Source organism: Copadichromis virginalis, linkage group LG15 (genome assembly GCF_057382275.1).
Source record: "Copadichromis virginalis isolate Kocher_CV1m ecotype Utaka linkage group LG15, C_Virginalis_male_GT1.1, whole genome shotgun sequence".
Classification (NCBI taxonomy): domain Eukaryota; kingdom Metazoa; phylum Chordata; class Actinopteri; order Cichliformes; family Cichlidae; genus Copadichromis; species Copadichromis virginalis.
Window position 1 is genome coordinate 1,522,343 of NC_140632.1, and position 72,089 is coordinate 1,594,431.

Below are 72,089 nucleotides of genomic sequence, written 5' to 3' on the forward strand. Positions count from 1 at the left end.
AACAAAGGAATGAAAATCGTCCGCCACTGTCCCCGGTGATGTATTCCTGCGCAGAGGGTAATTGCAACAGACAAAGGGAGAAGACTGGAGTGCAAGGAGGCAGCACGCAGCTGATGAAAGCAGCAGACAGGCGGTCAGAGGGAACAGGCGAGGAAGGTACATCCACTGGAGAGAGAGGTCTCGTGATGGATGGGGTGGAGGAATGCCAGACTTGCTCCGAGAGATTGAGAGCAATTCTCTCAGTGCCAAAGTGGCAGAAACAAATGGCTGAGATAGAGCTTGGGTCTCACTGTTATGAACTCCCAGACAGTGATGCCTTTCAGGTCAGCGAGGCCTCTCTGGGGGGTTTCAGGAGACCTGGCTGACTGGGAAAATGTGCAGTTTGCACCCTCGCTGAGTGCTGGTGGAAGCTCACGTCTGCCTGTCGAGACACATCAAAAAGTCTGGGCGAAGAAGAAGCCCAGACTCTGTCAGTGGTAAGTGCAGTGGATGTCTTCATAATCAAAAACATTTCTTGGCAGAGCTGTGGTCGGTTTTTCTTCTTTTTTGAAGCGAATCTATATTAAAACAGAGTTCATATTTATTTGTACTGTGATTACAGGAAGTTGAGCTCATTTTTTGTTGTTGTGGAAAAGCGAAAAGCAAAGCTCTCCAAAGGAATTGAATTACTGTGCTTCATAGAAAATTGAGTGAGAGTGATTTTGTGGCCATTGCGATGGCACCCACGGGTGTGTGCTGGTTGGATAGGCCGTAGGCCAAAACACAATGCTAAATATCACACTTCATGTTTAGTCAGTAGCTCTGATAGTGAAAAGACGGTTGTCTGTGTTTTGGCCTGTTGTAGGACCCGCCGTCGTCCCTCAGGCACTGTTGCCACATCTGTTGTCACTGATGCCAGTGATTAATCCAGGCACAGCATTACAGACAGGAGCTGGGTGGAGGTGGGTTGCAAAGAGGCTTTCAGAAGCTCACATCCTGTAGCTGTTTGAATCCAGCAGACAGTGGAAAGGTCTATGACACTGGAGCAGCGACAGTATTTGTCAGCACTAACAAATGAAGCAAATGCTGCCAAACACTGCAGTTCCTCTTATGGACACTAGAGGCTGTCTCAAAACTTTGGTCTCTGTTGTCAACCTTTTCACGCATAGAGGTCACTACAGTGGACAGCTGTTAAAAGGCTTGTATTTGTGTCCGTGTTAATGGTATACTTGCATATAAAACCACTGGACACTGATGTGTCACTCCATACCTGCCACTGGTCAGCCAGAGTTGTCCACCTAAGTGTACATGTAAAAAACTCTGAAAAGTTTTTTTTTGTTTACAACTCAGCCACTTTGATACTGCTAAGGTATAAATGATCTGCCATGATTGAAAGGTGTTGCTATCTGCTATGTTTCCAGTTTTAACTGGACCCCACAAAGTGCTGCTGGTACTGCTGGGTACAGACCTTCTACAAAGGCCTCGCTTCACGTTTGGCTAGTGAAATCCTGCTTTTCTATCTGTTTCTTAGCACCAATTAGCATAAAATGATGCAGCTTGCTAATCAGGGTTGCTAACATTAGCTGATAACTTTCTTTCATCCCGATATGGTAACTTCAGACTCCTAAAAAACAACAACATGATGAAATGATAACGTTAATGATACAAAATGCAAAGTCAGTAAAACCAAAATGGTCCATCTTTTATGTACAGTCTCTTATGTGCAGAGTCAGTTGTAAATGCGACGTATATACCCGGGCTGGCAACCTGCGGCTCGGGGCGCATGCGGCTCTTTCATGCTTATACTGCAGCTCCGCGTAGCTTGGGGAAATAAATTCTGTATTTTATTAGTGTAGTTCTTTTTCAAAGTTGTAGTTCTAAATGTGAAGATTATTGTGATCTTGAAATAATAAAATAAAATTATATTTTATTATTTTTTGACACTCAAAATAAGCGTCACACTTCGCATCAGAACTCTCGTCCAGAATCAAAAATGGAGGGATGCTGAGAACCTTCCAGGACCGGACAAACTCATGTTTGAAACATGGAATCGATCGTACGTGAGCAGCTATGTGAAAAACAAACGCTGCTCACGCCTCACAGGCGACAGTTTACAGTCTTGCGGGAAGATGAACGTGACTTTGTACAGCCCCGATGTGCAGACGCAGGTTCAGGAGCATTCTACTTTTTTTTTTATCTTATAATTTACCTTTAATTCTTAGTTTAGTCTTTACTAAATTCTTAACTTATTCCTTAGATCTGTTAGACTTTTTTTGTTTCCTAATCTATCATGCAACTCTTTCTCTGTGAATCTTTCTAAATTTCTTTTTTTTTTTTTTATTTGTAAATTTTGTAAATTCAGGTCAAGGTTTTGTTACACGCTCTGAAAGCCCAAAGTTGTGAGCTGCCATTCTTATAAGTTTAAGGTTTGAAAGAGACCAAGAGTTCAAAATGTGTTCATTACATGGATTTCATAAGCAGCACACTGTAGTTGTTTATACAAAGCTTAAAGGTAAAAAACAATATATACAGCATTAGCTTCATTTTACATGTCGGTGTTTTTTTTCTGTGGCTCTCTGGGTGTTAAAGGTTGCCGACCCCTGGGGTATAAATACCACACATAATAGGTTCATACAAATAATAATTGCTAGTACAAATATTGGTACTGATATAATTTGCTTTGTAAATATTTCTGTATCATTTGGGTTTTTTCCCTTTAATTAGGTGCGATGTGCTTTTATCAGATGTTTCGTGCACGGCAACAACCACCTCAAATCTATGACGAAAGAAAATGAAAACACAAAGGCAGAAATTGCTCAGAAAGAAAGCAAGAGCGGCTATATCAATCATGCTAAAAAGGTGGTTGAGAAAATTATCTTTTGAGTCCTTTAACCACCATGTTTATAAAGATCTCTGGAGCTGGGACTTTCATCCTGCTTTTAGTTGATTTCCCCTTTGAAGCGCTGCAGCGTGTTAACCCCAGAGGACAAACCAATCCATTATCTCTCAAAAATGAGAAATCAGAAATGTGCTGCAACAATTTCCAGGTGATCATCTCTCCAGCATTTCCATATTGGAAACCTATTCTATCGGATTGATTTCCCTGGGAGACTTGTCAGTTCTCATTCATTTTTCAATTTGCAACTGCATCAGTGCGGGTCCACAGCCTTTGTTGAATCATAAAAAGACAGTTTTCTTGGCCACTGCCCCACATCCCAACTGCAAACCTATGATTCGGCTGCCAAATCAATCTCTTGATATATTGATATGATGCAGAATTGTGACAACTTTGCAATAGACAGCAAGCTGTCTGAAAATACAAAGACAAAGATGGAGGTCCTCAATTGTTATCTCAGACATAATTGTGGCCCGAGTTGATTTTTTCCTGTGGTGACTGCAGGTGCCTAAAGTCTGTCCCCATTTCTCCCCTTTCCTTCTCGCAGGCTCAGAACAGCCTTTGTCTTGATGTATTAATTACGTGGAACTTCTTCCTCCGTCCAGTCAGGGATGGATGTTTTTTGTTGTCTAGCATGGGGGGAACTGTTCCCTCCTCATCTCACCGCGGTGGCATATGTCACCACTTAAAGACCGGATTAGAACGTGTGGAGGTTTCTACCTACCTATTAAGATTTGACCGTCCTTGAAAGGAAAATAATCTGGCCTGTAATTAGAGTATAATTTGTATGAACTTCAATTACTTTTTTCCTCCTAATGATCTGCCGTGTATTCGCTAACCGTGGTAAGGTGACCTATTAACCAGGAATTTTCCTGCATTCCTCCAAATGCAAATAACCAGTTTAGTTAACGAGATGACTTTAGTCACACGTGCGTGTCAGTCTGATACATTTGACCCTTCATAGACGGCCTTAAAATGAAGTACTGAAGAGAGAAACTCTAAGATAAACATAATGAATGCAAGGCAAGAGCTAGGCTAACTGAGCTTTTCTTCTGCTCTTCCACGTAGTTGTTGGCTAGAATTTTCTTTCCACTGATTGGCTGCTCAGGATGGAAGAGCTGCCGCATGTTCCTGTATGGATGTCACCTAAGGCAGCGGTCCCCAACCTTTTTTACTCCATGGAGAAGTTTAATGTTCAACAACATTTTCACAAACCGGCCTTTATGTAAGGTAAATAAAACAAAATAAAATGATACGCCCGAGAGAAAAACTCTGGTATTTTGCAAATATAATAATAAACGTAAATTCACTGTGTAATTGTGTAACTTTATTAGCAGCGACCTCCTGAAACGCACCAACAACATTGACAGTAACATCCTCTTCTCTGCCCCTTAATGCTCTCTGGTCGCTATGGTAACACATAAATATTTATTTCAAAATAAGACACAACTACATCACGGGAAAGACCCGGGGAAACCGAGTTAGCGATAAAAGCCCTGAAAACCATCAATTTCACACCCAAGCCTCAACTCTCGCAGCCCGGGGGTTGGAGACCGCTATTTCAGACTACCCAACGCCTGAAATTTTAGGAATAACTTTCAGGTTATTCCTTCTGGTTTGTGAGTCCTGCTTTAGTTTCCTCGGCTGCCAATAATATGTATTGTATGGTTTAAAGGATGGGGAAACAAAGCTTGCTGTTACTTCATACCGCACTGAGTGTTTTGTAGTATTTTTCAACAAGCATGCTCAATCATCCAGGTAAGTAAATTCCAAAAAGTTGATTCTGTTCATCTGTTCATCACAGCATTGTAGCCCCCTCCTCCATTCAGAGATGGTCTTTCCCTGCATGTAAAGGCGTCCTTGACACCGCGCTCAAAGCAGCGTCCTCCCCATACAGGATGTGTACATCCCCATCACTGAAGGAGTGATCACTGGCCTGTAGGTGTGAATAGACTGCAGAGTCCTGGCCAAGTGGTGCAGCAGATTAGGTGTCAGATGATATTTAATGTGAAGATGGCCTGTCTCTTTCCCTGACATCCTCTCCTGGGTGCACTGCTGCAGCACACCGATACTCCGCCGCTCTCAATCCAGGTCTCATCAAATGGCACTCGAGTCAGAGAGAGAGAGAGAGAGGACGTATGGCGAGGAGGAAGAACAAAGATAGCAGGGAAAGGAAGGGAGGCTGAAGAGAGGAGAAGATGTGAGACGTGGCCGAGAAGTCATTAACAGAAAGTGAAAAGAGAGTGGAGGGAAAAATTAGTACAAAGTGGGAGATGTGAAGGGAAATGCACACTGAGATGACTAGGCTAGGGAAGGGCAAGAGATGGAAGGATAAAGAGAAGAGATGGGAAGAAACCCACCGTTTCTGTGAGCTAGCTGAATACGTGTGACAGCGTGGAAGATAAGAGAGTGGGAGGGGCCAAGGAAGGGGCTGTGAGGTACCCTGGGACGAACATGCGTACCTGCAGAGAGACAAGGAAGGAGAAGCCTCGTGGGCCTCACTCAGACGTGCTGTAAGAAAGCGTGACAGGATGCAGGCCCCCAGGTCGTGGAATCAGTTTAAATGGTATCACTCCACTCCTCCTCTTTCTCCATCTCCTCCTACTCCGCCTTCTTTTTCATCTTCCACCCTTCAGCCTCACAGCCTTTTTCCTCCTCTCTCTCTCTGCACTCGCTTTAATTCCACTCTAATTTGAGTTGGAGAGAATGCTCCATGGAAGCAAGCGCAGCTTTCCTTTCAATGGTGCATTTACTGCTCTTTATACATCGGAGCGCTATTTTTATGCATCAGTTGTACTAAACAGACAGCAGAGGTGGAAACATGCATTTGTAAACTGGGTTGCCGGTGCTTCTTCCTGTCGCATTTAAGGGGATTAAATGAAGAGAGGGAAAGAAAAAAGATTTTTCCTCAAGTTATTTATTGATCCCAAACTGAAGCGTCACTGAAGACACGATTGGATCAGCTCAGATTGGAGTTTTTCTTCTTTCACTTCATGTCCTGCTCTAATTTAAAAGACAGTGTTTTTATTTCCTTCCTCTCATTATTGCCAGTTTACTTCACTCGTGTCTTACTGTCCCTCTCTGTACACTCATGTCTTCATTTCACATGTGATGCTCTGCTGGCTTCCTGCTTTTGATGTGTGCCTGTTTTTGTTCTGGTGTAGCTTCATTTATTTATTATACATTTTAAGTTAGATTGCAGATGGCCCCGCCCCTCCCTGAGCCTGGTTCTGCTGGAGTTTTCTTCCTGTTAGAAGAGAGTTTTTCCTCCCCGCTGTCGCCAAAGCACATGATCACAGAGGGCCATATGATAGTTGGGCTTTTCTCTGTTTTCTGTGTACTATTGTAGGGTCTTTACCTTACAGCGGCAGCCCCAACCCCCTCTCCATGGACCGGTACCCCTGTTGTTTGGTACCAGGCTGCGAGAGTTGAGGCTTGGGTGTGAAATTTATAGTTTCAGGGTTTGTATCAGTTTTTATCGTTATCTTTTATCGTTTTTATCGTTAACTCGGTTTCCCTGGGTCTTTTCCCGTGTGTTATGCATAAATCGTATTTCTTTTGGTACTGGTTTTATTTTCTTGTATTTATCCACGACACCTAAAAGGCCAGTCTGTGAAAATATTCCGGTCCGTGGCACAGAAAGGTTGGGGACCGCTGCCTTACAGTATGAAGCACCTTGAGGCAACTGTTGGTGTGATTTGGTGCTATATAAATAAAACTGAACTAAACAGAATAAAATTTGAGTCACTTATATACAGACAGCACTGTTTTTAAAGTGCTATATAATAAACGATGATGATGATGATGTACAGACAGTTGTTTACACTGACAGTCATTTTGGTCAGTGTACATCAGTACTGTAATTTTGTAAATGATCGACTTAAACGTATCTCTCTGTGAGGACAGTAGCTCTAAGTATCGCTGGCTGGTGTGATATCAGTCAGATAAACTAGTCTAACACTAACCACCAATCATCAAGCAGCGCCTCCATCCTGGCCCTTGATAAAAGCCTAATGAACTGTGATGGCTGCAGTCACGTCTCCTGCTATCACTCCTCCACAGGACGGCTGCATTTCCAGTGTTTTGGGATTCATGTGTGGAAGAAATCTAACTGACACATGAACCATGATGACTGGACTCTAGCTGTGGACTGACTATCCGCAGTGTCCTTGTGCGTTAGTTTTGTGTACAGACACGCTGGAGAGATTAAATCTCTCAGCTGGCTTGAAGAGTATGGAGGAGGTGGCCAGGGAGGAGGGAGGGGGGGTCTCTGCTTAGACTGCTGCACCTGTAGCCCAAATCCAGATGGATGGATGTATACATATATACGACTGCCATGTGTTTCTCTGCTGTGAGCTCTTTTTTACATAATAAACAGCTGTCTTGTGCTAAGAGAGCAGATCTAACCTCGGGAAGCACCGGGGTGCATCTGTGATGTCACTCCTCCAGTGCAGTTTTGTTTCATCCTTTGCGTTGTTGCAAAATAACACCCGGAGCATGTCAGAAGTGGAGCGTTTAGTCTGCACACGGGCTTTTGTTTTGGAAATGCTCTCTTTATCTTCTGTGTGCACTTTGATTTAGCTTCTGTCGAAAATAGACCAGACGCTGTCGTAAGCGATGGGGACCAGAGAGCCACTTCTTGAACACTTCTGAAACACGCTGCGGCGCGGCTGCCTTGTTCTGGATCTGCTTCAGCGATCACAACCCGGAGCGCGATGCTGTCTTGCGCGGCGTTTCCCGGGGTCGAGGTAAATGTGCAGTCTGGACAGCTAAACTATACGGCCGCCCAAAGACGCAAAAATGAAGAAACACAAGAACCAAAACTACAAAATCACATTTTCAAAGTCACACCGACAATTCAGAAAGTAACAGATCAAAACCTCGAATATGTAAACATTTCAGAAAAACAACAACATCAAAGCGAAACAGAAAACACAACAAAAATGTAACATTATAAAAAACAACACAAACAGAGATCCTTGCAACATTTAAACGTTTTAGAAACAGGAAACAACAGAAAAGAAAACATTTTGTTGCTGTTGTGTTTTCGGGTCCACCAAAAACAATGAGCATCTTTTCTGACTGGTTCTTCACTTTGCATTCGTCTAGGATCAGAGTCACTACGTGTAGTATGAGGTGAAACCTGGACCCTACAGAGGTTTCACAGCTTGTCCAACTCCAAGGTTTGCCGTGTCTCAGAGCACAATCTGCCGTTTACGCTCCTGATTGGAGCTAAACAGGTATCGCTGCTTACTCCAGTCTCCAGAAAACAGCGTCTCCATTCCTGGACGATCTCTGTGCGCCGACAGCAGGAGGATCTAAAGCTTTTTAAACAGCGTCGTCTGAAGTGTTTGCATTTCACTGATGATCAGTAAGAAATATAAATTATTAGATGCAACTTAATTCTTTGATTTGTTAAACACCTTTATTGTTCTGTAAGCATTAACATATGGCTTTCTATTTGTATTTTCTGACCTTGTAGCAAATTTGCCTGTAATCTGAGTGTAATCTGCTTTGATGTTTATTCACCACTCGCTCTCAGCCCATTAAACACCTCGCCATTGTAGAAAGAACAGAAAACTTTAGCTCAGTGGACGAACAGAGTGGCCTTTTGCTCACGTCTTCCCCCTCGTAGGGTTGACCCAGGATTTTGAGTTTGGGGGTTTTGTAAGTCTTCTGTTTCTGTATCCTGAGCATCTCTATATTTCTGTTCATGGTTTCTTGTTTGTTAGCTTCCTCTTGTTTCCATTTCTCCTCTTTTTTCGTTGCAGTCACGCATGTCTCCATGTTTGCTTGTCTCCTGGCACTCTGTCAGGTTCACATGTCTTAGTCCTGGGCCCTATTTCAGGAAGCCGGTTTAGAAAACTCAGAGTGAAAAACGATACTCAGGGTTGAGTAACCCCGAACTGTCCAACTCGGAATATTCGGTTTCAGAAAGGCTGATAACAATTAGTTCAATCAACGCGGAGTTGCTTTAACCCCAAATTAAGCGCGCGGACGAGGATACATAAAGCCCTGATTAGTGGAGCACAGATTAAGCGAGTCACCATGGAGACGGAGGGAAAGAAGGCGCGGTCAATGTATTTCACAGCGCTTGAGGCCGAAATTCTGATGGCAGCATATGCCGATAACATGCAAATTTTGCGGAAAAAAAGTAACACAGCCACAGCTGCAAAAGAAAGAGAGCATGCATGGCAAAACATAGCTGACAGAGTCAATGCGTGAGTGTTAATTTAAACATTGATCTAGGGATTTCCACCCATTTAACACGTTATTTATTATATTTTATTTGTTATTTTATACATTTTATGTTGTGATGTGATGTGAGCGCAGGTGCAACCCAACAGGCCCCAAACGTTCCTGGCAGCAAGTAAAAATGAAATATAAAAATATAGTCCAAACAGGTGAGGTGTAATTGTATTATGAGCCATAGTGCTTGGTCTGTTTGTCCGATGTAAATCAATTGCAGTTAGAGGCTACATTAATTTCCCCTCTGTAAGCACTTATTGAAATTATCTGAGCACATTACAAGTACATATTTGCTTACTCTGTATGCTCAAATGTGACCCCGTTATAGCCACTAGAAAAAGAAGCAGAGGCCTGAAAAACAGGTGGGGGTCCTCCACCACCACCACCACTCACAGAGCCTGGCCACTTGGCTTCCACATTTGTGATAATGTTGGCAGCATCACATATGATCTTCACAGTGCAGAGAACACAAATTAGCATCCATTACTATAATGAAATAATTTGTTAGTTTGAAATGCTACAGGGAACTATGTACCTGCACATTAATGCTGTGGAAAGACTTCCTGTTCACATAGTCTCCTTCATTTACTGAAGGAGCAATGATTGGAATGTGAGTGCCATCTATACAGCCAATCACGCCTGGGAACCGTGAGAATAAATGTAAAATTTAAGTAGTAGTTCAAGTATCACCACATCATGAATTAAGTTTCGTTCATCCTGATACCTGCAATTTTGTGGCATCCCTCTTTGATAAATCTTGTGGGTCTATGACCGGGGAACACCACAAACGAGTACAGGAGACGTTTCAGTGCAACTGTAACATTCCTGACTGCCCGACAGACGGTAGCCTTGGAAACGTGCTCAGCGTCACCAATATTATACAGAAAGCTGCCGTTTGCAAAAAACCGAAGTGCGATACAAATAATATGTACAGAACTGAGAGCATGTCCGCGATGTGTCACATGAGCAATATTAGGCCTGAGGATGTTATTCAAATAAATTATAGATTGTGCTGAAAAACGGTAACGTTCACACAGGAAATCATCAGGAAATGATAAAATGTCCAAACGCGCTCTAATCACTCTCTCCCGGCGGAGAGCTCTGCGGAGAATTTGGGCCTCAACATCTACTGGCTCTTCGAGGAAGGGACACGCCATGTCTGACACTTCCTACAGTCAGGTTTCTGACAAAGAGGCGGAGAACGTCAGGGTTAGTTGAAGTAAACCTGCTAGGGGGCAGGTTAGCTTCACGGAGTGTGTCGTCATAGTAACTCACTCAGAATTAATCTAAACTCGCTTTGTGAAACCGAAAACCCAGAGTTTTCGTTAACTCAGGGTATACTTACTCAAAGTTTGCACTAAACCGGCTTCCTGAAACAGGGCCCTGGGCCCTGTGCTTCGTACGTCGCTTACTACATCCAAGATCAAATGAAACATCTAAGACCAAATCATCGCGCTAACTCTGAGCTCGCTATTCCGGTTCCCCGAACACACCTGTTGTTGACGATTAGTATAGCTGGATGAAGTAATGTGAGATCACTGGGTGGCCCAACAGGGGCTACGCATCGATAGTAGAAACATTGATCGGCAACCCTTTGATTGGTCGGCGAAAATGTCGAAGGAGCGCGCTCGGTATTTGTCGGCAGCAGAGCAAGAACTCTTGAGTGAGGGATTTCAGGAGTTTCAGAGTTTAATTAAAACGCAAGGGAACACTGCAAAGGCTGCAAAAGCAAGGAGAGAGGGCTGGCAGAAAGTTGCTGACAAATCAAACTCGTAAGTAATTCAATAATAACAATAATAATGGAGTGGATTTATATAGCGCTTTTCAAGGCACCCAAAGCGCTTTACAATGCCACTATTCATTCACTCTCACATTCACACACTGGTGGAGGCAGCTACGGTTGTAGCCACAGCTGCCCTGGGGCAGACTGACAGAAGCCAGGCTGCCATATCGCGCCATCGGCCCCTCTGGCCAACACCAGTAGGCGGTAGGGTAGATTTATTATATTACACTATATTATCCAATATTATATTACATTATATTATAATATGTTATATTTTATCCCCTTTCACATTAGAGCCACAACAGGACCCACTAGAACATGGGAACAGGTAAAAGTGAAATATAAGAATATTCTACAGAATGGTAATATTGATCACTTATATTGCTTTTAGTCTCTTGGAAAGAGACCCTGAAATAATCTGTTTGTTTATAACAGCAACCAAGAAAAGGGCAGAGCAAAAAAAAAGACAGGTGGTGGTCCTGCACCCCCTCGTCAACAAGTTGGTTAAGTAAATAATACCCTCACGGGAAAATCGATATCTCTCTATGAGCACACTGTCGCGCTGAGCTAAAGGATCCTGTCTGTCCCGCAATATACGCTGAATTCTGAGGACTCTCCTTATCAATCTTGCACCTTCCACAATGGGTGGCTCGCGTAAACGGACAGGACATGGCTGCGACAGGCTTCCCAAATCCACCTTCGCTTTTATAGCCGTGGTCTCCCATCTTGATTACACGAAGTAATTTACAATTACTACTCTGAAATATGAATTACATCTGTAATAATCACATACATGTAATAGAATGTTAATAGTACATTTCCCTTTTTTAGGAAATGGCCTGTATGTATCTGTGTGACATCAATAAAAGGATCAAGTGCTGCATTATCTTTAGTTACATTGATGTTATTTATTTATGGTGAAACAGTGGTGGAATATCGCTGTTGCTTTCGTATAAATGAAGCGGACATACCTGCGTGGCTGCGATCTAATCCTGTTTACATAAAGTAAACCTGCTCCCCAGCAGGTTTACGCTTACGGCTCTGTTGCTATGACAGCAAGTCCCGGATGGGCTTCGGGGAACCGAACGATCCAGGATCACGCGAAATCGTCAACAATCTCATCCAGCTAACTCACTTAGCGCGGTACGAAGAACAGGCCCCAGGTCTTGGTGTTTGTTACTTCCTGTTTTATTTTGGTAGTCCCTCGTTCCTGGTGTTTCCCCCTCCCTAATTACCTGGTGTGTTTATATTGTCTCCCTTTGTCCTTTGTTGTGTCCCTTGCAGTATGTTTCCCCCTCACGTTTTGTGTGATTTACGTTCTTTATTTCTCCTGGTATTTTGTACTTTGTTTTAGTTTAATAACCATCTTAGTTTCTTTCCTCGTGTTCCTGAGGCCGACTTCTGGGTCCAGCTGTGCAGCATACCCGATAGAACCTGTTGTTATATATGCTAGACTTTATTTACATAGTAGATCTTCTGCAGTTTTACTCACTAAAACATGCTAAACCTATTCACACAGCACTTTTATTACTGAAACTACTGTACTGTGCTTTTCCTCCCACACACACTCGCAGCCGTTCTTTGCATTGCTTTCAGTCTGTATTGTATATTCGACGTGTTCACATTTTTTATACTACATGTTTTTAAAACTGTTTGGTTCTCTTGCCAGTAAACGTTCAAATATTAGGATCGGTTAAATGCTGCCAGCACCACCTCTTATCCGTAAAGACGCAGGGGAAACCCTGGGTATCCAGTTGATAACCAAAGTTGTGTGACTGCTTATCTTGATTGCCGGTGTTATTGTAAGTGAATCCAAACAATGGAACGATACCCCGGCTATGGTGAACTCTCTTTGCAGCGCGGGACCCTTCTAGTCTTGTTTATCTTATCACATTGCCATGTATAAATGGCCTGTAAATGGCCTGTATTTGTAAAGTGCTTTACTCGTCCCTCAGGACGCCAAAGCGCTTTACATATCCAGTCATCCACCCATTCACACACTGGTGATGGCAGCTACATTGTAGCCACAGCCAGCCTGGGGCGCACTGACAGAGGCGAGGCTGCCGAACACTGGCGCCACTGGGCGCCACCGTGCGGTCAGAGGGCCACTGGTATAACTCCAAATCTCCAAATCTCTGGAACAACTAAACTTTCACATAATTCTTTCGATAATTCTGGCCTTAGCGCCGCGCGTAACGTCTGAGACCTATTAGAACCAGCTGCGAAAGCTCGCAATGAAAAATGAACTAATAGGAATTTTGGAGTTGATTAGCAGTTCGGGCAGAGGCACGGTGTACGCATCTACACGTTTTGTAAATAATTGACTCCAGAATTGCTCATCAAGCCAAACGGTGCAACAGCGAAACATAAATATGTAAAAATGTGCTGTGTTTGTATCACGTTTCCTAAAACATGCACGTCATGGTGCAGCTGAGGTTAAACCTGTCAGGTTCCTGCCACGTGTGCCACGCTCAACCCGCTCTAGATATACTGCGCCGAGGAATAACACCTTTGGCGTTACAAGCGATCTGGCAGATGGTCAACTCTGATTGAATTCTCCCTCCATCACTTCCCTGCCTCCACAAGCTTCACTGCACGGCTCAAATCTTGGCCAGTACTGTCCTCTGAGTCCCACGTGGGTGAAAAGCAAAGGCTAACTCATCTACAAACAAGTCAATGCTCAGCTACTCCCTGCAGGTTTGGGCACTGTCCTGAATTAAAGAAATAAAATCTCTAGACTCTCGACTGCCTTTATCCCCCCTCCCCTCTGACAAATCCCTACAACAGCATTCGGTGAGCGTTCCTCGGCACAGGCCGGACTGATTTAAAACAAATGAGAGGTGTTAATTCCTAAATAGGCTTAGAAAGGATTCATCTGTACCCAGACTCGGTCCTGTGTTTTCTGTCTGTGAGCGTTTGACATTTCTTCATGCTTACATAGATGTTTGCGTGCGCTCTTGCGGGTGCACGTCTGTGCTGGCATCAAGAGCCAGAGACCGCCAGTGGGGCATAGCCCTGTCTGTCCATCTGTCAAGCCTGGAGAGGTCCCACTCTGCGACCCCTGCGGCTGTCAGGGCACTTTGCCCTCCACAGTTTGCTGCTCTCCCTCCTTCCCTGCCTCTTTCTCCCCCCTCCCCTCTACTCCGCAACTCCCCCTCCCACTTCTCCTCCTCCTCCTCCTCACAGCTGCCTCCTCAGCTGTGTCTACTGGCCGCCGTCCCACTCCTTGGAGCATGTCCTGTTTATCTCGCAGAGCCTGAGCAGCAATCACACCCCACATGTTTAACGCACAAGATGCTCACAAACACTGTATGCATGCCGACACACTCGAGTGGGTATACGCTTAAAATGAAGCTCGCACAGCCTCGGCCTGTACCGTGTATCATGAAGGGATTGTCTGTCTTTCTCTTTGCGTGTGCGCTTAACCACGTGTGACATCACTCTGTGAGAAACAACCCCGTTAATACCCGCCTCGCTGGTAAGCCTTTGTTAACTTTCACCAGTTATCTCTTGGACACATACTCTTCTCATTATGTTTAAAGACGACCTCATCGGGTTCCACTTCATCTGTCTGTCATGTGTAGATGCTGCTGCAAAGCTGGATGCTTGCATAATAAAATAATAGCTTCAACCAATGAGGTCGGAGCATGGGTAGGTAGACATTGTAGCATACAGCCTAGACCACGAGCATGCCCCACCCACATGCTGTTCAAACCTTCTGTTTGCAAGAGGCAGCCAATCGACAGAGCCGAGCCAAGGCCCAGGATGAGAGCAACAAGGATTATTTTGAATTGTGAATCACAAAATAGTCGCTCAATGTTGGACTGCAGGAGTGAAGAAAAGGCTCTGGAAATGAATACAGTAAGTCTTCTTTAAGGGTCACTCAAATATCTTTTGTACGGTGTTATATAATCCCAAACCTTGACAATCTATTGAAAATGTTCTGTTTGCATGCACCACTGCAACTGACCTATTTGTCACATCAAGTCGGTAACATAACAGTAACATAAAGGACACTTTCTGCAGAAGCAGTGATTCTCTCAACATTTCTGCATTTTCTACACTTCATTTAAGAACTATGGAAATATGGAAAAACACAAAAAGAAAATGTGTATAGAAGAAGTTTTGTTGTTCAGTTACTACCTAATTATGTGGAATTTTATCTACAAGTCATGACAAGTGTGGTGCTATTTTCTTGTATCACACAAATTCACACAGATATATATGAAATTGAAACTGATTTGAAAACATTTCTCTATTTAAAGGTCCTCCTAAGGTTCCTCTTCTCTGTTATTTTCCCTCTTGTATGTGCTAGTGTGACAGGTTGAAGGACTAGTGCATATAAAACTGTTCAGTTAATACTAATTCATATCAGTTGATATAAGGATGAAAATAATGTAAATATGGTAAGAAAATGGTTAAGAGTTTATTATTTTTCATGTTATATTAATGGCTTTCATGTTACTTAAGAGAACTACAACCTATACATCTCTGATCGGCTAGTAAGCCTTTTCTGGGATCGATTAGTAGTGTCTCTATCCTCCACTAGGGGGCTTTTTGCGCTTTCGCAGGTTCAAAAACTTTTTAGGTAGTCAAACTAAAGTCTCAGGCTTCAGGCTGCTCTAAATGTTCTGTTTCAAGAGTTCTTTTCTAGTCTTGGCTCTTTATGATGTCAGTGAGGGTGGTCAGCTATCTCTGACACACAGCTTTGACTGTATTCACTAGAGGAGGCTCGATCGCTTGTATTGGTATTGGATTGATGCTAGTACAGTAGGATCAATACTTTTCTATCCTCAGTATATAGCCCACTGAATTGTGTTAAATATTTTTTTGAGGTAAAAATAACTCAAACATGTTCTATGAAAAATGTCTGACCCTCTCTGTGTATATCTATTTATAGCCTACGGCACATTTAAACAACAGAAATTGAGCCAAAGCAGATTAGAGAGACGCACATTTAGATTCCAGAATCAAGCCAGAATCAAAATACTGAGAAGCTGAAAGGCGTTTATTATTGTTGAAAGTAAACATCACAGTGGTCGATCGATGATGATTGACCTCATAAGTCATGACACACTGATCTATTACAACAGCTGGCCTTATAGGTTAAAAATATCGGCATCAGTATTGGCAATACTGGCCTCGTATTTACTCGGTATAGTATCAATACCAGAATTTGCAGTAGCCACAGCAATCGTCCCACCTGCTGCTCAAATCATCTGTTTTTGAGGGGCAACCAATCAGAAGAAAGCTGTCTTACAGAGACTGTGAGGACTAAGGGGCCGTACCATCTTCCAGGATAAGACAAAGAAGGCTTATTTTGAACAGTGAATCATGCAAAGCTACTTTTGTAGAAACATAAATATACTTGCTGAAATGAGCACACACGATCCTGTTTAAAGCTCAAACTGCAGGCAGACATCTTTCTGTTTATTTTGGCTTTATAAACAATTTATGAGACAGGTAATGCAGATATCAGATATTTTAGATTGTACTGACAGTAAGCGAGTGGCCGCATCCCTGAGAGCTGAAACTCTGCTTCAACTGCTGCTGAACTGACAAGATTTATTTTTCCAACCAAACACAATGTCGGTGAAAGGCGTCGACAGCGCGACAGGTGGGAAAGCTTTCGATGGGTAAATCAAAGCAAACAAACAGAAGTATGTTTTCCTTCTCACGCCGTGCTTCCTTATTAGTTTTGCAAAGCTCGAATAGATATTGTTAAAGTGCAATCGAGCGCGGTGTAATTGCTCTGCTTAGTAATGCAATGAGATGTTGCATCATTTGGAAAAACAGCATATTTAAGATATTGATTTCATCGGTTTCAATGAGGCACGCGCGTCCACTTGAGCATGTATAACTGTAATTATCATCGGCAAAGACGCACGCCGAAGGATCGAGGGAGAACGGCTCTGCAACAGAAGAGCGAGCAACCACAATAAAGCATATTTAATAAAGGTAGCCCGCTTCAGTTTTGCTCTTCTGTATTTAGAAAGCAGGTCTGCAGCCCGAGTACGGCGAGCTCAGGCTCGGGCCAGAGGGAGTCTCGCTGAATTCATCTCCAAGGTAAATAAACACCCAGTGGTTAGAAGCAGGAGAGGTAATATATGGCCTAAAGTGCCTCGCGCATTCTTATCATTACAACAACACTGTTTCCCATGGTTAGAAATCTGTGTGTTGTTCTGCCCCAAGGAAATTTATTTCAGGGTGGAGATGCAAAGGAACAGAGTGAGGGAAGTACCCCAGCCAAATTTAACATGTCATAAATTACACACATATTTCTCGCTCAGCTTGCTTTGATTAGCAGCCATGGCAAGTATATTACATTTTCCAGTAGTGGCAAATTTGAAGAGCAGTCAGGGCACTGACATGAACTCACTCGCAGAGTGTTAGGAAAGCACTCGGTCGGGCTCGGCTTCCCTTTGTGACGAATGGATGATGACAGGAAATTAGAATGTATGAAAACAAATCTAAATCCACAAGTTTAATCTCAGTAAATACATCAGAAACTAAGCGCGCTCTGTGTGTTCGAGATGCATTCCCTTAATTAAGAAATTTTATTGAGTCCCGCGTGTGCGGCAGCCAAAAAAGCAGGAGCTGCTGTGTTTTTCGGGAACGATAGCCGGCTTTGAAATGCTACACTGACATCGTTGAGATTCGCCAATCACACTGACTACTTTCTGGCTCCGTTTCCCCCTCGACCGCAGCGTGATCACCAACGTGAGCCGGAAAATGCAGCTGGATTTGGCAGATGAAAAACTTTGAAATTGAGTTTGACAGCGTTGGAATAGCGGCAAGTGATACTTAATACCACAGAGAGGAAGGAGAGGACAGAAGACGAGGTGAGTGATGCGGCGGATCCGGATTGTTTGTGCCTCCATGCTGGGAAGCAGCGTCTGCCAAATACAGCTGAATGCAAGGCTAAATTCATTGTGTACAAGGGTGGGTGGATTACATTGCAGGGGGCCCCACTAAATACAGGCCTCAGATAACTGAGGGAACTGAAAACAGAATCTCTCTTCAAACAGGCCTAATTGAAAAGTCTCAGCGGTAAATACGGACCCTTGATCACATCATGTTTTTCTACTTTTTCTGGGACGACTGCTGCGGGTACAGTAACGTCCATCAAAAATGAATGAAATCTGAAGTTTTTCATGTGTTTGACAGTAGCTGTGCCAGTGGGTTAGTCTGCTAGCAGCGTGACTCAAAGTAAAATTAGTTTCTTGGACAATCAGTGGAAATATCTGAGACATTTAGGTGGAAATTTGTTTTCTTTTTTTCCACAGAGGATCAATCCCAAATAACTTGCTGGTGATCTTGAAGCTGTAAATATTAATCATAGTGAAGTGGGGATTCTGACTCACTCCCACAGTGTCTTTTGTCCTGTCTCCTTGCCTGATGCCCGTCCCTCTGCAAGCCTGCTTCTGCTGAAGGGTTTTTCCTGTTAAAAGGGAGTTTTTCCTTCCCACTGTCGCCATTTGCCTGCTCATAAACACAGTACGCAGACGTTAGATGAAAAGCCCTGTAAATGCCACCTCTGTGATGTATGTAACGTTAAAGCTTTCAGTGCATTGATGCTTTGGTTTGATGAATCCCTTTCCCAAAGTGAAGCTTGTTGGCACTAACCTCGGCTGCAGCAGCCACTGAGAAGATGTGAATCAGATCATGTGACATTCAAACAGGTCAATGACTTTGTTCAGACTCTTGTCAGGAGGTTCTGCACTACTTGGCTTCCGAACTAACTTAATATGACAGCAAAACGCTATATTTTTTTATTTGTTCATTTTTGGTATTTTACTTTTTTCCACTGGTGTAGCTCTGCTGGAATGTCTTCTGTTTATTCTCTTGTTGTTTAGCAAACAAAGATTGCTGTCGTTTGGTGTGACTGGATGCGGTTGTTCTGTGTGGTTGCTGCTGATTAGTTTGTTCTGTGTTTTGCTTTGAATTCACGTTTCATCTTTTGTAATGTTTCCAGCTGCGTCTTCAGTGATTTCGCTTCCATTTCCTGTGCCACGTCCAAAGATGTGGCCTCAGTGGGTTTTGCTGCAAAAGATGATCGAATTTGTTAAAAAGCAGTAAACTGAAATGTTGAATTTATCTAAATAAGGTATTTCATTCAGTGTATATAGAGCCTATTTTAAAGATAATACAAGTCATCTGGACTTGTCTAAATCCAAGTCTGGGAACTACACAGCATACAGTAGACGTCCTGGTGTTACTTTGGTAAACTTTAGGGGTGGGGGAAAAAATCGATACTGTGTAGCATCGTGATATTTTGTTTGCTAATAATGTATCGATGCAGGGACAGCAGAAATCGATATTTTGTTACAAAAAGGTTTTTGTGCTCTGACTTCAGAGCATGTTGATCCTTTTTCTGAGCAAGAATCCTGACATTCCTTCACTGTCCAAATGTGTTTAACTGTTTTTGGCAGCAATAAACATGACAGTTTACTTATTTTAATTTAAGACATGTTTTATTTTAATTAAGTTTAAAACTTTATTTAATGTAAAATTATATTTTGTTTTAATTTACTTTCAAGTTCTTCAGTTGCTGAAGGGGCTGCATAGTTTTCATAAATAGCTATAATTGTACCAGATGGTTGCATTCAGTTAAGTTGGACTAGACTGTAATACAAACCGTTCAGTTTGTCAACAATAAAACTGAGATGAGAGAAAGACTGAGTGTGAGACTTTGATATTAGATAAAATGAATATTGATAACGTTTACCTTTATGTACAGAATCTGAATATCGCAAAATATTTTAAAAATTGCAATAATATCGTATCGTGGGATGTATGGTGATTCCCACCTCTAGTAAACTGCATCGTGTTTATAGCCATGTCTGCACGCTGCTCCCTTTGTAACTCAGATTGGATGTAGTTCTGTTAAGCTGCATCCAGAGACATTTTGGTCTATGCTCCTTGGTATTGCCCTTTAAAATCTTCATTTTCGACACTATTTTGCGCTTGTGGCTTTTGCATTTATGTCCTCAGGTAAACCCGGCACATGCTGGAGAGATTACATCACTCATCTCACCTGGGAATGCTGCAGCATTCCCTCAAATGAGCAGGACGAGGTGGCTGTGGAGGTCTGGGCTTCCTTGCTCCAGGCCCGTGACCCAGTCCTAGGTGAGCAGCATTAAAATGAGATTTACTTCTTATATAAAAGTATATTTACAGATGACTGTCCACGCAGTCGGACATCGGACACAAAGAGATCTCTCTAATGTAGACGGCAAATTTACATTTATGTCCATCACAGTTATTAAATTTGACTGAACTAGAGTCTGAGTTTTAACATAAACTGCTGCTGTGTCATGTGTGGTGTTCCTAATTAAACACTAAACATCAAATGTTATGTAATCATAGGGCTGTTCGATATAACGATATATATCAGATGATGATATAAAAACATCTATCGTTTCATTTTACGCTATCGTTTGTTTCGTGGTGTCGTAAAATAAACTGTTTACGGTAATATTTTTTCATCGTTTTGTGTCGCTGTAGTGGCTGTATTCATTTCTTAAAGTTCTCTCTTTCTCTTATATTTAATATAACCACACAACGAACGGACAAGCGCCTGTCTTTATGCGTTGTCGTTAGCAACAACGATGGTAAAACCATCGGGTGTCCGCTTGTTTATTTTCCACACAAGCCTTTCACAATAAAGCTCAAGATCCTGTTGAGACTTTTCAAAATAAACTGAATCATGTGAAAAAGTATGCAGAGTGTTTACGGATGAGAAGTAAAAAAGAGCCGCCAGGTGCTAAAAAATAAACCTTAGACTCAAACGTTAGAGCAGGCTTTTCCCTGCAGCACGCCGTGTAATAAATACTCACAAAGAAACGGCGCCGTTACAACTTATGTCTAAAAATGTATCGTTTCATGCATCGGTTAAAACACTCGACTCCGGGTACACGACGCGCAGCTGGAAATACTTCACGCAAGTCGAGCTGCTCGAGATTCACAGACTTTACAGAAAATGTTAAAATTTTGTGATTTATATCGTTATCGGGACGATAGATGTCTTTATCGGGATATGAGATTTTGGTCATATTCACAGCCCTATGTAATGAGCTATAAATGAGCATATACATATACTAGCACCCTGAACATGAACAGCAAAGATTGTTGACCTGTTTTGTAGATAAATAAACATTTCTGCCCCGAGCATCCGTTTCTCTCACACACGGCGTCATGTATGTATAATTAGTATGCACAGATCCAATGAGTTTGAATTAATAAATAGATGCATGTGACATTTAACACAAAATCAGCTGGAACAGATGCCATGTTGAACCTTTCAGCCTAAAAGTGAAGACATTTCTTGTCACTTCCATCACACCACAGAGCCACACAGACGCACGTCTTTTTGTAATTTCTGCTCTTTTGTATTTCTGCCCACTTGAGTGTTACTAATAGAAAGAAAATGAGCAGCAAGTCAAAAGCGCTTTGAAGTTTGCCAGCAGTAATTGAGATGATTGATAGTTGTGTTTTCTAAATAGCTGGATATTGCATCTAGAGCACAGAAAGACAATGTGGAAACAGCATCAAGGACACAACGCGGTTTTCTGCTCAGCTTGAACGCCGCCACATGCACATATGCATATGCTTGTAAACTCATCGGTATCCACGCGCTCTATACAGGGGCTGACAAGCGCGCGCATAAACACAAGCAAATAAACCGGAAAGAATGCTAGAAGCCACAAAGTGCATAGATAACGAAATCAGTAAATAATAGAATACCTTTGTTCCTGGTGAAATGGCTTCTTTGGAGGATGAGGCTCGCTGTGGTTTCCATTTGAAGGATGCAAGAAAGGGAGAGAAAGTCAGAGGAGAGAGAATAAGCACAGCTCATCAGCCCGCTCGAGATAGTAGCTTGGAGGAGTGAGATAAAGTTCTTTTGGCACAGTAAAATCATGCATCCATCACAATGCTTATCGGTCACTTGGGAAAGGTGCCTATAATAAATCGTCAGCTGCAGCGTCAATAGCTCAAAGCCAGGCAATGGGAGGCAACGGAGCAGTGCTCTGTGCTTGTTTGAACAGTGTGACTTATTTGGAGGGCAATCAAACAGAATGGAGATATTTATAATGTGAGCTCACTTCATATCTAGCCGGAGGGAGATATGAAGGAGCGGTGATGGCTTCCAGATTTTTAAGGAGAGCTCAGGGGGAAAGGTGAAGAAGATTGCTGATAGAAAGCTGACTGCCTCTTCATCTTGTCTCTTCAGCCCACTGACACTGCGCGGTGGTCAAAGGTTCAGCTACCTCGGGGACTGTCCATACACTGTAATAAATAAGGAGCCTGTTGGGCTACAGCAAGAGCTGATCGTGTAAGCTTAAAGGGGCAGCTCACCTACATTGCTTCAGCAGTGACGTATAACCACGAGGAAACTTCAGTTTTATTTTCAGCTTCTGTCTGTTTTGTGATATTCTTCTAAACACAGCCAGAGAGATGGACAGGTCTCCTCTGAATGTTTAATAAGGTGAATATTAGGTTTGGGGTTAGCGGTTTAGCTACATACCAATTACATTAGATTATCTTTCTAATGAAGTCTACACAGTTTTACTGCCGTTCTTCTGTTAAATTCTTTTCCATTTGGGTCCAGACAGCAAAGACGAAATGACGTGGACACTGACCAAACACTAACCCCACCCTAACTCCATGTGGGTTGGGGGTGGGGATGTCTTATGTCGCAGCTGAACTGCAGGAGCAGCAGCGCAGAGGTACACTGGAATATTTGGTACCATCTAACAACATCTGTTCTGTATGTTCTCTTTCCAAAAGCAGGAATCTCTTACAGCCAGACAAAACCTTGAGTGAATTATTACAACATAGTGATGTTTGATCTGGTACCTGATCGTCTTGGTTAAAATCACAAATGACTGATTCTGTTTTTTTAACCTGCTTGATCTGAGTGTTGCCTCTGACACGAACGTTCTTCTTGACAGACTAACTGGAATCACTGCTACACCTTTACGCTGCTTCAAACCTATCTTTAGCTGCATTCATTTCAAAAACTGTAAGTCTAGTTAGTACCACAGTCCCCCAGAGAGCTGCCTTCTTCTGTCATATCTTCTATAAATGTTATGCTGATGACAGCAAGCTCTATTTGTCCACCTGTCACCAAACCTAGCAGCACTCTGCCCCGTCTTTGTTCTACTGTAACCTTTGCAAATTAAACAGTGATAAAACCTCACTGGCATCATCCAGCTTGTCTAAATGTAACAACCAACAGCTGCCATCATTGTTCACACCGTGTTTACATCCCGCATTGATTACTGGTGATGTGCGATACCACTGTTTTTATTTCAAATCTGATGCCAAGTAAAGTTTAAGCTGGTATCAACAATACTGATCTGATACGGAACAAAAATGTGATGTGTTTGGAAACGTTTTTTAAAAAGTGATGTGGACGGCGGATCAGCTGGAGGCTCATGCAGCTATCTATTATTTCATTACTTATTTCAGAGCCATATTTATTCATGTAAAAGAATTTCCGTAGTTTTAAGAATGAGGGAAATTCCCTTTGTTTAAAGATCAACACAAAAACCTGAACCTAGATGTCAGTCACTTCCCATGATTTGGTCACAGTGCTACATGTCACCAACACCTGTGTACCTGGACACTGCCCGGACTCTGTGAGCGATGCCTGTCTGGCCCTGTCAGCATCCTGTCCCTCCCCTCATCATAAACTCATCATCGTTTTTACCTTTGTGTTTGTGGCCTCGCTGCACGTGTCACAAACCACGTCTTGGCTGTTTGTGGAGGTGAAATAGCTTCACAGATGACTGCATGGCGCATCTTTACTTACATATTTGGGACATCGCTGTGAGACGTGAAGAAGAAACAGTTCCTGCTGATCATTTAGACCATCCCAATAATACAGTTACCTTCCACTTTGCTCCTGTTTATGATAAACTACAAATTGATTAAACTATCGATGTTAATATGAGAATCGATTGTTGAACAGGAATACCCTCCGGTCGTTGTCTTCTCTCCGCCTCACTGTCCCTTTCTCCTGTTTTCCTACTTTGAGCTCTGGAGCCTTCAGCGGCGTTCCTTCATACCAAATATTCCCAACACGGACTCAAATCCTGTCTCAAAATGCACAGTTTAAACGGGCTCATTCACTTTGTTTGTACTTAGTAATCATTTACTTAGAAGTAATTTTAAATACTGTAAATGTGTTTGTCTTTGTTTGATAGTTTTCCAATGTGTGCACTTCAAAGTTAGTGTGAATTCTTCAGTACACTGCAGACGACTTCCTTCCTTGTGTATTAACTTTGTCAGAGGACTTTTGTGTCAAATTCAATTTGGCAAATTTAACCGTGATCCTCGTTTCCCTTTACGACCCGTCAGGCCTCCAGCCACGCATCTTTTTCCATTATGAACATGCCAGCTGGACACAGATACACACTAAATAACACCGCAGCATGTGTAACACCAGTGCCTGACAAAACATTGTTAGCTAAACAGCTAGCACTGGCATTGCCATTGTCACTGATGTCATATCCTCCTCCAGCTGGCTTACAGCTGCCTGGACCCTCAGACTCTGCTGTAAAGCCAAGATCTGAGCCACTGAGAGGAGGAAGTGTTCAGCAGTCCAGACACTTTGACCAGGATGACGTGGAACATGCAGGTACTCAGTGCAGGAAGTTCAGGTTTAGTTCAATGTAAAACACAATAAATGATCCTCTAACATGATGGGCAACAGGAGAGCACATTTATCTGTACTTAATATCCTTAAAGTATTCATCTGACTATTATTTATTAATATTCTGTTAAGATTGTTTTCTTATTGTTTGAATTTCTGCCATCGGGCAGATGGTACAGGGCGATAAAATCAAGCCCGAACACACTAAAACATTACTTCTGCCTTGCAGTGATTAAAGCATCATTTGTAATTATTACTGATGGGCTCGTTTATATATAATATAGTGAATGTATACATTCATTTTGTTTACACTTATCTATTCACATTTTATTTTAACACTGTAAATAAATATATTCTCATTCTGGTTTGTAAAACTTACATATTTTAAGTCTTAAAAGAAACATTTTAAATACAACCATGAACTTCTGTAACATGAAGAAGCTTAGTTAATTGTGTCTGCGTGATGGTGATATTTAGTGTTTTCAGTCCTGTGAACGCCCACATCTGTTTTCCTCTCGGTTACTCCAGTTTCAAAGCTGAACAAATAAATAAGGCAGCATGTGCACGACTAACGACAACTCAGGAAACTGTGTTCGTATCGTTGAGCTGACCCACTAATTAATGTCACAGATTCCACTTAATTATTATCTTTTTTAATATTATTAGTTTCATTTGTTTATATGTTAAAGCATTTTTTAGCATAATAAATCGCACTCTGAGTCATAATCAAATATTAATCACGTATCTATGAATACAGGTCATAGTTTATACAACAGCCCAAGATGAAGATAGTCCACTGTTTGCTTTTTCTGTTGGCCTCCAGCTTTTGCTGTGAAGGCGCCGCTCGCCACAGCGAGCCTCACGTGCTGCCCGTCTCTTTTCACATTGGCACTGGAAGCAAATCTGCTCTGTGGGGATTGAAACACTGGCCTTGGAGAGCCGCTCCAGCTCCAACGACAGACGGTAATCCTCCGGCAAACCCCAGCTCATCCCGAGCCCATCATTACATCTCTGTGACCTCGAGCAGTGAGCAGGGCTTCCGAAATGCCCCTCGTCCACCCTCCCTGTTTTCCTGCACTCCTTCTTCGAGAGAAACATGATGCTTCCTCCCAGCCAATTTCCATTTCAAAGATTTCCCACAAAATCGTCCACATGGCCCCGCATTAGACTGGTGGCAGGGGGGCACACAGTGCTGTCTGCTTCCAAATGTCTGTGAAAGTGAAGACACTGGGAGACGGAGCAATATTTTGCTGCCATGCAGCCAAAACACGGGGCAAGTATTCCTGACCCGACTTCAAAAGCTGCAGCAGTGAATGAGGCGAGGCTGAACCGTCACACCCCGAGCGCACTGCAATCTAGGCCAATAAAGGGACTCATGCACAGATTCACTGGAAGGAACTGCTTCAGTGATTTGTTCTTTCCATGATTCAGTACTTTCTTATTTCACGTCCATTTTCTTACAGTGGCCTCCCCGCTGAATAACGGAGAAGCAATTTAGTTGGCTTTAAATGCATGTTAACTGTAGGTTCATTTAATTTGCTGGCGCTCACTCAAACTTTGATTTAAGCTGTTAGCCAATTTAATAAAAAGTGGTTACATTGTGTCTGAGGTGCATTTTGAGCAGGAAGACGTCAGATTCACCCACAGAGGACATCACTCTTATATTCTCTGTTGTCACAACTAGTGCTGCTGTGAATGATGCTGCTTTCAGAGCCAGAACGTGATAATAACACTCAACAATGACTCAGTGTCTCCTGTGAAACTACAAAGACAGTCATGAAGGTGAACTTCTGAGCGTTTCTTAAAAAAAGGAAAGAAAAAAGAGGTTTTTTCAAAAGCTCGCTTCTTGACACACACACTGCAACGTGTGATTTTATATTAAAGAGATACTACAAAAAAAAAAAGAGAACGTGCCCATTTATTTTTCAATTCCAAAAGCCATGAAACATTGGTGAGAGGATAAATAATGCTGTTCCATCTGGGCTTTGATTGAAAAGTCCCACTGCCCTGGGTTCAAAGCACTATTACATGGCACTCTGTCTGGGTTTTTCATCTCTGATGGGTATCTGGGGGCTGACATCGGAGACAGATATGATATGAGAGCCAAGGATGGTACAAGGATCGCCTCTGAAAATCAATCGACAGACAGTCCTACATCGGTCTCGCCTATTTATTTCTGCATCACTCTGAGCAGGCCCTTCATCAGAGCGAGCTTCAACACAAAGTCCCACAAATAAAACGAGATCTGCTCCCACAAGACAGAAAGAGACGTGAAATTGTGTTCTTTGTTTTTCCCTTTGACTCACTGGTCCCAACATATCAAATCACAAAATACACAGAGCTGCATGTTAGGAAGACAGGTCAGTTTTTATGTCAGCTTTGATTCGTTGCACGTTTCCACACCATTGGTGCGCTCACTCATAATTCTGTTTGCTTTCTTATGAACACAACATAATAAAGTCTCCCGTGGTTCTGATCTGATGGTGAGATCCTGCCAAAGGCTCACAAGATATATCTGATGGATTACATGATATTGAATAATTAAATACATAAATACAACTATCAATATTCAAAAGTCATCAAATTCACCTTTACCCCTTTAAAAGGTGTTTTAATCAATTGTTAGATTTTTGTAGAATAATAAGGAGCAACGACAATATATTCAGTTCAGTTCAATATCATTTTACTCATATAGCAACTGTTTATATAACAACAGCTGCCTCAAGGCTTTATATTGAAAGGCAGACGGACTGGTCCTGCATCCTGCTGTCAGCTATGGTCACAAATCTTGTGTGAGGTTGAGCTGAAATATGGAAATGTATCAGTCAAGTTCACAATAAGTGGGAAAAAAAGATTCCCAAAATTGTTATTCCAAACTCAGCAAGAGTCAGAACGAGACAGGCGGGAGCTGTTTGTGTAGCAGATGTGAAACACCTCCACAACGCTGCTTTAGCTCCACTGCTAACAGCAGCTGATGCTGACACACAGAGATTCGCTGCAGTTTATTTACAGACTTATTAACAGATATTGAAAGAACCAAATGTTGCACTTATTGTTACCTGAGTATCATAAAGGACCACATGAAATTTAGCTAGAAGCTACTGGCACACATAGCACATTTATACATATGTATTAGGGGTGCAACGATACACAAAATTCACGGTTCGGTTCGGTTCGATACTTTGGTGCCACGGTTCGATATTTTTTCGATACAAAAAATGTTCATGCATTTTTAATTTGTCATTTATTAAAATTATATAAAATTATTAAAATTATAAATTATATATTTTAACTCAAAAGTACAGTTTTTAAATTTAACCCTAACCCTTGTGCGTGTTTTTTATTTTGACAGCGAATGCGCACCTGCGGACCACTTATGTGCAGCCCTGGTTATTTAGCTCTGTCATGGTCCGCAGCCCGGCGTCCGGGGTGCTGCTGGGATGTCCACGCCCACGAGTGTGGCTGTTAACCCCACACCTGCATCCCATCCCAGGCGATCACCAGGTGGACTATTTAATCCTGCCCTACCTGCTGCTCCACGCCAGTCCGTAGTCGCCTCTCAGCGGTAACGTACGCCTGCGGAAAAGAACTCGTATGACAAACTCTCCATCGGACCTAACACTGTTTTTTTCCCTGTGTACCCAGATCACAACTCGGCGTGTTTTTGTTTTCGAGCCACCTGCCTGTCCACCTGTCCGCCTGAGATTTGGTTCACATTCAGCTTCGCCGTCTCGACCCCTTTTGGAGCTCCACCCCCCTCTGGTTCACTCGGCCCGGCTATCACCGTGAGACGCACACTCCACCTTCCCTCGTATGCTGCCTTTTTTCCGCACCCCAGTAATCTGTCTCTCTTTTTGTTTTACAGCCTCTCACAGCCCCGCTCTCGGCGTTCCCTGTGCGGTCCCTCGGTTTCTTCTGGTTTCATACGTTGTTTTTCTGGCTACCCTCACGGGACACCTTTAGTTGCAATAAAAATTACTTTCTTTATTCGCTCCTACCCTAGTGTGTGTGTTCTGCTACTGGGTCCTGCCTGCGCTCGGAACTTCGGTTCATGACAGTACGGACTGGCCAGTATGGACCCAGCAGATCCACTCCGCTCCGCTATTAATAAACAGGGCGCTATCCTCGGTCGCCACGATCAGCGGCTCCAGTCTCTCCAAGACCGTTGTCAAGAGCTCAGTGACACTCAGAATAAATTACAAACTAGGCCGTCCGACCCCGTGCACCGCGGCGTGTCGCCTCCGCCGCTGGAACCCTTCCACGGGGAGCTGGACCTGTGTGGGGGGTTCCTTTTCCAGTGCTCCTTGTTTTTCAGTCGCACGCCTCACGCGTTCCCCACGGATACTGCTAAGATCTCCCACTTCGTGGGATTGTTACGGGGGCGTGCTCTAGCATGGGCTGAAGCCTACTTAAATTCTCACCCCATTCGTGATTGCGATTACGATGACTTCCTGGAGGAGTTCCAGGCTACGTTTTCCCCTCCGGTATCGGAGGACGATGCCGCGCAGAAGTTGCTGGGGCTCCGTCAGGGGCGGCGCAGTATTGCGGAGTACCTAGTTGAATTCCGTACTCGAGCGGTCGCCGTGGGTTGGCCCGATTCGGCTCTTCGTGGTTTTTTTTTACGGTCGTTAAATGACCAGATGAAGGACCAACTAGCTTTTCACGAGGAGACCAGATCCTTTGATGAATTGGCCTCCCTCTCCCGTAGGATTGACAGACGCTTGCGGGAGAGGGATGCCGAGCGGCGGTCTAAGCCTATGGGCTCCGTATTGCGCCCCGGGTTTCGCGTTTCTCCGCCCCCGCCCCCAGCTGCGTGTGCGCGCTCTCCGTCGCCGCCCCCGCCTGAACCCATGCAGATCGGACGCTCTCGGCTTTCTCCGGAGGAGAGGGAACGCCGATTTCGGGCTGGAGAATGTCTGTACTGTGGGAGGCCCGGTCACCGCATCGCTGTTTGCCCGGTCCGCCCAAACGACCCGGCCCACCGGTGAGTCCGGGGATACGGGTGGGCAGCACTCTAAGCACTACTAGACCCCGATTGTTACTGTCCGTTACTATCGTGACTTCTAATCAGACTTTTACATGCCCCGCGTTAGTGGACTCCGGGGCGGAACAGAACCTTATGGATGAGAAGCTGGCTAAGAGGCTAGCTGTGTCTCTTACTCCACTCGAACCGCCCATCCCTGCGTCTACATTAAACAACCAAGTGTTTGCATACATAACTCACCAAACCGCGCCTGTACGGTTAATCACATCAGGTAACCACCAAGAGCAGCTGTCCTTTTTCACTTTTCCTGCTCCTGACACCCCGCTTATCCTAGGCTACCCCTGGTTACAGAGACATAACCCACACATAGATTGGGCCGGAAAAAGTATCACGAGCTGCAGTGTGTTTTGTCTGGCGAACTGCCTGAGGTCAGCCGTTCCCTCCGCCTCAACGGAACGGAGGCCCGCCCCGCCACCCGCGCCGGACCTCTCTTCCGTGCCCCCCGACTATCACGATCTCCAGCAGGTGTTCAGTAAAGATGAGGCGCTCTCACTCCCGCCTCACCGTCCATATGACTGTGCTATCGATCTGCTCCCGGGTGCATCGCTGCCCTCTAGCAGATTATACAACCTGTCTCGCCCCGAAAGAGAAACCATGGAGAATTACATCCAGGAGTCGCTAACTGCAGGACGTATTAGGCCGTCATCCTCTCCCATGGCTGCGGGTTTTTTCTTCGTGGGAAAGAAAGACGGGACGCTCCGCCCATGCATCGATTACAGGGGGCTGAATGACGTCACCGTCAAAAACAAATATCCCCTCCCACTCATTAGTTCAATTTTTAACTCACTCCAGGGAGCTACGGTCTTCACCAAACTAGATCTGCGGAACGCCTACCACCTGGTACAGATACGTGAAGGCGACGAGTGGAAGACCGCCTTCAATACCCCACTAGGGCATTTTGAATATCTAGTGATGCCGTTCGGGTTAACGAACGCCCCGGCGGTTTTTCAAGCCCTAGTCAACGACGTGTTACGGGATTTCCTGAACGTGTTTGTTTTTGTTTACCTGGATGATATTTTGATTTTCTCCAAGACGCTCGAGGACCATCGCATCCATGTGAGGAGCGTGCTACAACGGCTGCTCGAAAATAGACTGTACGTAAAAGCGGAAACGTGTGAGTTCCACGCCTCATCCATTTCCTTCTTGGGCTACATCCTCGCTGGTGGGCAGGTGAAGACCGACCCGGTGAAGATCAAAGCAATATTGGAATGGCCGGTTCCGGAGACACGAAAGAAGCTTCAGAGCTTCTTGGGGTTTGCGAATTTTTATCGCTGTTTCATTCGAAACTACAGCCAGGTGGCCGCGCCTCTCACCCAACTCACCTCACCCAAGGTGTCTTTCACATGGTCCCCTGAGGCCCACGCAGCCTTCGCTAAATTGAAGCGATTATTCACGTCCACACCCATTCTGACCCATCCTGACTCTTCTAAACAGTTTGTTGTTGAGGTCGACGCATCTGATGCGGGAGTCGGGGCGGTTCTTTCCCAGCGGTCTGGGCCCCTGAACAAACTCCGGCCGTGCGCCTTTTTCTCACGCCGACTCACCCCCGCGGAGAGGAATTACGACATCGGCGACAGGGAACTCCTAGCGGTAAAACTCGCATTGGAGGAATGGCGTCACTGGCTGGAGGGGACCGAACAGCCCTTCGTTATATGGACGGATCATAAAAATCTACTGTACCTTAGAACCGCCAAGAGGTTAAATCCCCGTCAAGCTCGCTGGTCCCTATTCTTCGCCCGCTTCAACTTCACACTCTCCTATCGTCCCGGGTCACGAAACATCAAACCCGATGCGCTCTCCCGTCTGTATTCCCCCGACAGCGAGGCACCCCCCCGCCACCATCCTGCCTGCCTCCTGCGTGGTGGGTGCTCTCACCTGGGGGATTGAGGAGACCATTCGCCAAGCGCTCCCGGGGGACCCTGACCCAGGGACTGGACCGCCAGGACGGCGCTTCGTTCCCGCCGCCGCCCGGGGAGCAGTCATCCACTGGATCCACACAGCACGATTCGCGTGCCACCCGGGCGTGAGCAGAACGGCGCGCCTCCTCAGCAGACACTTCTGGTGGAAATCGCTACTACGGGACGTGAGGGACTACGTGTCTGCCTGTGCCGTCTGCGCTCGTAATAAATCATCCACGAAACATCCCATGGGCCAGCTCCACCCACTCACTACTCCCCACCGGCCCTGGTCTCACATCTCGCTCGACTTTGTTACCGGTCTCCCCACCTCTTCTGGAAAATGTGTCATCCTCACCGTTGTGGATCGGTTTTCTAAGGCCGCCCACTTCGTCCCGCTAGCCAAGCTGCCCTCGGCTGCTGAGACTGCCCAAGCGTTAGTCACGGAAGTCTTCAGGCTCCACGGAATTCCCCTGGACATTGTCTCCGATCGCGGTCCCCAGTTCACCTCACAAGTGTGGAGGACCTTCTGCTCCATTCTCGGCGCCAAGGTCAGTTTGAGTTCCGGTTTCCACCCGCAATCCAATGGGCAAACTGAACGCCTTAATCAGGAGCTGGAGACTATGCTGAGGTGCGTAGCCAGTCAAAACCCCTCCTCCTGGGTTACTTACCTGCCCTGGGTGGAGTACGCCCACAATACTCACACCTCGTCCTCCACCGGCTTCTCTCCTTTCGAAGCGTCCCTCGGGTATCAGCCTCCGCTCTTCCCGGAAGAGGACCTGTCCCTCTCCGTCCCGTCGGCCCCTCATCACCTCCGGCGCTGCCAACGTGTGTGGCGCTGCGCTCGCCGCGCCCTCCTGCGCGCAAAGGAACGACAGGCGCACTACGCCGATCGTCGCCGCGCCCCAGCCCCTGACTACCAGCCGGGACAGAAGGTTTGGTTGGCTGCTGGGAACATCCCGCTCCGGGGCACGTCCCGCAAACTGGCTCCCCGTTTCATCGGGCCGTACGAAGTGGACCGAGTCATCAACCCGGTGGCAGTCAGGCTCCGGCTTCCGGCCTCTCGGCGTGTGCATCCCACGTTCCATGTATCTCAACTTAAGCCGGTCCGCCTCAGCCCCCTGTGCCCTCCTTCCGAGCCCCCTCCTCCCGCCCGGCTCGTCGGCGGCCATCCAGCCTATGCGGTCCGGCGGATCCTGGATGCGCGCCGGCGCGGGCGCGGCTGGCAGTATCTTGTGGATTGGGAGGGGTACGGCCCCGAGGACCGCCTCTGGGTCCCGCGCTCCTTCATTCTGGACCCTCGTCTCATCTCTGCTTTCCGTGCTTCTCTCCGCAGGCGGGGTCCCGGCCGGTCGCCTGGGGGCGACCCTTGAGGGGGGGGTACTGTCATGGTCCGCAGCCCGGCGTCCGGGGTGCTGCTGGGATGTCCACGCCCACGAGCGTGGCTGCTAACCCCACACCTGCATCCCATCCCAGGCGATCACCAGGTGGACTATTTAATCCTGCCCTACCTGCTGCTCCACGCCAGTCCGTAGTCGCCTCTCAGCGGTAACGTACGCCTGCGGAAAAGAACTCGTATGACAAACTCTCCATCGGACCTAACACTGTTTTTTTCCCTGTGTACCCAGATCACAACTCGGCGTGTTTTTGTTTTCGAGCCACCTGCCTGTCCACCTGTCCGCCTGAGATTTGGTTCACATTCAGCTTCGCCGTCTCGACCCCTTTTGGAGCTCCACCCCCCTCTGGTTCACTCGGCCCGGCTATCACCGTGAGACGCACACTCCACCTTCCCTCGTATGCTGCCTTTTTTCCGCACCCCAGTAATCTGTCTCTCTTTTTGTTTTACAGCCTCTCACAGCCCCGCTCTCGGCGTTCCCTGTGCGGTCCCTCGGTTTCTTCTGGTTTCATACGTTGTTTTTCTGGCTACCCTCACGGGACACCTTTAGTTGCAATAAAAATTACTTTCTTTATTCGCTCCTACCCTAGTGTGTGTGTTCTGCTACTGGGTCCTGCCTGCGCTCGGAACTTCGGTTCATGACAAGCTCGTCATATTGCAGCCACAGAAATTATTTTGTCCATGAAACCATAAAGCTGCACTTTCTTTTTGCCTTATAGTCTGATTTGTCATAACTTCTCCGTTTTGTGGTAAGCTTTTCTTTGGCTGTCACTTCTTCACCCTGACCTGTCTTATTTGGCTCAGCAGAACTGAAATGCTTTTACACACTCACTCACATAAGCTCAGCGATTCTCTGCGCGATCAACCTCTCACATGTTTAAGCTGCGGGAGATTTCACTTGTCATGTTTGCATAGTAAGCTAACGATTAATAAGACGATGTCAGAGGAATTGGTGCACAAATTATCATCACTCACAGATCAGTGCTGTCGCTCTCTATACACAGTTCGCACGATTGCAAAGTGAAAGCAAAAAAACAAGCGCAAATTCAAACGCGACTTCAATATGTCACATATTGACAGTGGCTCACCGATGCCAATGACATAATTACCCAGCTACATTTCTGAAAGAATGCAAAAGCATTGACATATATTTTTCCTACAATAGCCCGACGGGCAGGGAAGAGATAGATTTTGGTAGCCCGACTGAAAAAAATCGCTAGCTCCGGGACGTCGGGCTAGCGATATTGCGAGCCCTGTATCTGATTGAGGAATCACTCATCTTTGGAAAAGAGAGTTTATTACAGAGAAATGTCTCTTTCCAAAATAAAAGCTATACTATCCGCTTCTTCTGGGCTATATTATCAGCAGCATAAGGAGAATCATGTGCTAACAGCTGTCTAAATGACTCGGCTAAAGTTAGTAGCATGCTTGTTGTTTTTGTCTTTGCACTAGGATGATGTCGGCGTAAATGTGCAGTCATATTCGTTGTGTTCCCACTAGTGCTTTCAGGTTAATCTCGTTGAAATGACCTTAACGCCACAACACGGCAAATCTCCGTTAACGAGCTACCGCCGATCGCTCCGTGCATGGGGCTAGACGGCCAACACGTTAACGAGCTAACTGCGCTAACACACTAGTTCACACCAATGTAATTGAGCATTGCGTGGCACATCCAACATACTGTTTTACTTTAGTCCATGACTCGCTTACCTTCAGGGTCATACGTCACATGAAAACCAAAATAGTTCCAAACGCCAGATCTGAATGAGGGTGGGGGAGGTTCATGTTGCAAGGAGAGCTTAACTTCTGTCTCGCTAGCTTGCCCTGCGCTCTTCCTTCTGACTATGCTGTCTGTGTTGAGCGCTCAGCAGATCTGCGCTCGACAGTGCAGCCTAGGCGGAGTAGTCGAACGCAGATTCACTGAGCGCTCAACACAGACAGCATCGTCAGAAAGAAAGTTGATAAAATAAATTACAAATGTTGTATTGTTCGATACATATGCGTACCGAACCGAAAGCACTGTATCGAACGGTTCAATATCGATACGAATATCGTTGCACCCCTAATATGTATGTATCATGTGTCATGGCTCGTCCCTCCTAAATGATCCAAGTTCAGAAAGAGTTGCAGGAAGTCATTTTGGGTATTTTAAGCCAAAAGAAAAGGACATTTGTTTCATATTCAGCAATCCCAAAGTGTAGACTGTAGCATTTTATATCAGCTGTAGAGACACGAAAAAACAAAAACCATGAATATTTAATTCAACCAGAGTTTAAATCATCAAGCGTCTCGCAGGTTTTCTGTTGTGGACACTGAAGCAGACTAAATATAACAGCCATCTCAGCGATATTACAAAAACTATTAAAAAACAAAATAAACTCACCTCCTCTGAAAAGTCATGTTTTCACTCCCTAATTAACCCTCAGTCATCAAACGTTGGTGTGCAGGGTTGCTCACAGCTGTAGTGTTTTTTGTTCACCACATCTGTGAACTCAAAGTCAGACGAGTGTCAACGAGCTACAGAAGCAGGTCTGTAACACTCTGTGTATTCTCAAAGGACCTTAGTAAACACTGGCATTAGATTTTTACTATAATATTTGTTATTACATAACCTACAGAGTACAGGCGATAAGTTTTATTAAACATGTACAATGTGTCCCACTGTCACACATTTATATTGGCTTCCCTCCACAGCGAGAAGCTGACACTTTCCCTCACACAGTGTGGGTCGATCGACCGGCCACCACGTGAAGCTCCCGCTGAAGGTCAGCGCAAAGCTCCGTCGTCCAGACAATCCTAACATCGTTTTTTCTTTCTGAAAATGGAAGCTGTGCCCTCAGTGATGAACGAGCTGAGGTCGACCACAGTGTCTGCTGCAGTTTTAGAGCTGAGAGTGAACTTCTGACTTTGATGGTTGATTTAGGTACATTCTGAATATTTTACAGTTATTGAAACAGAGCACTTTGATTACTTTATAATTATATGAGGCAGTCTTTTCTTATAATTTACAAGGTTTATTTCCAAAACCCCCGAAATATATCACCACTTCATATTAGATAATATCCCATTTCTGAATATGTGTAGTTTATTTTTTGGTTTTTTTTCTTAATGTTTGCCAACAAGTGGATAAATGACAGAAGTTGAATATAATCACTCCAAACTGTAAAAGGTTATAGAAATAAACCACAGTGTTAACATTAGACAGCATTTAGTTTATGATTTATATTCTTTATAATATCCACTGAAAAATAACATAAGCATTTAGATTAGTTGCACAGATTGTTTCACAGATTTGACTCGGGACAAAGAGATGCAGCCAGGAGGCTTTGGGATTTACAGGGCTTCAAATCAGAGAGGAAGTTTCTTTTTCTTGATCAGTAACAAAACCTGTCATAATACTGAGTATTTTCTTACGATCTTACTGACCTGGTGTCTGAAAGGGCATTCTCAGGTTTCTGATGCTTCCTCAAGTAGCAACACTGTCGGTTTTTGCCACGTTGCTGACCATCAATATCCCAAAAATGATTTGTGACTTAAAAATAAACAAACTAAAACTTCCCTGTGAACTCTTACTGGGAAAGAAAGCATGTAGATTCTGCCTGGGTGGGTGAGTGAACCTGTGGAGCTGTAATTGTACCAAAGACCACATAAAACGATGTAAGCGTTGGTACTTGAACCAACTGACTGGTCTTTCAGCAAAGAATGCAAGAATTTTGCTCACTTCCTGCTCACACCATTAGTTTAGTACATGTAAAAACTATTGTGTGTCTGATACTTCCGCACTGACTCGATGACTGCTCTTCCTCCTGCTCTTATGGTGCCTTGGATTTTGTAGAAGCAGTGGATGTTCCCTCGGTGCTCGCATTGCACGAGTACAAGGTTACAACTCCTCTCTGCTACATTTTAGAGGCAGCTAGTAGAGCTAAATGAGACAGATTTAAGGATGCAGTGGAGATACTGGGTGATGCATCATTTTTACATCATAACGTGACCCTGCAAGAGTGTTTGAGGGCAGTTTTCTTCAAGTGCCTACTGTTTTCTTCCTGTCTCTTCAGTTCAGCAGCAGCTTTTCTTACACTTCCACCTTGCTACACTCTTATGAAGAAAGCTGTCTGTAAAGAAAGGCATAAACTCTGCTTTGCTGACAGCGTGACCTTTCAAATTTCAGAAATATTGCAGAAATATCCCACTTTGCAATGCAGTACCTCTAAAGGTTAACGACAGCAACCCATCTATTCATCCCTTCCAATCCTTCGCTTGGCAACGATCCAAATGGAGAAAAGTCTGCATTTGCAAACTAAACAGTTTAAGTTCTAGAGAATTAAAAGGATTAATCATCTTCCAGGCAACTGGGGCAAATAAATAAACAGGAAAAGCTTTCTGGCAAGTGCTGATGAGTGAAGAGGAAAAGTTACAGGTTGGCGAACCACATGAACTGCCCTCAAAACACAACTTCAGCAACCAACAAGCTTGAGTAGGTTAATTAACAAGCATGGGGCAGCTAGAGGCACAAACCAGAAAAATGCCGGGATTAGCTGTGTACACTTGGTACAGGGTCTTAAAACCCTTATTTCAACTCTAAAACCCATTCCATGCTGAAGCTTTGCTCAACAAGGTCTTCCCTGTTAATTATCCTTTTGGGCTAAGGGAGCGTAGTTATTGTGGTGGATAATGCAGAATGGACAAGTTTAATTCCACAAAATAATGGTTTGTTGTTAGGATTGTTACCCAGCATTGTTAGAGAGAGGACAAAGCAATTATTCTTTCTCAAATCCAACACATGCCGACAAAATGAAGCGAGTCAGTTTTAAAGGTGTGTTGATAGATTTAATCAGCCGGAGGCTTCGTTAGAGCGCCCCCTGGTTTCTCAGTCTTGGTTCTGTATTCTGAAACGCTGTGAGCTGTGACGGCTGACTTCCTTGACTTTCAGAGTGTTTAAGGTTGGTCACGTCATCGGTGGGTGAGAAGTTGAAGCAAACAGTCAAAGTTCAGAGGTCAAGTTCAACACATTTGGAGCTCGTTCAAGGCACAACTCCAAAACACTGCTGAAAGTAGACACTTAAACATCACACTCAAGAATTTCATTTCCAATCCAAAGTGCTGCTGCACAAGAAAAGGTGTCGTTTACATCATGTCAGTAAATGTCAAACTGAAGACGAGTATTGTTGGAGAATTACTGCCAGGTCTCCTGTCTGTGGGTTGTTAAGACAAGGTCGATGGCAGGATTTAGAAGCACATATGTTAACTCGGTAAGTGGATACTGGTGAGCGTTTGTTCGTCTTCTGGTTAAACCATTGACATTAAATAAATGCTACCTCCAGTTGCCTCTCCCCGTGGCCGTCAATAACCGAATAGATCAATGAGATACTCCATGCCATAAATTAATGCTTCTGCATCTCCAGCACAAAGCAGTTTAAGGAGATATTTCAGGTGGTACATGTGTTATAAACAGGTTATAACAGGTCGTTTTTCAAAAACTGAGCAAAACATCATCCTCACCACATGCAAAGCTTTTTAACCTACACGCACAACTAAACGTAGAGTCATATTTTACGACATTTTAAAGCAAAATATTAAAGGATAGTTGGACGACAACGTGAACAGGACTCATTTGAGTCCCAAACCATCCAATAAAAGCAGAAAACAGGCGATGAGGCGATCAGATTAAACAACCGCCGGACAAAAAGAAAACTCTAAACTATCAGTGCCGTCAAGACGCTGGAAAAACTTCAACTCGAGGTTAAGATGAGTGACTGAAGCAACTACCAGTGTTGGCACTGATACGTTAATGAGGACGGCACCATCGATACAGTCGTTTGAATGTATATCAGGAAGTGCTGAACCCTTTCTTCCAAGTAAAAACCTGCTTTTTTATTCAGCTGGACATGTGACAATAAAGCGATCGCTTTCTCTAGGGTGTTTTAAAAAGGCTCTAAATGTGAAACTGAAGATCAAAAATAGATTTAACAGATAGAAAGTCAGACTGTGCTGTGCAGGGATCACAGCCAGTCCGAACTGTTTATGTAGAAAACGCGTGAGTGTGAGATACGACACAGAGGCGACGCTGCAGCGGGGCTCTGTCCTTCAGGGCCGCCATGTGTTTCCAAGAGCAGGGAAACTTATCTGGGTGGAGATAATGATTGTTTATGTGAAATTTATATTATATAGTGTGTGAAGCAATAAGAGGAAAGACTGACTTCAGCGGACTCTGCCATTACATATGCGTTTCAATGAGGTCTCTCATCACTCAATCCGAGAAAGTAATGGCGGTCGGCTCTAAAGGCTAACTCAGCATGATACGACCGCCATATTAAACAGACTCTGGAACAGCTTGATAGACTCTATTGCCTTACGCCGAAAATTCCCTTTGACCTTGGGATGATCTGGGATAAGTTGATAGGTATGCATCTGTCAGTGGATAGTATAGTATGTCTAGGATTTTACCGCTCCTGCTTATATTGGAAACATCTCTCTCTTTTTATGGAGAAAAGGATTTCAGTGACATGATACTGTTCTACTGACATAAGTAGTAAAATGCTGGTTTTATGGTTCTTTCTTCTCTTTCCCACAGTCATACAGTGTTTGCCCAGCTCTGCACGCACACACCACACACACACACACACACACACACACACACACACACACACACACACACACACACACACACACACACACACACAATTATTATCACAGCTTTCCAGAGGCAGCAAAGCAGCTGCTGTTTCACTTGATCTTTTATAATGAGAACAGCAGCAACGAGTCAGTAATGACATCTCAGCTCACAATGCTATTCCAACACTTCCCGTAGCATGACCCCAGAGTCGCTGAGAAAACTCTGACTCTGGCTCACTGGAAAAAAATGCTATAGATTGAATTATGCGCCGCCTATAACAGACGCAGTAGGGGATTATATTAAGGTCTGACTGACATTTAGTGGATGTGACAAAATTGCCAGCTGTAGATTTTATATAACATGATCCAAAACTCTCCCTCTTCTGCTACCAGGCTGCAGGAACATGGGGCGCAGGACCGGAGTATACAGGAGTGATGCTTCAGTGCAGCGTGTGCTACAACTGGCTATATGCTCTGGGTTCCTCTAGTTAAAAATACATAAATAAAAATAAAGTTAATAGGACATATTTGCAAAACTGGGCCTTTTAGTGCTATAGCAATCCAGGAGTAACATAGTGGGCTCAAGTATGGGAAAGTAAATCTCTTTCAACTGTGGATATTTGGTCAGACAACAAAAGGAATATGAAAACTACATCCCTGGTTTCTGTTATTGAGTCTGAGCATCTATGACTCATATTTTCAAAGGTTTTGCATCTCATGCTGGGAGCACACCTGCAGAGGATGGAGACGCTACTGTGACATCACCAAACGTTCAGAAACTCATCTTTGGAAAAAGTCTTAAGATTGATGAAGGATAGACGATAGTTTATCAAACTACAAATGTTGGCTAAGTGATTATCACTTGTTACTGTTGCTGAAATATTAGTGGCTAGATTAAAGTTGATAAAGAAATTTAAAAAATACTCTCGAGCTGTTAGTAAGGTTGTTATAATTAACCAAAACTAAACTAAAAATAGATATGGAAGAACAGACTTGAAAAACATAAAATGATTTAAAAAAGCATCATTTTTGTAATCTGCTTAGTAAAAATGTTATTCCAGTTATTTCCAGTGTTTATTGAAACAAATCCATAAACAAACATTTGTTAGAAAATCAGCTTTGGAAACTAATTAAACTGCACTGAATTAAAAACTCTAAATGTAAATAAAAACTAATTATAAAACTATATTAACTCTTGCAGTTAGCTGTTATAGAGTTTCTATGTCAAACAGGTAACTATAGCAATTTATGTAATAAAGACTGAAATGCTTAAAAACTCTCAAAAAACACAAAAATACAACCAAATATTAACTGATAACTTTTTAAAAGAACCATAATCTATGCTGTACATCTTTGGTGCTCGCTTTTGTTGATTTTTAAAGAAATGTTCTCATCCTTTTATTATTTGTGAGCTGACCTTTATCCTAACTATGCACGTTAAATATGTATTTAATGATGGATGAACCAGTATAGAGTTTGGACAGTAGAGTTCACAGTAAACTGCCTTTACTGTTAGACGTCACTGTAGCCGCACACGAACTGTTAAAGTCAGTGTAAGTGATTAGTCCCAGTGCTCGCCATGATGAGATGATGTTTTGATTAAATCTGTAATTGCTCACGTCTAACAGACAACATTGATTTGTCCAACATCACGATGACAGAGATGAGCTGCTCATTTATGTTATCAAATTAATAACCGCTGGTGTCGTCTCATTCTGCTCTAGTTCATACCAGTAGTCCCTGAACAGCCTCCCAATTAGATTGTAGTGAAAGAAACAAAACCAGCCTCTGAGGTGCAAAGAATCACTGGACAGCCTGGAAGGAAGTGTAGGATAAAACAGGCCGACGAGCTGAAAGAGAGGTCATTACTTAGCATGTTTGGAATTCTGCAGCCACATTTAGTTAATATTCAGAGCGATAAATAATTACTCAGAGCAAAACTATAATCTTTAGGTGTCAAGGGAGCTATCTTTAAAGAAAACTATATACAGAGCAAACGGATTCATGCAAGATGACTGATGAAAAACTTTCTTAGGGATGGAAACTTTGCAAAAGTTATACAAGAAAATAAATAAATAAAGAAGAGTGAAAAAGCCCCAGGCAGCAGAGTATTTGATGCCACGCATGGTTGGGCGAGGGAAAGCTAGAAACAATAACCAAGATGACATCTGAAGACTCTCTTGGTATGCTGTTTTGACATAACCTTGTAGCTGCGAGTGTGGGCTGCAAAAATGTTCTTTCAGGGTAATGTGATCATGGTGGCAGCAATTGTTGCTAATAAAAACGCCATCCACCTGTTTCCTCGCCGCTCGTAGATTGGTGTCCGTGCATCCAGACAAGTCAAAACCATTTCCTCTAACACGTGCCAGGCCATTCACAGACGTCCATATGAGGCCTTACTAATAATAAAACAAGGGAATTGAGCTGATCGCTCCTTTTTCCATCGTTTGTTCTTTTTTTGTATCCTCGCGTTCTCATGGGATGCCTGTTTTTGTCATTCTGGTTGCAGCAGCAAAACTGAAGAAAATGTGGTAACAACAGGGTGAAAACCAAAGTTTTTCCAGCTGGCATTAGCAGGGACAGCCCAGCAGAAAAAGCCACGGTTAATTATCTAGTTAAATGTGACAAACGTTGGTCATTTGTAACAGTCATTATATTTTGAGGAAACTTTATTGCTGTTGTCAGTTAACATATTTGGCATTTACATATATTCTGACTCACAGCAAGCTTTCTTTCCAGCAGAGTATCTGCTCACACCGTACAGCACTAATGTTCAGGCAGATTCGTCACCTTCAGTAATTCTGTTGGTGTTTAAACCACCAACCTTCCCAAGAGACCCGTCGCTGATCTGGTAACCTGAGGTCACAGCTCCAGTAACTGCTCACATCAGCCTGTTTGCCTCCCCTCACCCCCAACCGCTCACCGAAGATGGCCGCCCTTCTCTGAGCTGCCAAAGGTTTCTTCCTATTAAAAGGGAGTTTTTCCTTCCCACTGTCGCTTGTGTTTGCTCACAGGGGGCTGTCTGATTGTTGGAGTTCTCTCTGTTTTATTGTATCCGTTTTACTAACTGGATGTCATGGTCCTGGGCCGTGTTGGCCCAGTATTCTTAGTTCTCTTGTATTTTTGTATTCAGTTCCCTGTTTAGGTTCTGTTTCCTGAGTTGCCCTGTTATGTTGTTCCCTGTGTGCTTTCCCTTTGTGACTCTCACCCCCTGTGTGCCCCTCTATGTATTCATGAGCCCTTGTCCCCTTTCGTGTTTTATTCCATGTTTTCCCCAGCCTGTTATGACTGTGTTCTCCCCGTGCTCTCTCCTCCTGTCTGAACCTCTGTGTACTTCCTGTTTGACTCTGCCCGTCTCCCGTCAGTGTTATGTTCACCCCGCCCTGTCTCGTTATGGTTATCTGTGTCAGCTGTGTTCCCCGTGTGTTCCCACTTTCCTCGTTAACCCTCTGTGTATTTCTGTCTGCGTCTCCCTCTGTTCGGCGTCGCGTTCTCCCTCATGTTGTGTGTTATTCTCCCCGTGGTTCCTGGTACATCTCATGTTTAGTTTTTCCAGTTTAGTTCAGTACTGTTTTGTGTTTCACCTTTAAGCCAGCATTAAAACTGTGATCTTTAAGTTTATCCCCGTGTCTGTGAGTCTGCATCTTGGGTCCTTCTCCTGCCTGCCACACAACGAATCATGACACTGGTAGGGTTGATTTGGTGCTACATAAATCAAATTAAATGTAACTGAATTAAACAGGTTGGGAAATAGTTATTATTCCGTCACCACCGATGGTTCCTAGGTGGTCACCAACTGGTTTCAAGGCCTGTGTGACCAAACCAGTTTCAGGTGTGAAACTGTGTTTATGCGCTCACCGTCCACCCATGAAGCCCTGTTAGAGCTTATATAGCCATCAAAGCACATTTGGACATTTAGTTTTGTGGTAAAGTGATTTCTGAGGGTTCTGATTCAAAAACATTGAGTTCCTGAGTAGGGATGGGTATCGTTTAGGTTTTATCCGATACCAGTACCAAACCGGTACTTTTGAAACGGTGCCGGTGCTTAAACGGTGCTCAAACCGATGCTTAAAGAATGGAGAACCCAAAATTGGTCCAAAAACCTCTCATGTTGTTTTTTTTGTAAAAAGATAACAATGTTAGCCTTTTCTGCAGCTATGGGGCATATATGGTATCACTCTTGGCTGGAAGCAGTGCTTAAACAATGGAAAAAACACAAACTTTGTCCAAAAACCTCTCATGTTTAGCTGTTTTCCTCTTTTTCTTTGGTCATTTTAGCCTTTTTGTCCAGGGTGAAGGGAGTATCTGCCATCAAACAAGAAGACAGCCGCATGTAGCTATGATGGTGTTTGCTAGTTCACCTTACATGCATTAATGTAATAACGTGGTTAGCCTACTCAACGTAAATTACACACGAACAACATTAAGCTACTCACGCAGAGAAGAACGGCTGCTGCTGCATCATCATCCTCATCATTTCTGCTACACTGGCAGGGCTACGGGCCAGGACTCTCCTCTTCGTGTTCTTGGGGGATGTTGCTAACTCCGGGTCTGATAACAGGCACCACACCCGCAGTAGATGCGCTCGGTGTGAGGTCTCGCAGCAAGCTATCAAATACGGCGCATTTCTCAGCCTTTGCACAGTATCAGCTTAAAGCACTTGTTGCAGGCTGCTGAGTTTGCATCTTTTGCTGTGAAGTACAGCCAGACTTTGACTGCTTTACCTTGGGCGTTTTTCATTTGTAGCTTTGCTCTAAAAGAACGTACCTCGGAAAGGTAAAATGATTGGCTGGAATCCAAAGTGTATCACAGCTCAGGAAAAAAAAGCACCGAAATGTGCGCTGCTTTTCGGTCTGGTTACTACCATTTATGTCAGAACCGATACCGGTACCCATCCCTACTCCTGAGGTCCAATCATTGATTTGAATAAATGTGGGAAAAGTAGGAACGTTTGCAAGAGTTAACACAAATCGTTCAGCTGGAATTGTCTGACCTGAAGTCACATTTAGTCCACTCGTTTGTCGCTGATGTCAAACTTTTAAAAATAATCTGCACTTGTCCTGAAAATGGGTCTTTACTTAATAAATAAAAAGTAAAAAATGGTGTTTATTAATATGAATAACCTCAAAAAAGCCAAAGCATCACTTTTGATGCTGAGAGTTTTCCTTCCCTTATTCCCCTTATTTCCAACAAAGCTGTGAATGCTCACCGTGTAATGTAAATAATTTAAATATAAAAAGACCTCATTCAGCTACGGACTGTCTTTTTAAACTGTATGAAATATAAAACACCATGCTTGTGCCTTCAGGGCACCCAAAAGCTAAGAATTGCCCAGCTGTTTGCTCAGAAATGTCAGCAATGGCTTAAAAACCCTACATTGTTTTATTGGCTCCATTCTCCAACTGAGCCCTCGTGAAGGACGAGTTTGAACCTCTCCAACTCCTCGTTCCACCTCAGCGTTTTACTTTCCCCGAGGCTGCTTGACTCTTCGCTCTCTTGTTGTTGCTCCCTCTGCAAAACTCCTCAGCAGTTCATTCACTCGAGTGCAGCTGAAGAGCGGTCTCTGATAAGAAAAAAAGAAGTGTAGTAGGAAATAATTGGTAGTCATTTGTTGTTTTTTAAAGCTGCATTCAGCTCTACGAAGAAGCTTTTGTCCACTACCAAAAAGAAAAAACCCAACGAATAGATATTGATGCCAACAGAGAATCCTCACTGAGTGGCTGCTAGTTTTTAAAATCTCTCGAGCGCTTTTCATGCATAAATGCTGAACGCACTTGTGGAAAACGAAAATGCCAAACCACTGCAGCCCACAGAGTTGTTGGCATCACACGGCAATCTGCAGCTCTGTGTGAATCATTTATGACTCAAATCCATGCAAACCTCACCTGTTTCAGCGGAGAGGGCGGGCGCGTTGGGATGATTGAGAAGAAATTCAAACGTTTCGGAATCTCGAACAAAGGCGCGCTCCTCGCCGGGGTGAATTAGATTCATCTCCCCAGCAATTTCAAAGGTACCCGCTGCTGTTCGCCACATAACAGGAGGGTAATATCGCTCTCCCCGAGCAGTGAGGATGTCAAACATGAAACAGCACAACACCCAACAATACAGCACTGCGTGCAGCTCGCAGTTATTCGGTCAGAGCAACCTTAACCTTAAAAATGCTCCTGGCTGAATTCGCACGGCTTTGTAGGAAACACGAAGAGAAGAAAATGACAAAGTGAGAAAAAGAAATGAAAAGGCAGTTGGAAGGAAATCCAAGCCTATTGTGCTGCGTTCCTATTCACTCGCCCTACACTTTGTGCCTGTGCATTAATAGTCTTTGCATTAAAGGTAGGCAAACTTGTCTTTGATACCCCCTGGGTGATTTTTTCTTTTTTGGTTGGGCTATCAGAGTAATGCTCTCTGACAGAGCCATAACATAAGGCCGCTGGATCAAAAGGCATTTTATTTTATTTTCATCTCTCGTGGTCTCAGCCAAGACTCCACTGAGCGAGAGAGAGACGGACAGAATGAGACAGAAATAGAAAAACAGACCAGATGACGGGAAGGCTGACAGGCAGGTAGTGGAACAGCCTGCGGTACGGCACTTGGCCCTCTAAATATCTGGGACGTTGCTCATCAACACATTAATTTCTCTCCTCTTGCTGAAGGAGTTCTTCCATTAGCTCATACATAAGTATTTGGGATAGCGAGCTGCAGATGATTAATTCACTCACATCAAGCCGCCTCTGATGATACGAGTGCTCCTCTCTTGTGAAGTTCACATTTCTGTCTCATCTTTCATCCTGACTGTACGATGACAAATGCAGGGTGTAAGGGCTGTAGTGTTCCTGCAGCTTCAGCCGGCGAATTCTCATTTTTAAATGTGTTTAACAGCAATGTTACATCGTTACCACGTGGACCTCGTTGTGCCTGTATGTCTATATAAATGCACATATAGATGTGTGTTTATTTTTTTAGCATTACAAAATGAGATATGCATTTGCATTTTCTCAGAAGGAGCTGGACTCAGGCAGCATTGAACCCTTGTCACCAATTCTGTTTCTTATTTTCGTGAACAGGATCTCGCTGTAACCACAAGCGAGGCGTTGCTCAGAAGTTTAAGTGTCTCGGGGTCTCGTTCCAGACTGAGGTTAAGCTCGACTGTGAGATGGACAGGCTGACTGATGCGGTGTCAGCAGTAATGTGGGCGTTGTGCCGTATCGCTGTGGCGACGAGGGAGAAGAGCTGGATCCGCATTCCAACCCTCAACTACGGTCTCGAGCTTTAGGAAGCGTCAGAAAAAAATTAGACTGAGAGCACAAGTGGCTGAAATTAGTTTCCTTCATAGGTGGTTCGGACTCCTGGACAGCTTCCTTCAGCGGTTTTCCAGACACGTCTAATTTCAAACCCAGAACACCTTTTGGGGAAACAAAAAGAAACCAAACGAGCAGCTGAAAAATCTGTCTAACCATATTTTGTAAACTTTTGTACAGGTTTAGTGTTGATAACGAGGGACGGACCAAATGAGCCCGTTTTACTTTCAGTAAACCAGCTACAGTGTAACGACTGAACAGCAGCTTGCTAGCTTCCACCAGGATTTATCCAAATATCGGTAGTATTGATACCGGTATCAGATCGATATTTTAAATATTTGTAGTTGAAAAGCAAAAACATACCTCAAACATGCACTATGAAAAGAGTCTGAATGTTTTTGTATTGACCATCACGTCTATTTGATTTATAGCCTATAGCAGCGGTCTCCAACCTTTTTTGCGCCATGGACCAGTTTAATGTCCAACAATATTTTCACGGACCGGCCTTTAAGGTGCGGCGGATAAATAAAACAAAATAAAATGATACGACGAGACAAAAACTCTGGTATTTTGTAAATATAATAATAAACGCAAATTCACTGTGTAATTGTGTAACTTTATTAGCAGCGTCCTCCTGAAACGCACCAACAACATTGACAGTAACGTCCTCCTCTCTGCCCCTTAATGCTCTCTGGTCACCATGGTAACGCATAAATATTTCTTTCAAAATAAGACGCACAACTACAACATGGGAAAGACCCAGGGAAACCGAGTTAACGATAAAAACCCTGAAAACCATCAATTTCACACCCGAGCCTCAAATCTCACGGTCCGGCACCAAACGACTCGAGGACCGGCACCGGTCCCTGGCCCGGGGTTTGGGCACCACTGGCCTATATCACATTTAAACAAGTCACATTCAAGGCCTCCAAAAAAAGGTGGGATTTGTTCTATTAACTAAAACTAGTTTAGTCTGTTAATGTTACTGTATTGGAACAACTGTAACCCACATAATTTCCTTAGGGATTAATAAAGTATGCTGATTCTGCTTCTGTAATTATTGCCCTTCATAAACTACAGTTTTGTGACATGGTTCAGGATGCAGCACTTAGGAGGCAGGCACACTGTGGTCATACAGGGATGGCAACAATACTCAGGGAGACTGTGGTGTTTAAATGATGCTCAGATGGTATCAAGGGGCCCGCAGTGTGAGAGCCCCCACCACCACCACCCGAGGTAACATTTTTCCAACCTTCTATAGTTCAGTTTTGGTGAGCCTACATGAACTGCAGCCTCAGTTTCCAGGTGTCAGCTGATAGGAGCAGCACTCTGTATGGCCTCTTGCTCCTGTAGCTCGTCTTTCTCAAGGTTTTATGTGTTATAGGTTCAGAAATGCTCGTCTGCATACCTCAGAGTGGTTATTTGAGTTACTGTTGTCTTTTTTTCCATTTCAGAGCAGTCTGGACATTTTTCTCTGACCTCTGCCATCGACAATGGAATTTTTAAAAAGAGACTTGTTTTCAGGCCGTTCTCTGTAAAATCCCAGCAGATCAGCAGTTTCTGAAATATTCAGGCCGGCCTGTCTCGCACCAACAAGTATTTCACGCTTGAAATCGCTTCAAAAGCTGCTCTTTTTCATTCTGACGCTTGGTCATCGGGGTCATGTCGAGATGCCTAAATGCACGGAGGTGCTGCAATGTGATTGGATGATTAGATACTGGTTAAAACAAGCAGTTGAACAGGATTAACTAGAGTGGATAAATAATGAAACAAAAAGACTACATCACATAAAAGAAGCTGTTTATATGTATGTAGCTGTGCTATAACATTATAATTTGGCACATTTCATGTAAATTCAATGAATGAACTGTTATTAGAAATGATAAAACCAATCATGAGCATGTTTTTCCTATAGCTGTTTAATAGAATAGCACACAAATGTTTAACTAATTGCCTGTTATTACGAAGCAGACCAATAAATTCGACTTGTCATTCTTCAACAACGAGCTGCTCGATGGTGCCTGACTTTGTGATCCACTCCCACTGGGTGCAATAACTGTGTAACTTCACAGCGACCAACAAAGTTCGTGTAAAACTGCCACCTCTGTCCCTCCGTAGCTGCTTCCAGATATTTACAACCAGGGGTTTGAACACTAACACGAGCCCTTTGTAAGTGGCTTCTGTTTCAGAAGCTGAACCCCCCCCACACCACCACCCGCTGACCTTCCTGAAAGACCCCATAAGGTTAATCCCCAGGCAAATAATTGAATCTTGACCTGACTATTATTATCTCCTTCTAACCATTCCACCCTGCAGGAAGCTGACCTTGTAAAAGCCCCAGGGCCTCCCCGTGCCCCCCCGCACAGACACACATGCACGCAAACACTTTCATCTTTGTATACTGACGCCAATACAGAAGGACACAATCGCTTTGTGTCACACATCACCACCTACAGGCAGATCGAACACAGGAGGAAGCCTAACTGCACGTAGTTGCAAGGTGACAATAACAGTCGCACACATACACACTTATGTGGTATATTGTGCATTGACACAAGTCTGAGAGGGAGGAGTGCCCCATCGTCAGCCGGTGGGTGGTAAAATCTGTGTCTAAAGCGATCTCACAGAGCCGTGACTGCTGGGAGAATGAAATCACACCTGGCACAGCCCACCAACCGGTCAGGACCCGACACACACACACTTCCTTACACAGTATACAAAGTATACTTGAGTAGTCAAAGAGGGCTTTGGCCGCACTTGTCGAGCTCACATGATCTACGGTATACACGTGTTCTATGTTGTCCTGGTCCTCGCAGCGTCTTTTGGGTTTTTAATTACTTTGAATTCTCATCGTTCCTGAGGGAGACGAGACGTGCACGTTTGAGGTCTGACAGGAGAAATATTACAACAGGAAAAGACCTCAGACGTGTCTTCAGCTCCTCTGCAGTGAACATATTCACATGCAGCATCACAAACTGCATCCACAACATAACTTCCACTCGAGTCCACACAGTCGTCATGTGGATTAGTCATCTTACATCATTCGCTGCTGGACACAGTTCGCATTCTTACAGCTCTGTCAGTCAATAACAACCGCAAACACACAGCTGCTACGTGCAGCGACACTGAATGCAATATGAATGCATCACAGAGCAGACTACAAGCAACCAAACCAAAGTGCTTCAACAAAGGAAAATGTTTGCCTGCATTATAGTTTCCATTGGCCATCCAAACTCGGGTCACACTCTGTGCAGACAAAATCATTCAGGTGCTACTTTTGCCTCTTAAATGGGGGTTTGTGGGTTGAAGAGAAGCACAGACGACCGTTGAAGGAGCTGACGCTAAGGTGTGGTTGATCTAACGCAGGGAAACCACCACTTTTTAAAAATCTCCAGTCTGTGGCTTTTAGACCGGAAATGAAAATGGATTCAATTTTTATTGTCAGTAAGTTACACGCCAGCGTTGTTTGACAAATGACCGCAAAATAATATTAGGATGTACTTCCATCATGAAGCCTTAAGAAAGGATTTTAGCATTAACAGAGGGAAGTGTGAAGAATACACCGTCTGAGGAGGAGCACGTTGGAGTTTCTGTCAGCATGTCAGGATAACCCGGCACTATTACGCTGTTGGAAATGGAAAAGAAAAACACAGAACTACCCAGACTCTTTCTGGTACTCCATCCAACCTGAACAGCCGGCCAAGAAAGACCATCAGTCAAGGAGGTAACCTAAGAATCCACAGAGCTGTCTGACAAAGCGAAAGAGCTGCAGTCTCAGAGATATGGCTGGAAGAGCCACAGTTTATAACCTGTAAACGTCCTAATGCAGAGGTAAAATAGCCATCTGGACTTGGCAACAAAAAAAAACACGCCTTTAAAAGACTCTTGAAGAGAACAAAAGAGAATTTTTCCTGATGAAATGGAAACTGAAGTCTGAGCCATAAAACAAAGCTCTCTGTAAGACGGAAACTGGGCACAGCTCATTACCCGTCTAATAGCACCCCTACCGTGAAGCATGGTGGTGGCAATGTCATGCTGTTGAAGGGCTTTTCAACAGAAGGGACTGGGAGACGTGTAGGGAAGGAGGGGACAATGAATGGAGCCGAGTGAACTATTTTTTCAGAGAACTTATCACAGAATGCCAAAAACCCTGGATGGGCGGCAACTACTTCAATTCAATCAGCCAAATGTTCAGTGGAAGGATTTCAGAAAAACACAGCCAAAGTCTCGTGGAAGCCCAGTCGAGAAAAGAATTAGATGTGTTATAAATTCAATGTAATATTTATTACATTGAATGACTCAACTTAATAACTCAACTTTGAGCCTGAGTTCCAGATTTCTGCTAGTAAACGACAAAAAAAAGTAACAAATTGCCATTTTTTCATGACTGTCTCGTCCAAATTAGACACTCTTATAAATGACTTACAGTCAGTGAAATGTATGTTCAGGTATTAGATACACATTTGAAATGTTGTGTGACATTAATGGACCTTTGAGATCCTTTACGTTTCCTCCAAAGCCATAAGACGATTTAAGGTTTTTTAGTGATATTCTCTGACAGTCGTGCCCCGAGATGAAAGCTACTGACCTTTCCTGCCAGCCTTCAATAATCCAGCTCATTTGGACTGATGGCACTTTCTGTGACGCTCATCGACCCAGTCAGTTTTGGCTTCTGATGACAACATCTGACACCACTCTGATGGAGTACACAGTCTTTATGGTGCAAATACACCGGATGCATGCTTAAAACAACTGTAATGATTCTGTATCAAAGTAGCCTAGGAAACATTTATTCTCAGCTTTTAATATAAGTATCAGTGGATGGAACCAAACGTGCAAACTGTATTGTCATTTCTATCTTCCCTCCAATCTAATTGCAACAAATGGCTTGCTAACCTCTATAAATATTTAAAGACCATTATTTGTTATAACCTTAGAGTAGGACATTAAATATGTGCAGATGATTTAATACCTAAAGCCCTTTCACAGGGCTTAGAAACATTCTTCAAATTTAAAGCTCAAAGCTGGTTTTGTAAAGTATAATGAATGACTTTGCATTATGGAGCATTTCCACTTTATAGGATGAGAAATCATAAACAACCGAACAAGACAGATTAAAGAAAAAAGCTAATAAATACATGACGAAACAGCCATACAGCACACACTTCCCTCTACAAAAAGAAAGGAATCCTCATTTCCTCAGCATTTAACCACCGACTGCCTGTTGAAAAGCAAACAACAGTTGCTAATGTGCTAAGCATGTTTTCATTACACCAAGAGGCTGCTCACAAGTGCAACATTCATCTAATGATTAGATTTTTTTTAATTTACTGATATAATTCAAATGTTTGCACCCAAAACTCAACGCCAGCACACGACTAATTAAATCAGCACACACCAACTACTTACAGTTCAGTGGCCGCACTGTAACGTCAAAAGCAGATAAAAGACGAGAGCAGAAAGTCTTTACATCCCGACAGTATCTACATCGATCCGTGTACATGTATACATGTGTTTAGAGTTCTGGTCCAGACAACTACAACTTGTCTCCCATAAGATCAGAAATTCTAGTCCACGAGTAACAACAATGTTTATAAAGGTATCTGCAGTGGTTCATAATCTGTTCTGTGAATGACGTCATGCTAGCGTGTTATCTGCTAATACGCTAGCATGAAAATGCTTCATGTCTTTGTACAAAATGTAACAGTGAAGCATGAAAACATGAAATTAACAAAATAGAGCTAAAGCATAAATAAAAAACTAATATGGGAATAACCATGAAGCTACAAACTAAATGTAGTCAGTCGTTTTTATTCATTTCCCTGATTTTCTGTAGGTTATAGAATCAGTTGATGTTCTCCTTTAAAACCCCATCATTGTGTTTGCTCACATTGTGGGTGTCCTTGTATCAATCCTTTTGAACATCATCCTCTAAAAAAGCCTCTAATAGTGATAATAATAATGATAGACTATCCAGGAAAATGATTATGCCGTACCCCAGCTTTAATGGGTAGATATTGCAATTGAATTATGTGGGTAAGGAGAGCATTATTTCTTTAGTGAGAGATGAGTCACTTAATTTGCTTTGGCTGCTGGTCACTTAATTCGGTCTGCGGAAAAAGGAAATGATTTCATTATGTAAAAAATGATGGCACGTGAACTGAGCTCATCGCCGGAATAATTCCAGGAAGAAGACAGGGCCTCCGAGAGCATGGAGAGGCGTATTATTTACTGCTGTGTAAAAAAGAAAAAGAAGAAAAGAAAAACAGTGTGTTATACTGTCCATAAAGAATGATACCCGGCACCACTGGGACCTTCTGCAGAAGTCAGCAGTCACATTATCTCCCATAATTCACAAAACTCTGCGGCTTTGAAGTGTTGCCACCTGTTTTTTTCCTCCCCCGGTGCTCTTTCTCCCCGCCGTCCTCATCTTCCTCCTTTCTCCAGGGACCGTAGCTTTAATGTCGTGTCTCATCTCTCAGGGTTCGGATGCGCTTTTACATTTGGTATTCACCGTGAAACCGATCGCCCATGTGCGCCGACCTTGCAGCGGACCTGCTTCGCCTGGTAAGGCAGCCTGGCCTCGGCTGGAATGCCAAACACCACGAGCGAGCGTGACCCTGAGAGGTGTCGTTTTGGAGAAAAGTGAAATATTATCTGTATGTTTTTGTGCGCGCGCCCTCCGTGTGCTGCCATTGAACTGTGCGCCACGGTTCATCACTGCGGCGCAGCCGAAATATTAAATATTGGGAAGCGTCGGGATTTCGATCAGCTTATTTGCATCACAGCCGCGGTCGCTAACATCGGGTCTGAAAATAATTGCTCTCCTAAATGTCACGGTTGTTGTCGTATCAGAATTGAATGAACTAAGTAACCTGTTCCTCATTTTAATATAAATAATCGGATATTAAATTCTACAATGTGAAAAAATATACACACGCCATGTTGACACACAATGTGCTGATGTAATGGGTCAACGACACGCTCAAAGACTATTTAATCCACACGTGTGCTCTTTTTACTGCGTGGCTCTCGCAGCCTGTCAATCATCACGTCGGCCCCACTAAAATATCTCAACAACTACTGGAGGGGTTGCAGGGAAATTCAATACATGGCGAACATGAGGCCTGCTTATCGTCACTGTGCTGGGGTCGCCATTGTGAGCACATGCGCGTGCTGATGCATGCAGCGCAAAGTACTGTAGCCTCATTACAGCGCCGCAGATTTGCATCTACAGCGCTGCGGCTACAGTCAGAGGCTAGTTCAGTGGAAACCGAGGAAACTGCTGGATGGAGTTTCCAGAAAAGATTTCACACCCGGCGTCTGGATGAAGTGGAAAAACCAGACAGCTTCTGATATTTCCCAAAGGTTGATTCTGTGCATCTGGACGTTTTCAGTGGGAGAAACGTTTCATCATCATCAGGTGACGTCTTCAGTCTCAGCTGACTGCAGGTTTACAACCTTATAAACAAGACATTGCACAATGACTGAAACCAGCACCACTGAAGGAACAGTGGGCTGTGAGGTCAGTTCCTTGGTGATTAATATGCAGATTCCCACGACCACTGATCAACAGCCACTGACCATTGGACGCTACATCCAGATGAACAGAATCAACATTTTGGGGTTTTCTTACCTGGATGATTGAGCACGCATCAAAACAACTTCTGATATCATCAAGAACTCACATTCTCCGGACTTTAATAGGAAGATAGATGGCTTTATTAAGAGTTTTATAACAAAACATTTCGCTCAATTTTCAGATTCTAAGTAGACTTCTACAAATCGTCTGTTTATTGTTTGTCCTGTCATAAGCCGTGTACAAACTGGAAGTGACTCACAGCAACGACAGACCTCAGTGAACAATTACTGCCAACTTCAAAATAATAGCTGGCGATGCAAAGTGGGAGGGGCATGCAATAAACTCTTCCGAGTGTCCAGGTGTGCATCTAAAGAGTGAAGAACGCTGTCGACTGACATACGTGGTAGTAAACACCACATAACCATAGCCTGGTTTGTCAACAAGTGACCAGCTGTCAGCTTCATTAATATTAACTATGCTCGACGAGTGATTCGCCGCTCTGTACGCAGCTTTTACCGGCAGGTATGTACAATGTTAGCATGTTACAAGTATCATAGGGTTCTCTGAGAACTGTCTAGAAGATGGTTTAACCAATTATTTTGCTTAAATGTGACCAGTTTCTGTGTATTAACTGTGATCATGTGACTTTTCCCATCAGCCTTTATACTCAACACTTTACTCATGATTCAGCTTGTTCACTGTGTTGACTGCAGAGGTTAAATCAACTAAATTCCCTCCAACTAAAACAAGAATGCTTAAAAAAAGACTAGCTACGACTCGATGCTGTGTGACTGATGACCAGTGTTGGTCAAGTTACTTGAAAAAAGTAATCAGTAACTAATTACTGATTACTTCCCCCAAAAAGTAATCCCATTTCTTTACTGATTACTTATTTTCAAAAGTAATTAGTTACTTAGTTACTTTTTAAAAACACAATTTACAACCTGAAGAGGTGATAAAGTGATAGATCTTTCAGCCAATTCTACTTTTTCTGCATAATCCATCATACAAAATGTAATCAAATGGAAAAGTCTCCTTTTTTAAAACTTGTTTTATTCGTTTTAATCTTTTAACTTTAAGCATCAAGCAAAGATTTAATTATCTGCAACATTCTCTGACTGGAAGAAATTAGTTTAACATTTAAACCTATTTTCTGCACATTCCAGCACAAAAAATAAAATATTTTTTTGTGTTTTCACTCACTCTTTCAAATAGATGCAAGTAAAACACAGCAGAAAATAAATAAAGTCAAAGACTCAGCGGTCCTGTTGCTCTATTTTCACCTGTAAAGCAGGAGTGGGGTAGGCGGAGGTTTACCCTGGTGCAGGTGTGCCGCGGTCAGTGGAAGAATCCGCGAGTTTCTCTGTGAGTTTCCCATTAAACTTTAGGGGTTTTTTTCACTGTAAAAAGAAGTTTTCTTCCCACGCACAGCGGACACTAATGTTTTTGTCACTTTTTATGGAATTAAACTCAAAGTAAGGTCAGTACTTCCACGCTTTAAACGCTGCACGCTCACACTCTCTCTGCACTCGATATATGATCCATTGTTGATGCACACAGCTGTTGTCACGAACGTCACACTCGCTTACGTCACTGTCGTGAGACACTCTCGCAAAAAAATCACGGTTTTAGTAACGCAGCGCTCCTACGGGAAAGTAACGGTAATCTAATTACTGTTTTTGCAATAGTAATCCCTTACTTTACTCGTTACTTGAAAAAAGTAGTCGGAATACAGTAACGTTACTGCCCATCTCTGCTGATGACGGTATTAATGCAGAATTGAAAGCTCTGATAGGAAGACAGTGTTTACTGTTTCCATTTACTGGAAGAACAAAGCCAATAAGCAGCATATCTGTAATTTTCATGTCCACAACCAAAGGAGAAGACACGAGGATATCGCCTCAGCTGTGATGCTGAACACTGCAACCTTTTCCTCCTTGAGTTAATAATTCCATAAAGTTCTGTGAAGTCAGAACCTACCAAAGCTTACCTGAAAAGACTGAAACAGACTGTATTCGGGTCTTTAGAGCCTCCGGGCCCAACTGTAAAAATGCTCACATCACTGTGAGCCAAAATCTCAACGCTCAGACTAATTTTTCTACTCTTGGATCAGTGTGTCAGGGAGAGTGTAATTCCTTATACATGATGCCTCGGTCACACAGCTTTTGGTTGTCAGTACAGATGCTGTTTGCTCGTTTCGACGCACCTGCAAATCAGAAACAGGTTGACTAGGCGGCTGCGACAGCTCGGTTCAGACAGTAGATGAACTGAGAGGCCGCTCCAAGGTCCAATAAAAAATTCATTTTGAACTGAAAATACTGCGTAGATTCTCTGCTACAGTCTCAGAATATGTATTTGTAGCTGGAAACAAACATACTGGGTCCCGTTAATGTAAGCCACTATTTGTCCCTTGCTGGGTTTGCCCAAACAACCAGCAGCGAAACAGCCCGAAGCATCGCAGCTTCATTACCAGCTATTTCAAGTCGACCACCAAACACCTCATCATCATCGCTGCCTTAACTGTGATTAATGAGCTCTGCCCTCCTGGGGTTAAAACAACCGCAACGCGTCGTTTATTGGCTTCCCCTACGTGTTTGTTGACAAGCTGTCCGGGACACACTTAACATATCATCCAGCACGAAGCCGAGGTTGCATGGCAGCTACTTCGGGGTCGGGAGGTCAGCTTATTACATTACCATCTGTTAACAATGCAGCTTCCTCCGACAGAAAAATAGACATACAGGAGGGCAACCATGGGAAGCTTCATCATACGCTGTGCACTGCGGCTTCATGGGATACCGCAGCAGAGAGACGTGACGCTAGGACCGCCACATGAGGGGAGCGAGAGAGACGGAGAGAGAGGAATGCAGGGTTGTAATGGTAAACACATGCCGGCGAGTGTGAGGAGGATACCGAGAGACAGACTCGGCGCTGCACACGGGCGCTCGCAGGGCCTCGGATACTCACAAAAGGCTCTGAGAAAACATACCTCAACGGGGAGATGTAGGACATGTCATTTATTTTGCCTCAGCCCTGCTTCCTCCTCAGCAGGATCTCGGCTCTAACTGAAAGGAAAATGGGGAGCACAGCCGGCCTGCTCGAGATTTAGCAATAAGGTGCAGTCAAAAATGATAAAGTACGGTTACATGTTTATTTGACATTAAGAATAGTAGCTGTTTCTGCCTCAGTGTAGCCACAGCTACAGCCTTCAACAAACCGCAGGGCCTGTGCTCGCTCTCTCTCTCTCTCTCTATATATATACATATAAATATATATATATAAATATATATATATATATATATATATATATACATATATATATATATATATATATATATATATATATATATAAATACATATATATATAAATATATATATATATATATATATATATATATAAATACATATATATATAAATATATATATATATATATATATATTTATTTATATATATATATATATATATATATATATATATATTTATATATATATATATATATTTATATGTAGGGGGAGAAACAGCAGAAAGGCCCAGCCATTAGTCATTTCCCTGTGATGGGCCTGTTGGCATGTGTAGTCAAGACTGCACTTTATGTGCTGACAACAAAACCAAATTGCCTGAATAATGCACCAGCAATAACAAATTCATTATTATATCACAATAGCGAACTGTATAGTAAAAGCTCCCAATAAACACACAGAATACACACTTACATAAAAACCAGTTAAGTTGTATTTCTCTTTTTAATTCCATTTTTGTTCATTTATCACCAACTGTAAATTGTTATTTATAGTGTTACGCAGTCCTTTCCAAAATTGGACACAGCTAATTTTATTTCCCGGGCTACTAAGCTTAACGATAAAACGGGCCCGGAATTTATGGTGGTTTCCACTGGCTAACCAGACCGGTCCAATAGCAGTATCAATCAGGAGGAAAATGCTGCAAGGCCAGTGCCTGGTGGAATTAAGACTGTGCTCCTGACTGCACAGCTCTCCAGTGCAGAGCTGCAATTACATTTCAGCCCTTCTGTTAGAAATGTGCCTTTACTGACAGACTTTTTCCTGCATCAGTGACAGAAAACAACATCTCTGCATCTCTTTCAGTAAAAGTAGTCTGCCTCTCTCAGTACATCTGCTTCATACACAGAGGTCTGTGTGAAAGTGAACTTGGTCTGCTTAATATTTCTGTACATGGACTTTTCATGACACACGGTTCAAAATAATCATCATAAACAAACTATTCAGCACCTCTGCCTGTGAAACTGCCTTTTTTAAACTACCTGTTTTTGAGTCTCACTGTGCCTTTTTATTGGCTAACATGGCACCTAATTTACTCTTTTCTGTTTTTACTCTCTGTCTCCTTATTGGCTATCCCTGCTAAACAAAAGATTTGAGCAGCAAGTGGCTGCAAAGCTCGCAGTGAGGGATATTCTGTCTCGTTGACCTCACACAGCTCGAAGAGCAGAAAAAAAGTGTTTAGAAGTTTGAAGCCTTTTTGCTAAAAGCTTTTAATATATATGCTTGATACCAACTTGCAAAAAAAACTTGACAGGTTGATGAAATGTGCCTTCACGGGTGGCTGTTTAGTTACTGCTCAGGTTAAGCTTCATTTCTAACACTGAGTGAAGTCATCAAACTGCACGCTGTGCTTTGGTAAAAGGACCTTTCCATCCATAATCCTTTTTTGGCTCTGTGATCGTTCAATAACTGTGCTGAGCTGAAGCAAACGCATTAGTTTATTCTGTTTGCTGTTAAGCTGCCTAAGAGGTGAATATTAAAATTAGGTTTGCAGCATTAATTAATGACCAGCGTGAGCGTTTAAAAAAATGAGAAACATGCGTGGTGTGAAGCCTGTTGGATACTCACCCAAGTATTGGGCACGTTATATTTTGTTACATTATCTCCTTTATGCCTCATTGTTGTAACTCTTTCCAGTTGTTCACACTTTCTGCAGGTGTAGTGTGGCCTTGTTTGTCATTTCCATCTTTTTGTAGGTGATTCAGCTTTTAGACCCTCTTCTATGGAGCCAGCTCTCATTTTGGATTCAGGAGACAGACTCGTCTCTACTTTTAAGATTAGCTAAAACTTTGCTTTTTGATGAAGCATTAGTGTTTTCTGTCCTGTCTCCCTCCCCTCACCCCGCTCCTCCCAGCAGGAAGCCCCCTCTCCCTGCTGGAGCTATGTTTCCTGTCAAAATGGAGTTTATCCTTTCCACTCTTACCAGTGTTGCTCGTCTTATGTGTATTACTGTAGGGCCTGTGATTTTGTGCTTTACACATGTGTAGCATTGAATTGCATCAGTTTTCTTTATTGTTTATATACATCCATGATTTGCTTTTCAGTAAGAAATGTAAAGATAAAGACTTGCTTCACACAAAGCCTCTATGCCAGCATCTTTTAAAAACATAAACATTGGCGGAGAGTTTCGGGAAGTTTTGCTGGATATTCACAATTTTGTAATCGCTGTAAGGAGACTTTTGCAAAAAGCATAGTGATGATAATCAGATGACCGAGACCTTTGATGCAATATTCTGTCATTGCCTCCATTTGTCAGTACATTTGAGAAAATCTGTGACACAGGCATTCATGTTGAAGCTAACAGTGTTTAAACCAGCAGTTACAGGGATAAGGAAGAATGAAGGTCATACTCTAGATGCTGTTTTATTATGATATTTTATGGGTTTGTTTGGGCGGTCTTTCCTCTGTAAATAGGATATGTCACTAAAATAACCTTCCAGCCTTTAAAAACCAAGTGCCAGTGCTCTTTTCTCCCCTGAATGAACATGTTGCCCTGGTTCGTACCCTGAAATTACCTCTGCAGCAACCAGTGGGCAGGCGAGGCACTGCTGTCTGCTTTAGTGTGACGAGACTGAGCACAGAAGTGTAGCCAAATAAATAGCCAGATCCAGATTTGGTACTTAATGAGGTGTGATGTAGTGCTGAATCAAGGCAGTGGACATGAACTGGGTCTGCAGGCGATATAAAATAAACAGAGCGTGTTCAAGTGCTGTGATAACAGGATCTTCTATTACATTAGAGCGGTCCAAAGTGGACCAGCTTCTACTGAACTGTTCGTGGTGAATTCTCCGGTTATTACTTTACCACAAAGATCCAGTATTAGAGTAAAAGTAGATTTATTCATAGGGGTTGTGATTCTAAAAGTAAGGAGGTGGAGTTTAATCTCCGAGGCGAACTATGAATAAAAACCCCAAACACATGCTGAACTGCAGCACACTGCTTACGTCGTGTAGAGCTGGAAACTTTTCGACCACTGAACAGAGTGAGAGCTCTGACTGCATTACAGAATCACTGTGTCCTCAGCTTTTTATTCATCAGCTTTGTTGCCTGCGCTGTCATTATCTGCTATAATGCAAGCTGCAACCATCAGCATGCCTAGCTAATTGGCTTCTTACGTAAGTACAGCTGTAACTGTGCTTTATGGCCAAAGCCAAGGAGCGCATTAACTAACTATATGAGTTTGTGGGGTTACATAAAATTTAGCAGCTCGGTCCTGTTCTTTTACTATGTTGAGCAAATAAACCAGCAACCCCATTAATGTAAAGTGTGATAGCATTTTGTTAACTAAACACATCATCATAAAACTTTTTCTCCTGCTGAAAACACTTCAAATGTGACAGATTCTGGAAGGTAAGAAGTCAAACAGCTACTTTATAACAAAGAAGATTCTGTGTCATGTTAACACAAACCACGGCACACAGCAACACGTTTATCTAAAGTCTGAAATTAGATGTGAACAAACATTTTAGTTATCCAAATTTAAAAACATAAACTAAAAAATAATTGAAACAATTTTGTGAACTTGAAAAACTCAAAGTACATTTACAGAGGAAATGTCTTAGTATGTGTTAGTTTGGTAAAGGCTTTGATGTTAAAGGGTTTCATATTTACTGATACTTGTCTGCAAGACTGTGACGCGACTGTTTTCAAAAAGCTTTTATTTTGTGCTTTTTCAGAGTAATACCTGTACCTGTTTTCCTGAATCTTGCCTCAGAGATCTGCTCTCCATATAATAACAAAGAAGAAGAAGAAGACTATGAATGAAGAAGACTAAAAATACTGAATCCCATAAAAAAAATACATTTAAAAAGAAATTTAAAAACTAAACTGAATTCAAAAACTCCTAATGAAAAGAAAATGGAATAGTAATGGCAAAATATTAACGCTGGTTAATACTTGTACTTAATACTATTTATACTAATAAATGATCTCTTTCACATTATTTAAAAGGAGCAAGCTGTGAAGAAAAATACATTGTTCAACCTCTCTGAAATATTAGCTTGCTTATTTAAGCTAGAAGCAATTTTCTTTTTCACAAAGCAGAAAAATAGAGCTTGATTTTTGGTCATTGCTTGCTAAAGCTAATAATGTGGTTGCATAAAGTGCAATTTTCAGATTGCAGAAACGAAAGCTTGCTCTTATGTTTATGTCTGAAATGTAGCTATTCTAGCATGCGTCGCTAGCTGAAGCTAATGCTATGGTAGCACTAAGTAACACTTTCGAACAAAGAAATGAAAGCTTGCTTTTATACTCTCGGCACAAACTTGAACATGTGTTACTTCAAAGTGAAGTGGGGAAATATACCGATGTTCGTACTGTAAAATACTTTATATCACGTGCAAAAATGTAAAGTCAGGCCACAGGAGGAAGTAAGTAAGGCGCGACAAATGTGATGAAAATGGTTTGGATTCAATGTGCATTCTTCTTTCACAAAACTGAATCCTATCCTCGAGGCTGTTTGCCAGCTATTTCAGCTTTGCCTTCTTTGCTTTCGCTGCTCATATGGTGCTAAGCCTAAGAGGAAAAAAGAGGAGCAAAGAGGGAGTAAGTCAAGAGTCAGAGTGACTATCTGAGATAGACCAGAGAGGAGAAGCATCCTTGAGGTTGACATCGATGTGGAGAACTAATCTGTCCGCGGCTGTGATTCAGACCCAAGGTGAGCCCTGTGACATTTAGAGCTGATTAGGAATTTCACCAGCTTTAGCCTTTTGTGTTGTGTCAACTGCTCTGACATTGCAATACGATGTTTCATTATCATTCAGTCACGTCTAATAAGGGCACCATCCCCCCAACCTGGCAAAGAGTGTAGAAAGGACATTTTAATGCAGGGTGGCCTGAGAGGAGGGCTAAAAAGACAAATCAACCCTGTAACTGTTAGATAAGTGCGCCTGGGCTTTTGGCCCAGAGCAAATTGCATTACTGTCACATTATGTCTCTGTATGCATGAATTAAGCACTGACTGGGTGACTCCCAGCCTTCCCTGTCTAAGTTCCTCTCCAAACCTTTCTACATTTTTTCTTTTTTAATTATTTATTTTCCACCAGAGAGGAGAAACAGGCCCATTCACAGACATGCTGTTCCTCTTTCCATCCTATTTGCATGGGGAACAATCTCACACTTTCTCTGCTCAGCTGCAGGAATGTGAGAATTGCACTGGGAGAGGAGTGCGGTTAGTCGATGGCCTTTCTGTGCTGATTCAGACATTGCAAGAGGATGAGAGGCTCTATAGTCAGAATGACTCTCTGGCCGACACTGCAGCACTATGACCAGATATGCATTTTTATTCAGGTCAAATGTCAGCTTTTTACGGGCTCTAAGAATAGCGAGCGTCCCTGGGCAGGAACAGAAAAAGGCCAAAGACTTGGGAGTTGGATTTCTCTCCCACTGGCATGCTAAGAGCTCTTGTCAGACTCGAGGCTGAGAGATGTGTCATGTTCAGACTGACATCCCGTCCAAACAGATTAATAGTAAGATACGTCCACATCGTCACTCCGGAAAGGGACCGTCTGAGCTGACAAAAACAGAACGGCCCCTTGGGGGACTAAGCTGTCTCTCCCGGTTTCGTTGTTACAGGCTTGGCTCCTGATGAGGTAGACTCAAACAATCCTTTTGCAGACTCCAGGGTTCACAAAAGTCACATCCTGCAAACGCGTGTGCTTACAAGATATGGATTTGGCTGAAGTAACCGAGTGGCGAGGGGAAGGGCAGAACAATGTCGCAATGCTTGAAACAATTTTGACTCATCTATATCTGCCTAATTGTTTGTTTCCTGAGTGACAACGCCAAGGCGCGACACAATGAGACAGGAAAGAGGGCGGAGATGAGCTCAGATCAGCACGCGCTCGTCTCTCTTCTATTTAAAAATGGGGAAACATGACCTGCGGGCTGTCTTTGTATAATGAACAATATACTGCCCTGCCATAGCCGTGCACTGTACCCATTTCATATCCTCATCGTGTCATCTCTCTCCTCTGCTGCCATAAGCACCCAAAGTGCACACTATTCTTAGCCAGCTCCCCCACAGGTGAATTATGGATGAGATGAAAAGCTCGTAATGATATTTGGCTGATCAAGTATCATGCTAAAATGCCACTTAAAGTGTGATACGGCTCGCTGGGATGGACAGCGTTCCTCCCCACATCTCTCCCAAAGGGTGCGCAGCAGCACTGCAGACTGGGAGGGGAAAGACGAATCATCGAGGCAGCTGAACGGGCGAGATATGAGGCAGACGGTGAGGGTGACAGACAAACAGCCACGGTCATTGGGGGCAACCGGTAGGCAGAGACACTGTCTGGCCGTAGATAATAAGCCACCGCCTCACACGGTTATTGCGGCACGTCCGATGGCCGATCCCCCGGAGACCTCAATTCTCTGTCACTTAAAGCCACGTGCCAGCGTCTGACATGTGGCTCAGCCAGGTGTGTCTTGTTAATTTGGAAATTTATGTCTTTGACTTTTTCCGGATTTTCAAACACGCCCCACGAGGACAGACAGCGCACCTAACAGTTATGCATTCGGTGTAAATGCGTGTCATGTATGCATCGTTGCCATGTGCTTGTAATATTTATCAGGTACATGCAAGTGCGTCACCTTTACAAGGTTATACGCCCGTTTCAGATCAATGCTATCTTTGAGAGAGACGGGTATTTCTGTAGACGCTGTTCAAGCTGCTCTATATGAAAGCATGACCTTGAAACAGAGCACGGTAAACAAGGTAGATCTTGTATGTTTTCTATGATGACATCAATCACTTTCTATATAGCGCTGAGGTTAGAAGGTCTCTGTTCCCACACACAGTACATCTGATGTTTGGAGTGACTCTGACAGCTTTATTTATTGGCTTAGCTTGGTGATTGGGCTACTTTGACCTCATGTTTCTGTAGTCATCTGTTTTCTTTATTTGCTTTGATTAAGTTAGAGTGAGTTGAGCTTCCAAGCCACCGTAGTTGTTACTGTAAATTCTATACTTTTTATGACCAGAAAGAGGAAAACTGCACCGTCCCATTCTTTTGCATTCACCGATCATTTTATTAGAAACATGAACAGGGATGGGTATCGATAAGATTTTCACGATTCTGATTCCATTTTCGATTCTGTTTAACGATTCGATTCTTTATCGATTCTTTTAAAAAAAAAGGAGAACACTAAGGTTGATTAGCTCAGAACTTTGTTTTATATCTTCTCTTTGAACAAGATAGACATTTAGGAGTAACATGGCCTTACAAACCCAACAGTGAGATCTTAAGAGATCCAGCCTACGGCTCTTCAATGGGGTGTCGCAGGGTCCCCAGGAAAAAAATTTGTAAATGTAAAATAATAAAATAAATATTCTCCTGTAGCAATAACAAAGTATAACATAAATTATTCTGTATCAATTACACAAGAATATCCAGTAATGTCCCTGCCTACAATTAAACACATTCACTTACTGAAAATCATCTGCTGTGGCAAACGGGTGCAAGCCTTTGACCACAAACTGAGTCACTGCTCGGTGACATTCGTCTGTCCTGGCCTGAAAGGAGACGCTACCGGCAGACTGCAGCGAGAACTGCCAGCATCTGAGCCAGACTCTGTCTCATCATGGTCACTAAATGCACAGTAATGGCAGGTTTGTAATAAGGCAGATCGCGCTAACATAATATGCACTGTTAGCTGATTATTTTCCTGCCGCATTAACGGGAGAGGACGTGCAAACGTTACCGCTGCTGCTGGGTTGAGATTCACGAGTCCGGAGCGGAATTAAAAACACGACATTCATTTCAGGTCATCGCGTGTTTGTGAGCAAATGCTTTTGCATATTCGTAGTGTTTCCTCCCTTAAATGAAATATCTACTATTCAAGTATTGCAAGTTGCCCTGTTGTCATCCGTTCTCGTAAAGTATAATCAAACTTTTGAGCGTTTGAGCCGCTTAGGCGTCGTGTTTCCTGCCAGGTAAATGACGCTCCGCAACGTGGTGACGTCATTCAGGGCGACTGGAATCGATAAGGGAATCGTTTGCAAAAATGGCAAACGATTCCAAGGAATTGAAACAGTGGGAACCGGTTCTCAACAAGAACCAGTTTTCGATACCCATCCATCCCTAACCATGAGTTAAACTGTTAACTCAATATCTTGATACATTTAGGCATGTAGATGTGGTCACGGCATCCTGCTGACGTTCACACCATGACTGGGGAACAGTGAATGTGGCATGGTTGTTGGGACCGAACAGACTGGTCATCAGGGTTTACAGAGGACAGTCTAAAAAGGAGAGCATATGAAGTCAGGTTAAATAAAAATACTTTTACAACCAAGATGTGAAGAAGAGTCTGTCTGAAAGCATAATACATCAAACCTTGAAGCAGGTTGGGCTACAGGTGCAGAAGACTGTATTGTGGTGCCACTGGTTCATTCGGGCTCACCCAAATTGGATGATAGAAGACTGCCTGGTCTGATGAGTCTCAATCTGTGCCGTGCATTTGGATTGTAGGGTCAGAATTTAGTGTAGTCGCTATAAAGGCATGGATCCATGCTTCCTTGCATCAGTGGTTCAAGTTGTTGTGGGGGTTACCTTGGACCCCTTGGTGATCTCCATCCCATTATGACCTCCTTGTGCCCATCTTCTGATGGTTGCTTCCAGAAGGCTCAAATCATCTTAAACAGGTTTCTAGAACACAACAGCAGCTCACTGTGCTCCAGTGGCCTCCATCGTTACTACAGATTCACATCATACATGTGCAGCTAACAAATCTGCAGAAAATGAGCAATGTCAACATGTTAATATGGACCAAAATCTCTGAAGAATGTTTCCAGCACCTTGTTGAATCTGTTGAAGCGGATCCAACCCAGAACTTACCAAATAGCGTGGTCGCTGGGTGTGTAGCCAGTCGCACGTGAGTTTCAACAAGCGTCTGTATTTGACAGTTGATTATTATTATTATTATTATTATTATTATTATTATTATGTGACTGAATGGAAAAGAACATTTCCTTCTTTACTTCTACCCAAAAAAGTAAATCAATGAACAACAAAGAACAGTTCTTTGACTCAACAGTGAAATGATGAATAATGGGTTTAAGATGACATATTGTTTTAAAAGTCTGTCTTGGGTCAAAGTCCTGTTTACGGTTTTAGGCCAGGACACATACTGAGATTCATCATTTCTGTTGAAATAGATATTGCAATAAATCACATTGCATCTTTACATTTTTACATATTACTGTTCCCAAAATGTGGAAATGTCTAAGCAGGGGGAGTGCGTACAGCACCCTGTAGAGCACGTTCTAATACATTAAAATGGCAGTTTGTGTTCCAGGTTAATGACCAGGTTAATTAGCATATTAACCCCTTTTGGGTTATTGATGGTGGAGGAACACCTGGGTGTTTGTAGCAGTGCATTGTGACCAAACAATGGTAAGTGCTGACATGCTGCTGTGCAGTTGTTGCAGGCTGTACAGCCAACAGAGGATTCTGTGCATCTGGCCCAGAACTCGGAGACATAATGGATATTAATGAGAGTTTGTTCTGACAGTTGTTGTCCATTTTTTAGTGTTTACGTGCCATTTCAGTAATTCAGCCAACTCCTCAACACCACTACTTGTCGTGTGCGAACTTAATTACGTCTCCGGGGATTACGTTTGAGTCGACTGCCATGTTCAAAGCCTCCTTGATGCCAGGCGCAGCATGACCTGTGCAGGTGTGGCTTTACTGTTCGCAGGGAGGGGTTTAAACACTTCCAGCAGGGGTGCTAAAGGAAATCATCACAAGCATGAATACTAAATGACCTAAAAGTCCACACTGGTACATCTCAAATATGTGCTTTGCGATGGTCCAATGAAAGGAATCGGGGTATAATATTAGAGGAAATGTGAGGCATTAATGGTATTTTAAATTAGGTTTCATGGCGGATGTGTGCGTACAACATCCAAATCCTCTCTTTTTTTCTCTTAATATTATTGTGCCTGGAAAGAAATTTGCGGCTACTCCATGGGGGCCGCTAGATCACTGTCAGATGTGACACAGTGTAAGCTGCTGTTTGTTTTCACAGCTTCTTTTCATAGTCGATGAGTTTGCTTCGACATGACAGATACCAGGGAGAACATCAGTCTGCTGTGCCCTTCAGAGATGTCCCCTGAAAATAAGTGTTTGTGCGATAGACAGCAACAAACAGAGCTCCTCTGCGCTTTCATATTTTCACCACATTTCAAGTGTTTCTTTTCTTTTCCACGTCTGAAATAAATCGCACATTTACACTCAAAGCAGTCTGGACTCGCCCAGGTAGGACCCGAGTGCCACGGGACCACTTATTCATTCTGCTTATGAGTTACTACCACAGGACGTGATGAAATTCAACCTCTAAAAACGAATAATAAAAACACACAGATTCATTTAAGATCCACTGACTCCGACTGCTGCCTGAGAGGGAAAAAACTGTCCAAGCACCAAGCTATGTAAATGTAGCCACAGCCAAAATCACTTTGGCCCCTGCCACGCAGGTTATTTACGAGCTCTCATTAGTAAATGACTTTCACACAGTCCTGTATACGGCATCGTCTCTGCTTTCACTTCATACTGTAAAAATGAAAATCCACAGAATTAATGTTCTGGAAAATATAGTCGTAATAAAAAGTCCCGCGAACGCTTGTGCGCCGCCAAAAACGTTTCCCCCTATTCGCTCAAATCAGCACAATTAACCTGCAGGAGAGAACACGGTGTTTCGATTTATTACCGCCCACAGGCACAGTGAGACTGCGTTTAGGCTGACAGGCTGACAACCACGGGCCGCCACGCAGACGAGAACATGTGAACAAGAGTGACACGGCGAGTGCGAAAACGGCACTTTAAGTTTAGTTGCGCATCACCCCAGAGCCCCAAACGTGTGCCGAGCTGTGCATCAGCCTCATCACAGGTGATACCATCTGCTGTTTCGGGGCGAATGATTGAATGACTGCTGAGTGGATGGCATATTGCTGCCTGGCAGGTGGAGACGTTAAAGCCGTCCCGGGAGAGTCAGCGGTACGTGTTGAACACTCCCCCTGCCTCTGTTGACATCTTCAGGATGCGCCAGTCAAGCACTTCTGAAGCGCTTCGTCCTCTGCGCGCGCCGACAAGGAAGCTGCTGTGGGAAAACACGCTGTCACACGTGATACGCCATCTGCACGCTGGCATGCGGGGCCTGGGGTTGCACTGGGTGGTACTGCATTAATAATGTTTCAGCAGCACTAACTTGGCTTTAGAAACAAAGTGACCAATAATGTGGTCTTCACCTGAAGGCCTTACGTTCTCTGACACTTCTTAATGTTCCAGTACCTTAACTTTAGTCTTTCGTATCCTTTCATATATCTGGATTACAATACTTGTGCATTTTAAAGAGATCAAGTACATTAAGTCAAAGGAGGGATGTTGCTTCTCTTTATGCTGATTTTCAAAACATGAGGCCCAAAGTAGAAATGCTAACTGCACAAAATTCAGGTAAGAAATACATTAGATCAGGTTGTCACAGTTTACAATGGACCAACTTCAAAAAATCTCCTTAACTAATCACAAGAAGCACTAGCTTTGAAAGCTAGCTAACAGCCAGGTGATTGGATGATTCACCCAGAGCTAGGTGTTTCTGCTGTGGGCCAATCAGACTGTAGTTTGTCTAAACGCACACAGCCCAGAGTCGGGAATGATAGATCCAGAAATCCTGGTATTATTTAGGACTCTGGCTTTTTTCCTGCAGAGGAGGCAATCTTTCACATGTGTGGCACCTTGCTGCGAAGTATTATTAATCTGCAGTTGCTAGTGCCATTTTTCTTTGTTGCTGTTTGCTGAGACAAAACCAAGAGATTGAACAATTTGATTGGGAAGACCAGCCCAGTCCTGCGAGGGGAACCTCTGCATGCAGCAGCACCCCCCTCTTCTTTGGTTAGCTAGAGGAGCGCGCTGTTAGAAACTCAGAATGAGGAAGTCCTCCTGTGAATGCAGGAAGTCCTTACTTCCTGTTACCATCCAGCTATCCAGTCAATTCACCAATTTCCACTAATTAGAGTAAAATGACTTTCTCCCCATCAACATCATCAATGAAGTTGATAGTTAACCTTTAGCAGCTGACTCTCATTGCACGTTTTAATCCTGTTACTTTATAATAATGGCTACATTATGTTGCGGAATCAATCAATGTAGAGCAGTGACACAAACCACAGAGGCCCAGACGGTCACCATTCGGCTAAAAGCAGTTTCACTAGCTGAAGAGATGAACATTGAACATTTCCAAGGAGGTCCGTCTTGGTGCTTTCGTTTTATGAAACGGTGCCATTTTTCCATCCGGACCAGGACTACGGTAGCGCAGCAACTTCCAGCGGATTATAAGGAAAAGCTGGCCATCTTCAGCTCCTACTGCAGCAAACACGTCGGCGACAAAACCATCCAGCCCAGCCACATCACAAACATGGACGAGGTCCCGCTCACTTTTGACATCCCGGTGAGTCACACTGTGGAGAAGAAGGGGACCAGCACGGTAGCGATACGCACAACGGGGCATGAAAAGTCTTCTTTTACTGTTGTGCTTGGCTGCCATGCTAATGGACAGAAACTGCTGCCTATGGTGATTTTTAAGCGAAAGACTTTGCCTAAAGAGAAGTTTCCAGCAGGAATCATCATTAAGGTAAATGAAAAGGGCTGGATGGATGAGGAAATGATGAAAGAGTGGCTGAGGGAGGTGTATGTAAGGAGACCAGGTGGTTTTTTCCACGCATCACCATCGCTCTTAATCTGTGACTCTATGCGTGCCCATCTCACAGCCGATGTGAAAAAACTAATGAAACAAATGAACTGTGAGCTTGCTGTCATTCCGGGAGGCCTGACAAAGGAACTCCAACCGCTGGACATCGGTGTGAACCGCCCGTTCAAAGTAAGGCTGCGAGCGGCCTGGGAGCGATGGATGACCGATGGAGACCACAGTTTCACCAAGAGTGGAAGGCAGCGCCGGGCGAGTTACGCCACAATTTGCCAATGGATTGTAGATGCTTGGGCTAACATGTCTGCTGGCACTGTTGGTCGAGCTTTCGCAAAAGCCGGCATCATTTCCGAGGAGCCGCACGGCACGGAAAGTGACTCTGACAGTGAAGAAAGTGAACCTGGCATGTTTGATGGAGATTTAGCGCAGCTGTTCAATTCAGACACAGAGGATGAGGACTTCGATGGGTTTGATTGATGATAAAAATGTGAGTACCAAACTTTGTTTTGCTCCTGCTTTATTTTTAAATACGCACACTTGTGTGCTTGTGTGTTGTTGATGATGACGATTACTGGTAATAAAAATGTGAGTAAGGTACCGAACTCAGGTTTGCTCCCGCTTTATTTTTAAATACGGTACTTGTATGCGCCCTATGGTCCAGTGCGCCTTATGTGTGTGTTAAATACAGTAATGGCACACATAACTGAGACTGCGCCTTTTAGTACGGTGCGTCTTATGGTCGTGAAAATACGGTATTATTATCAGTAGTAGAAGCAGTAAATAATGTTCATGTTTTCTTAATGAAATCATTCAATTCTGTTCTCATACAGGGATCAGAGGAGAATTGTAAATTCATTTAATTGATTCATTTCACCTCAAATTGTACATAAATACATTACTTAGAAAAATGTAGTGTCACACTATACCTTAGTAGATTACACTATGTAGGCCTTTGAAATAGGGAAGCATTGTTTGGTCTCATGAAAGGAGTTAGCATGACTTCCTCACCGCGCCTGTCTGGAGCTGTAAGCTGCAAACTCGCTGCTTTCCACTGCAAATGCAAACCAAATACTTAAAGCATGAAAATCTAAAAACAATACATTGCTACCAAGAATCGAGTGCATTTATTTGGTGATATCTTTGACTGTATTTTGAGTATTTTGAAATAAAATATAAATTGCTTCATTTTCAACAGATATTCATCTTCACTTTACATTTCACCCTTTGCTTGCTTTGAGATGTTCAGCATCAACATACATTACAACAGCTTTCTTTTTAAAAACAAACCAGCAGGCTAAACAAAGCAGAGCTGCTGTTACCAGCTGTGGTACATAAAGATGAATAATAGTTAAAAACATATTGTCAGATTTCTGCCTTTGGATATTTTGCAGCACACTTCTAATAAACGAAGACAGAAAAAAAAGATGAATGTGTACATGCATGATAAATCCGTGCAGCCAGTCATGCTTGAATGTTTGCTTGAGAACGTGCTGTAATCGTAACAGAGAACACAGAGCGCAGAACAGAACCTGAACAGCACATTTGCATGCAGAACTGAAAGGTCCAGTTTGTGCGCAGGAATAATTCATGGATTAAGTCTATTGTGTTTCCAGATCTGTGCAGGTAAGCGACAGGCGTCGTTTACATTCCTGTGGCTTTTGACTGCGAGCGTCCCTGCAGGGATGAAGCTGTGTTTTTC

At 43.4% G+C, this 72,089-nt stretch overlaps 2 long non-coding RNA genes across 2 annotated transcripts; both read left to right on the plus strand.

Annotated features, from left to right (window-relative positions):
- Nucleotides 1-28,042: 28,042 nt before the first annotated feature.
- On the plus strand, nt 28,043-28,694 carry LOC146691492 (uncharacterized). Its single transcript, XR_014915064.1, has 3 exons — nt 28,043-28,132; nt 28,213-28,352; nt 28,433-28,694. It is a non-coding gene; the product is annotated as an uncharacterized LOC146691492 (long non-coding RNA).
- Nucleotides 28,695-32,911: 4,217 nt separating this feature from the next.
- On the plus strand, nt 32,912-33,530 carry LOC146691493 (uncharacterized). The gene is made up of 3 exons (XR_014915065.1): nt 32,912-33,054; nt 33,135-33,274; nt 33,355-33,530. It is a non-coding gene; the product is annotated as an uncharacterized LOC146691493 (long non-coding RNA).
- The last annotated feature ends 38,559 nt before the right edge of the window (nt 33,531-72,089 follow it).